This window comes from Dendrobates tinctorius, unplaced genomic scaffold, assembly GCF_039654945.1.
Source record: "Dendrobates tinctorius isolate UK_male_01 unplaced genomic scaffold, ASM3965494v1 ptg000126l, whole genome shotgun sequence".
Taxonomy (NCBI): Eukaryota; Metazoa; Chordata; class Amphibia; order Anura; family Dendrobatidae; genus Dendrobates; species Dendrobates tinctorius.
In genome coordinates, this window is record NW_027361794.1 from 18464387 (window position 1) to 18536475 (window position 72089).

Below are 72089 nucleotides of genomic sequence, written 5' to 3' on the forward strand. Positions count from 1 at the left end.
GTATCTTGTTTGCTATCCCCTTGAGATGTGGGTGATGAAGAGCAGCCTCTGGCGTTGGGATCTCTTCTCGATTGGATGGAATCTGGTTGCACTCGACAAGTGTGGGTAAGGGTATCTCCACGGTGTTGTCGAGGGATGTCGCTATAAGACCACTGGCCCTTCTCCCAGAGACCTCTGTAACACCGCTGCAGGTACCTAAGGTGTAAGGGTAAGCATTTCCCTTTAAGTTAAACATATCAAAGAGTCCTGACCTTGCAAGTGATCGGTTGCTCTGATCATCCAAGAGGACGTACACCTTCGCGGCTTTCTCTGGGTGACCGTTGGGATATACGTTCACCAGGCAAATCTTCGCACAGGACTTGTCCCAGAGACATTCTCCGCAGACTTCTGTGCATGAAGAAGATATTGTGGTATGACTTGCAGTTTGAGCTGCGTCCTCCCCGCCATGGCTCGTGGTGGGGGAAGGAGTACGTGTAGAGTCAGGACGGTATGGGTGGAGTGCTTGTACGTGATCCTCACTGTCACACTCCATACACTTAATTGTAGTTTTACAGTCTTTAGCAAGGTGTTCAGTAGAAGCACAACATCTGTAGCATACCCCGAACTTCTTTAGAAGTTCCTTACGTTCTTGGAGCGGTTTCTTCCTGAAGCCGATGCACTTTTTTAAGGGATGTGGCTTCTTGTGGATGGGACACTCACGATTTGGGTTCTCTATCTTTTCACCCTTGTTGCTCTTGCCTGTGGCTGATGTTGGTAAGGGAAGAATATCCGTCTTCTTCACTGACACTGGACCCCTGCGGTTTCTGTCATTCGAGCGTGTGCTCACGTATTTAGAGGGAGGTGAAGCTGGGCCACTGGATTCTCCGTAGGAAAAGCTTGGGTCGTTCTTACACTCTGCAATGTCTTTTATAAACTCACAGAAGTAGGAGAACGGAGGAAATGACACTTGATGGTCTTTCTTGTATTTTGACCCTATTGCAGTCCACTTCTCTTGTACATTGTATGGTAGCTTGGAGATAATGGGGTTTACTCCACGAGCAGTGTCCAGGTAGCTAAGGCCAGGTAGGTGGGTGTCTGCCTTGGCCAGCTGGAGCTCTAACAGCAGGTCACTGAGCTCTAGGAACTTTGAACTGTCCTTGCTGGATATCTTTGGAAAACTCTGTAGTCGCTTGAACAGTGCATCCTCTATGGCTTCTGGACTGCCAAAGTTTCTCTCTAGTCTTTCCCATGCAGCCATGAGACCAGCCGTTGGATTACTGATATGTACAGACCTGAGTCTCTTGACACGCTCTGTGGATTGTGGTCCTAACCATCTGATCAGCATGTCCAGCTCTTCCGCAGCAGTGATGCCGAGGTCACCAGTTACGGTTCTAAAGGCACTTTTCCAACCTCTGTAATTTTCAGGTTGGTCGTCGAACCTTGTGAGACCGGTTTTAGTAAGTTCACGGCGAATCATGTACCTTGCGAAGTCGGACATGTCTGTTCTTTCTGACTTAGGATGCACAATTCTAGGCTGAGCGGTGTTGTACATAGAGGTGGAGACGTCTTGGCCTTGAAACATGGGGAAGTATGGAGTGGCATATGCATTTAGTCCAGCAACTGGTTTGGTGGGTATAGTTTCTGCTACATGTGGAGGTGGCACTGTGTGGTTGTCGAGGGTATAATGACCTTGAATGCAGGATTCTGTAAGTGGATCGGCATCCTGGTGCTCTAGAGAAGCGTCAACACCATCAAGAGTGTTAGTGATGATCTGCGGTTCGCCATCTTGGCTTAGCACGTAGTCTCTTGTGCATTCAATAGGGTCTTCTGCCTCCATTTCACACAAACTGACGCTGTCTCTTTGACTCCCACTGACAGCCTGCTCGAGTACCTTTAATTCTGCCATGGCTGTTGCATGCTCACATTCCTTCTCTAGAGCTTCCTTTTCCGCTTTCACGCGTGCCGCTTCTGCATCCATTTCTGCTCTATTTTGTGCAGCAGCTGCATCCATTTCTGCTCTCTATTGTGCAACAGCTGCGTCCATTTCTGCTCTCTTTTGTGCAACAGCTGCGTCCATTTCTGCTCTCTTTTGTGCAAAGGCAGCTTGTACCTTAGTAGTTTCAGCCTTAGCACGTGCTCTTATAAGCTGCTCAGTAAGAGTAGAATATTTTGATGAACTTGACCTAGATGAACGTTTTGAGTGCTTACACGATTTGGATGAGCGAGTTGATGCATCTGGTGTTCGTGCGATTCTAGCCTCTATCTTGGCTTTAATGTCACGTACAGTGCAGTCTCTTTCAGAATTAAGCTGCTGGAAACCTTGCAATTCGTTTAAAGTCTCTGGGAGGTTCAGTTTCTTCAGGAGAATAATGTATTGGTCACTCTTCTGCATATACATTTGGTATGCTGTGCATAATTGTTCTAGGACTCCCTCTGGTGGTAACTCATGAGAAGCAGGCCTTGATGCAGTGTCTATATGACTCAGCACTTTCTTCCATACTGAAGACACATCACTATATAATTCACATTTTGCAGTCTCGAAATTCTCCATGACTTTCCATGTGGGTTTGACTGTACGTTTTCCCCTTTCGCTAGATGGTGGATGGGGGTCTGGGTCTCTTTCCTGTGCTTGTAAGTCTGGTAGGGACATTGTATTCCTTGCTTCAGACATGATTAGATTGCAGGCAGGAAGAGTTGATGATGGGGGTTATACTTCCCACTGTTCAGCTGCAGTGTGTAGCTTCTATGCACGCTGGGGTCTGGCTGGAACTGGGTTACAGTCTATCTGGGAAATGTCCTTTTCCACTGAGATTTAGCACAGACCTTGAGTTACTGTCTCTGAAGGCAGGTTATTCCTTTTTACTATTCTGACTCATGGATATGTAGAACGTATGGTGCCTGGATAGACCTCTCTTTCTGGGCCCCTTCCGTATCGACCTGTACTCACGTTCATACCGATTAATCAGACAGCTTAACTCAGCCACGATCTCATGTAAGAAGACTCCAGGAAAAGAGGGATGCTTTAACTGAAATTCTTGTATTATGATGAAAGCAGCAGGTAAAAAGGAATATTCTTCAGAGGACATGTAACAGGATGCATACAGATGGAGGGACGATCACAAAATGGAGAATGAAGGAGAGAACAAACATACATCACAGGACTACAGGGAGAGAGTTGGAACAAAATACAGGGAAAGGCAAACTTCTGCCTAGCAACAGAGATGCAACACAAACAATGCAAATATTAAATGATTTCCCAAGTCGTGGGACATGACAGTGGGTGATATAGTTTGGTTGTCATCAAAGAATATCTCTATGAAGGTGGCTTCTCCAAAGTTTAAACCTAGATTTATTGGACCTTACAAGATTTTGGAGAGTCTTAATCTGATCTCTTTTCGATTGGTTCTTCCTGTTACATTTAAGATCCATAACGTGTTTCATAAGTCTCTGTTGAAGAGGGTTGTTGAGCCAGTAGTTCCTGTGGTGGCACCTCCTGACCCTGCATTGGTTGAAGGTAATATGGAATATGAGGTTGAGAAGATACTGGATTCTCGTCTGGCTAGACGGAGACTCCAGTATTTGGTTAAGTGGAAGGGTTATGGCCAGGAGGATAATTCTTGGGTCTCTGCATCTGATATTCATGCCGAAAGATTGGTTCGTGCTTTTCATTGGGGCCAACCTGATCGGCCTGGTGGCGTGGATGATGGTTCGGTGACCCCTCCTCAAGGGGGTGGTACTGTTGTGAGCTCAATTTCTCGTTCACCTTTGGTGTCCGATGAACTCCCTCTGCTGGTGAAAGGAGGTGGTGAAACTGATTTGGATGGGAGAGACCTGCCACCTGAACAGGTGGATTGCGATTGGACATCAGGAATCTCTGAGTGGATATAAGGCAGCCGACGCCCTGTAGGGTTGCTGGTGATTTTCTCCTGCTCTGAGGTCTGGCCTCCAGATCAGTTCCTGTCTTCTAAAGCTAAGTTTTGCTCTGCTATTGTTCCATGAGATTTTGTCTGATTTACTTAGTTTTGTGTTCAGCCAGCCCCGGCTGGGACTGTGCTGAACTTCCATTTTGTCCCTGATCGGTTTAATCTCTTTTGCTCTGTCCTCAGAATATATCGGAGTGCTGATATAGGGATTTTGAAGTCTAGTGACTTCAGGGCCGTTTTTCCTATCAGACGTGTTGGGACATTTTTGGTAGGGTTTTTGCGGATTGCAGCCATCATCTTTTTTGTCCTGTCCTATCTAGTTAGTTGGGCCCCATCGTTTGCTCTGCCTGTCTTTCTGTCTGTATTTGTGTTTTCATCTTTTTTCACCGACAATACATGTTGGGGGCTGTCTATTGCTTTGGGGTCTGCTCTGGGGCAGTTTAGATTTCCCCTTTCTTTCTTTAGGCTTATTTAGCTCTCTGGCTGTGATGAGGCATCTAGGACCACCGTAGGCACGCTCCATGGCTACTGTTAGCTGTTGTGAATAGGATCAGGGGTCTGCAATCCGCTAGCTACCAACCTCTCCGGTTTTCTGGACTTAGCTTGCATTTTTGTTTTTTCCTCCTCCGGTGACTCATTCATAACACTATGTGTGTGACTCCGTAAAAAAATGCACGGAGATTAACATTTTTCCATACATACACCGTATAGAGGTGTCCGATTCTCAAACAGTATCGGATATCTGGTGTTTTTACTATGGTCACATCTACGCAGAGTCAGCGTGTGTGTGTGTGACACTCCATAAATACATATACTGATATTTCCACTTCTCCATACACTGTATTGACTGCTGTTTGATTCTCTAACAGTATCAGATATCTGGTGTTCTTATTATGGTCACATCTACACAGAGTCAGCGTGTGTGTGACACTCTGTAAATACATATACGGACATTTCCATTTTTCCAGACACCGTATTGACTGCTGTCCAATTCTCAAACAGTATCGGATATATGGTGTTCTTAGTTATTACGGTCACATCTCCACAGAGTCAGCGTGTGTGTGTGACACTCTGTAAATACATATACGGACATTTCCATTTCTCCATAAACCGTATTGACTGCCGTCCGATTCTCTAACAGTATCGGATATCTGGTGTTCTTATTACGGTCACATCTACACAGAGTCAGTGTGTGTGTGACACTCCGTAAATACATATATGGACATTTCCATTTCTCCAGACACCGTATTGACTGCTGTCCGATTCTCAAACAGTATCGGATATCTGGTGTTCTTAGTTATTATGGTCACATCTCCACAGAGTCAGCGTGTGTGTGACACTCCGTAAATACATATATGGACATTTCCATTTCTCCATAAACCATATTGACTGCCGTCCGATTATCAAACAGTATCGGATATCTGGTGTTATTACGGTCAGTGCACGTCTACATAGAGTCAACGTGTGGGTGTGTGACAATCCGTAAATACACATACGGTCATTTCTATTTCTACAGAGACAGTATTGACTGCAGTCCAATTCTCAAACAGTATCGGATATCTGGTGTTCTTAGTTATTACGGTCACATCTCCACAGAGTCATCGTGTGTGTGTGTGACACTCCGTAAATACATATACGGACATTTCCATTTCTCCATACACCATATTGGCTGCTGTCTGATTTTTTAACAGTATCGGATATCTGGTGTTCTTAGTTATCACGGTCACATCTCCACAGAATCAGCGTGTGTGTGTGATACTTCGTAAATACATATACGGACATTTCCATTTCTCCATAAACCGTATTGACTGCTGTCCAATTCTCTAACAGTATCGGATATCTGGTGTTCTTATTACGGTCACATCTACACAGAGTCAGTGTGTATGTGACACTCCGTAAATACATACAGTTGTGGCCAAAAGTATTGACACCCCTGCAATTTTGTCAGATAATACTCAGCTTCATCCTGAAAATGATTGCAAACACAAATTCTTTGGTATTATTATCTTCATTTAATTTGTCTTTAATGAAAAGACATAAAAAGAATTGTCCTAAAGCCAAATTGGATATAATTCCACACCAAACATAAAAAAGAGGGTGGACAAAAGTATTGGCACTGTTCGAAAAATCATGTGATGCTTCTCTAATTTGTGTAATTAACAGCACCTGTAACTTACCTGTGGCACCTAACAGGTGTTGGCAATAACTAAATCACACTTGCAGCCAGTTGACTGTCTGTCCTGTGTCCTTGAGCATGGAGAAAAGAAAGAAGACCAAAGAACTGTCTGAGGACTTGAGAAATTAAATTGTGAGGAAGCATGAGCAATCTCAAGGCTACAAGTCCATCTCCAAAGACCTGAATGTTCCTGTGTCTACAGTGCGCAGTGTCATCAAGAAGTTTAAAGCCCATGGCACTGTGGCTAACCTCCCTAGATGTGGACAGAAAAGAAAAATTGACAAGAGATTTCAATGCAAGATTGTGCGGATGTTGGATAAAGAACCTCGACTAACATCCAAACAAGTTGAAGCTGCCCTGCAGTCCGAGGGTGCAACAGTGTCAACCCGTACTATCCTTCGGCATCTGAATGAAAAGGGACTGTATGGTAGGAGTCCCAGGAAGACCCCACTTCTTACCCCGAAACATAAAAAAGCCAGGCTGGAGTTTGCCAAAACTTAACTGAAAAGCCTAAAACGTTTTGGAAGAATGTTCTCTGGTCAGATGAGACAAAAGTAGAGCTTTTTGGGCAAAGGCATCAACATAGAGTTTACAGGAGAAAAAAGGAGGCATTCAAAGAAAACAACACAGTCCCTACAGTCAAACATGGCGGAGGTTCCCTGATGTTTTGGGGTTGCTTTGCTGCCTCTGGCACTGGGCTGCTTGACCATGTGCATGGCATTATGAAGTCTGAAGACTACCAAGAAATTTTGCAGCATAATGTAGGGCCCAGTGTGAGAAAGCTGGGTCTCCCTCAGAGGTCATGGGTCTTCCAGCAGGACAATGACCCAAAACACACTTCAAAAAGCACTAGAAAATGGTTTGAGAGAAAGCACTGGAGACTTCTAAGGTGGCCAGCAATGAGTCCAGTCCTGAATCCCATAGAACACTTGTGGAGAGATCTAAAAATGGCAGTTTGGAGAAGGCACCCTTCTAATATCAGGGACCTGGAGCAGTTTGCCAAAGAAGAATGGTCTAAAATTCCAGCAGAGCATTGTAAGAAACTCATTGATGGTTACTGGAAGCGGTTGGTCGCAGTTATTTTGGCTAAAGGTTATGCAACCAAGTATTAGGCTGAGGGTGCCAATACTTTTGTCTGGCCCATTTTTGGAGTTTTGTGTGAAATGATCAATGTTTTGACTTTTGCTGCATTCTCTGTTGTGTTTTTTCATTTAAGACAAATTAAATGAAGATACTAATACCAAAGAATTTGTGTTTGCAATCATTTTCAGGAAGAAACTGAGTATTATCTGACAGAATTGCAGGGGTGTCAATACTTTTGGCCACAACTGTATATGGACATTTCCATTTCTCCAGACACCGTATTGACTGCTGTCCGATTCTTAAACAGTATCGGATATCTGGTGTTCTTAGTTATTATGGTCACATCTCCACAGAGTCAGCGTGTGTGTGTGACACTCCGTAAATACATATACGGACATTTCCATTTCTCCATAAACCGTATTGACTGCCGTCCGATTCTCTAACAGTATCAGATATCTGGTGTTCTTATTATGGTCACATCTACACAGAGTCAGCGTGTGTGTGTGACACTCTGTAAATACATATACGGACATTTCCATTTTTCCAGACACTGTATTGACTGCTGTCCAATTCTCAAACAGTATCGGATATCAGGTGTTCTTAGTTATTACGGTCACATCTCCACAGAGTCAGCGTGTGTGTGTGACACTCCGTAAATACATATACGGGCATTTCCATTTCTCCATACATCGTATTGACTGCTGTCTGATTTTTTAACAGCATCGGCTATCTGGTGTCCTTAGTTATTACGGTCACATCTACACAGAGTCAAGCGTGTGTGTGTCACACTCCGTAAATACATATACATTTTCACCAACAGCGTATACAGCTGTACACTTCTGATACAGTACCGTATATCTGCTTGTTGGATTACGGTGAAATACATACTGGGTGAGCGTCTGTGATTCACAAAATATATACAGCGATTTCACTTTTTACATACACCTTACATAGCTGTACGCTCCTCATACAGTACCATTTCTCTGTTGGTCTTTTTGGTACATTTTCCCAAACATGAGGAAGTATGGTGGAAGAGGCCGCAGACGTGGGCGGGGGGGCGCAGCTGGTACTGATGGTGATGGTGGTGCATTGGCTGGTTCTGGGAAAAGCACAATAGCAGCTAAGGCAGGAGGTGTTGAACCTGCATCATTGTCTGGTACAAGAAGGCCTTTAAGTTTCCCTTTTCTGGGAGTAGGTAAACCGCTTTTAAAGCCGAAGCTTCAGGAACAGGTTTTGGCTTGCATTGCTGAAACAGCCTTTAGCTCTATTGCATCCTCTTCTGAAGTTACAACAACTGCAAGCATGGAATCGTCAGTGCAGGCTTCTGGTCAGGAACAACACTTTTCCTTGTGTCCTTCACCCACATCAAAAGTGAAGGATGCCGCAGCACACACTTCAGATTACTCCATGGAGCTCTTTTCACATACCATGCCTGGGTTATCAAGTCAAATCCTGAATTCCCCAGTCCAAGATGAATCTGACATGGAGTGCACTGATGCACAGCCACTGCTAGATGATTTTGCTGGTACATTCACCCACAACACTACATTGCCCTTGCAGTCTACTGAGCCAGAATCAGACCCTGATGAAACTCAGGTGCCCCTTCCCGCATACTATACCACCTTACATGGTGACACAGAGGAAGGTGCAGATGACATTGAAGTCGAGGTCATGGATGACCCAGTTGTTGTCCTGGATTGGCATCCATTGGGGGAAGAGGGTGCCGGTGAAAATAGGTCAGAACAGGAGAAGGATCCGCAGCAGGCATTGTCATCGCAGCGGTTATCCGGCAGGCCCGTAGCTGTCAAAAAACTTGCTAAGAAAACTAAGAGTTGCAGGACAGCTTGGCCAGACGGTCAAATTAGCACAGCGTGCAAGCCCTGAAAATTTATACCATAGTAGGAAGAGTGCAGTGTGGCACTTTTTGAACAAAATCCTACTGATGACGCAAAGGTTATCTGCAAGAAGTGCCGAAGGACCTTTAGCAGATGGAAAAATCTAAGAAATTTGAATACCAGTTGCATGCTTAGACATTTAACCAACATGCACTTGCAAGCGTGGACGGACTACAAAACCTCAGGTAGCACATGTGCATCTGCTCCGACTGAAGGTAGCCAGCAATGCTCCATCGCTTCACCCACTGTAAGGCCACCGCTAAACACACCACCATCAAGAAATGTTGAGGTGTCGTCGCAAGGCCAAAGCAGTCAGTGAATCACATTATTTTCGCCAGGAAACACTGAATCTAGGCCATCAACATCCTCACCAACCCCTTTTCAGTCCATCCGGTCCAACGCTAGTTCCCCCATATGCAGCTCTGAAGTCCAGCTCACCCTACCAGACACTCTTAGGACAAGAAAGTACTCATCCTCTCATCCGCTTACACTGGCTTTGAACGCCAGTAACGGCACCGTTGACTGGGACCACCCTGCTTGCTCAGGGACACAGCACTTGCAATACTTACCTCTCCCTGCTCCACCGATGTGTAGTCTGGCCACTTAAATCATTCACAGGGACGGCCACTACAAATTTGGTGTACTGATTGATGATGGTTAAGATGTAGCTATGTCCTGTCCTGCTGGCCTCTACCTTCAGATGATCAATGGCTACCATTTGTAATGGATGTCAACTCACAATCAGCTGCAGTGGTGCTTTATGACCACCTTTCACGTTTTTCATAGCTTTATGACCACCTTTCACATTTTTCATAGTCATAGTCGAGTAACATTCCTGCCTCCATTTTTCAATGTCTCTTCTCATGGCAATCCAATAGAATCCCCTACGGCCTGTGTCTTCTGTGTTTTGCTCTCCAAAGTGACCAGACAGATCATGATAGGCAGTGAGGACCATGTCTCTCTCCCTGCGATCACAATGTGATGGAGACGAGTAACGGTGATGGGATCGACGCTACTGCGATACAGCAACCCTTTCTTCACTAATTTCCGTTTTAGCTGTATCCACATTAAAAGTAATTGAGGGTCAGCATCGACCTCTGCTAATTCTCCCGGGAGGTTTTCCAGTGATTAGTAATTCAAACTTTTCTGAAAGCACTCGACTTTCCATCTGTACTTTTATCCATCTAGCTTCCTGTAGCGGAGAGTCTCGACTGGCTTACTGAGACTGAAATATATACGAAGATTTCAAAGTACCCCAACACTGTATAATGGTGTACGTTTCGAATACATTTCCCTTTTTCTCATTTTTATATTCTTGTGTAATCCATACTGAGCCTGTGAACGTCTGTCTGTAACTCCAGAAATATATTTGTACATTTAAGATTCCCCAACAAGGTATACAGCTGTACGCTTGTGATACCTTACCCATTTAATGCTTTTAATATTGTGGTCTAATCCATACTGAGCCAGTGACAGTCTGTTTCTGACTCTGGAAATATATACTGAGATTTACAATGCCCCCTACACCGTATACAGCTGTACGCTTCTGATCCATTACCCTTTTACTGCTTTTTATATTGTGTAATCCATACTGACGCTGAGAGCGTCTGTGTCTGCCTCCTGAAATACATAGCGAGATTTGCAATGTTTAAACAATACTATATCTACCTTGTATCTGGTGAAACAGTACCCTTTTTGTACTTTTTATATTCTTGGCTAATGCATACTGGGACTTAGAGCATCTGTGTCTGCCTCCTGAAATGTCTACAGAGATTTTCGAATGTTTAAACTATACTATATATATACCTTGTATCTGGTGATACTGTACCCTTTTTCTCCTTTTTTGATTGTTGTTGAATCCATACTGGCCATGACAGCGTGTCTGCCTCCAAAAATATAAACGTAGATTTAGAATGTTGAAACTATACTATATAGCCCTGGTATCTGGTGTTAAAATGAAACGCCACGCAGGGCTGCGGGTTACTCAGTACCAGGCCTTTCAGACTCATTTAAGGGTGAAGTATGTCACAGTGGTGATTGGGACCCAGTACGTGGGCCTGGGTGTCCAATAAAGAAGATGACAGTTCAGATGAGGGGGAAGATGGTATGATAATTAATTTGGAAAAGGGGGATCATGACGCCACCTGTGGTGCTCAGCTAGGGTAGCCGACGCTGCAATGCATATCCTCTGGGACGTTGTTAAAGCATCCAAGATGATGAAGCTCTCCACAGGCACAGCTGTATTCCAGGGCAGTTGAGATGGTGCTTGTGAGCCATTGACTGTGATGGTGAGTGTACCTTGTGTAGCAGGCAAGTTGTAAAAGACAACAAGGACATATTTGGGTGCAGTTTCTGAGTTTTTCCTCAAAAGTTTTGTGCGCAAGATGACCCGCTTGGTACTGTGTCCTCTGAGGGATGGGTCCGGCAAACTCCAAGGTAGATCAGGAACACCTGTTCAAGACTACTCCTTGTGTATCCTTTCTAGGCCGTGTCTCTGCGCTGATCGCTCCCTTCCTTCCTGCTGTGTGCCTTTGCAAACAGTGTCCCAAGCCGGCAGCCACGGATCACACCGGGCAACGTGGGTCAGGCCCCAGGGTCCTTTATTCCAACTGCTGCCTTTTTGAGTTTTGAATGCGGCTGCGACTGAGGCGCTTAAAGTTACCTCTGCCTCCGTCTTTCTAGCTGAGCCCTGTATTTCTCCACTACCTTTAGGAGCCACCTTCCCGAACGAGGCCTGGTCCTTCCTTGTCCAGAAATGGGCTTCACAGGTGGGTTATTGCACTTCCCGTGCCCCAATGACCCCTTCTTTCCAGTCTAGGAGCTTGGACAAAATGTTTCTCTCTTCTCTGACCCTCAGCCCTCTCACAGCAATCCTGCTCTTACTCTGTCCTGTCACCGACTGACAACTCTCTAGAAAGATCCATTTACCTCAGACTAGCTACACCCACCAACTGTCACCTTGCTCTCTCTCATTGGATGGCCACAATCACTCCACTACCTAAGCTCCTTCCACTGTACCTACCTTCCACACTAACCCCCAACACCCTTTCCTAGTCAGTATGGGATGAGGCCATCCTCCCACCGGGTACACCCAGATGCCCTGACAATCTAGTGTGTGTGTTTAGTGCAGGGTTAGGAGTCCTGAGTGGTGATCCCTCTTTACCTGAGGGTGGAATACCACACCTTTGGATGAGGTGCAGTACCTCTGTGGCAACCGTACCCTCAGGGGCACCATAGTACCCTTTCTCAATGTTCTATATTGTTGTCGGATCCATACTGGGCCTGAGAGTGTCTGTGTTTGTCTCCAGAAATGTTTACGGATATTCATTATGTTTAAACTATACTATATATACCTTGTATCTAGTGATACTGTACCCTTTTGCAAATTTTTATATTATTGTCTAATCCATACTGAGCCTGTGACCATCTGTGTCTGACTCATGAAATATATACGGAGATTTACAATTATGCCTAGACTGTATAGAGCTGTCCGCTTCTGATACAGTACCATATATTTGCTTGTGTTTTGAGTCCATTTTCACAAAAATTATTAAGTATGGTGGAAGAGGCCGCGGACGTGGGTGTGGAGGGGCCAGCTGGTACTGATGGTGGTGGTGCATCTGCTGGTAGTGCCAAAAGCACAATAGCAGCTAAGGCAGGAGGTGTTGAGCCTGCATCAACGTCTTGCACAAGAAGGCCTTTAAGGCTCCCTTTTCTGGGAGTAGGTAAACTGCTTTTAAAGCCGGAGCATCAGGAACTGGTTTTGCCTTACATTGCTGAAACAGCCTCCTGCTCTATCACCTCCTCTTCTGAAGTTTACAAAAATGCAAGCACTGAGTCGTCAGTGCAGGCTTCTTGTCAGGAACCACCCCTTTCCTTGTCTCCTTCACCCCCCACCCAAAGTACAGGATGCGGCAGCCCACAATTCAGATTACTCCATGGAGCTCTTTTCACATGCCATGCCTGTTGCATCAAATGAAATCCTGAATTACCCAGTCCAACATGAATCGGAGATGGAGTGCACTGATGCACAGCCACTTCTAGATGATTCCGCTGGTACATTCACCCACAGCACTACATTCCTCTTGCACTCTATAGAGCCAGAAATGTGACACTGATGAAACTCAGGTGCCCCTTCCCGCATACTATTCCACCTTACACGGTGACACAGAGGAAGGTGCAGATAAAAGTGGCGGTTTCCCTGAGCAGGTGGGGGGTCCTACTCGTGGGCGACGGCAGTGTCACAGGGCCCCTCATGGCATGCAAAAGTGTCTCTGCCGGTGGGAGGGCCCACTCGCCGTCAGACATACCGTTGTAATATGTGGGGCCCTGTGCCAGTGCCGTCGCCCACAAGTGGGCCCCCCATGCATGCTCAGGGCCACAGCACTTGCAATACTTAACTCTCCCTGCTCCACCGCCGTGACGTCTTCCGCGTTTCCTGACAGTGACATTCAAGTTAGAGAGCGCGTTGACATCACGTCTGTATGCCCTCTACCGAAACATTTTTTGGGGAGCAATATACACTGGAGAATGAGATATGGGGCCCATCATACACTAGAGCATCATCCATTTGGCCCATCATATACTGGAGCATTCTAAATGGAGGACTTCAGACACTGGAGCAGCATTTACGGGGCCCATTATACACTGGATGATTAGAAATGGGGCCCATTATATATGGAGTATTATTTGGGCCCATAACACACTGGAGCATCGTCCATGGGGACCAACATATACTGGAGCATTCCAAATGGGGGACATCAGACACTGGAGCAGCATTTACGGGGCCCATTATACACTGGAGCATTAGAAATGGGGTCCATTATATATTGAGCATTATTTGGGCTCATAACACAGTGGAGCATCATGCATGGGGACCAACCTATACTGTAGCATTATGTGGATCTCATCATATAATGTATGGAACATTATATGTGACCAATTATTCTGTATGGAGAAATATATGGGGCTCATTATTCTGTATGGCGCACTAGGTGGTGGCCATAATATTGTATGGAGTAATATACTGTCCGTTTTTTGAGCTATTGTAGAATTTAAAATAGATAATATCAGTCATGTCATGTAAGCAGTGAAGTATTTTTCATTGTACTATACCTATATTTCTGTGCCGTATCGGAGCATTATGAATTGTGGGATGTGTTAAAAGGGCGCACTGACACTCTTTGGCCCAGGGCACACGAAAACCTGGTGCCAGCCCTACCCCCTCACAACTTTAGCCAAATAACCCCCAGTTTTCAATGCGTAACTATTATTATGAAGTAAATTAAGGTTGACAAGCTTCAGTAATAAGAATTGATGTTGTTGGCATTGAAATGGGCACTGTAGGTGTGTTTACTGTCCTCCACTCCCTGCCGACTATGCTTCCCCATTGACTTGCATTGGGATTCGTGTTTCAGTCGGACCCCGACTTTTCCCTATAGTCGGCCGATTTCGTTCCACCCGACTTTTGAGAAAGTTGGGTTTCATGAAACCTGACTCGACCCGAAAAAAGGCAAAGTCGCTCATCTCTATTAATTATATTTTGAACTGAGGAAAGGGCAACTTGAAGAAAACACTTTGCTATCTTCTTATATCCTTCTCCAACTTTGTGGGCCTCCACCATTTTCATTTTCAGAGTGCTAGGTAGCTGCTTAGAACCCATGGCTGCTATTTTTTGGCACAAGGTTAGAGGAGGCTGGGCTTTTTACAAAGCTGGGAAATTTGCATTACCTGGATAACAATGATAGTGAACAAGCCAAAACCCTAACAGCAGGGCCGGACTGGGACTAAAATTCAGCCCTGGCATTTGAAGTTACACAGGCCCACTAGTCACATGGTGACTATATAATATCTTTGTACACTTGTAGTTTACAAGAAGTGAGAGGAGATTAACACGACTATATAACATGTAGTCAGAGCTGTGCCCAGTATTTCAGCTCAGTCCTTTTTATTGCTTTTAGGTACAGTACTCCTCCCAAATCTCTGTCCCCTTTTGTATGCATGATTACAGAATTCCTGGCAGAACTGCTATCCATTGGGCAACCAGACCCCCTGGTCATAGCCGCCCCTATCATACCTCCCAACTTTTGAAGAAGGGAAAGATGGACAAAGACTGCGTGCGCCGCTGCAAATTTTGGCCACGCCCGGCCACACCCATTTCACAAATAGTCACACCCATGTCCACACCTAATCGCACCCATTTAGCACTGCTGATCACACTGAGTGGTACTGAGGGCACAGTGGCTGGCATTATGGGCACACTGACTGGCACTAAGGAAGAGAGAAAACAGAGAGAGAGAGAAAAAAGAAAACAGAGAGAGCGAGAAAGAAAGGGGAAAGAAAGAAAGAACAGTGAGAGACAAAGAAAGAACAGTGAGAGACAGAGAAAGAACAGAGAGAGAAAGAAAGAAGTAAAGAAAAGAAAGAAAGAACAGAGAGAAAGAGAGGAAAGAAAAAGAAAGAAAGAGGGGAAGAAAGAACAGAGAGAGAAAGAAAGAACAGAGAGAGAAAGAAAAAGAGAGAAAGAAAGATTCTACAAAGATACTATAGCAGCCCGGCTCCCATTGTAGTGCCCACCTGAGCCTCCCGGTGCAGGACCTATCATGATCCGCTCACATGGCCGGCATCCCCGATTCCAAGGCGATCCTGCTGTCTGCGCTGTCGGAGGAGGACACGGTGATGGATCTGAAGCATTCCTGGTTCCGTCACAATCTCCTCAAGAAATTATCTCATTTCCGGTCAGCTTCCAGCACATCACTTCAGGTGGAACGTCATGTGTGTGTTTTAAAATGCTCCTCGGGGCTCCGCCGTGTACTCCTGTGTCCGTGGGAAAAGCACGCTTCGTATGCTTTGTACACACTTGGCTCCGCTCCGTACATCCCGTACACATATGGCTCCACTCCATACACACACGGCTCCACTCTGTCCACCTCGTACACGCGCGGCTCCTCTCCGTACATCTCGTACACACGGCTCCTCTCCGTACACCTCGTACCCGCGCGGCTCCGCTCCGTACACCTCATACACACACAGATCTGCTACATCCACACTGTAAATCCTGACCCCACACATACTTACCTCAACCAGCACCATGACAACAGCAAAGCAGAGTCTTGCAGATGGTAGAGGCAAGGCTGAGCGCACAGGACCTGTGATGAGGTCACAGGAGGGGCGGAGTCAGGGGTGACATGATCGGGGGTCTGGACAAAGGCTCCTGATCATGTGACCCCCTGACTCCTCCCCTCCTGTGACCTCATCACAGGTCCTGCGAACAGAGCGAGCAGGCAAGCGAGTGCGACGCTGTGAGTGGCTGCGGGGGGGAGGGGATCTCATGCTACGGCGAGGATGGGGTGCGTGGGGGGGGGCGGCTTATCTCCCTGCAGTGCGGGAGGAACTTGGAAACGGCGGCAGGAGCAACAGTGGCCGCAGCAGCTGGCAAGCGGCCAGATGATCGGGCGCTGCCGCCCGCGGCCCACGTGACAGCGGCCCAGCGGGAAAATGCCCGGTTGGTTGTATTGCCAATCCGGGCCTGCCTAACAGGCTAATGAAGGTGTGAAACCTAGGTCTAAGTTATCTGAGCACACAAATCTACAAGGGTGCCCAAACTTTTTCATCACCCCCTTTTCCTTTTTGTAGTTTTTAAAATGTAAAAAATGGCTATATATATATGTGTGACGAGCATCAGCTTACGCTGAGTCATCTTTCTTGAATGAGTGGACCCTCCGCACACTTTGTACACACACGACTCCCCTCCGTACACCTTGTACACACGGCTTCGCTCCGTACACCTTATACACACCCGGCTCTGCTCCGTACACATGCGGCTCAGCTCCGTACACATGCGGCTCCTCTCCGTACACCTCATACACATGCGGCTCCACTCCGAACACCTCGTACACACACGGCTCCGCTCAGAACACCTCGTACACACACGGCTCCGCTCCGTACACCTCGTACACACACGGCTCCGCTCCGTACACCTCGTACACACACGGCTCCGCTTCGTACACCTCGTACACGGCTCTGCTCCGTTCACCTCGTTCACACACGGCTGCGCTCCTTACACCTCGTACACATGCGGCTCTACTACGTACACCTAGTACACACTGTTCCGCTCCGTACATTTCATACACACACGGCTCTGCTATATCCACACTGTAAGGGTAAGTGCACACACTGCGGATTGTGCTGCAGATTTTTCCGTGTGGATTACCCTGCGGTTTGACACCTGTATTTTCATTTTTCTTAAGTGTTTATCCACACTTTACAGCTCACCGCTAATATTCACACACATTAATAGGTTGCTCATAGAGGAAACACTTTCTTCACCACTCCACCCTCTATAGGTATAATGCTTCCTTTTTCATGTTTATCTCCATACATACAGTGGGTACAGAAAGTATTCAGACCTTTTGCTCAGTATTGAGTAGAAGCACCCTTTTGAGCTAGTACAGCCATGAGTCTTCTTGGGAATGATGCAAAAAGTTTTTCACACCTGGATTTGGGGATCCTCTGCCATTCTTCCTTGCAGCTCCTCGCCTGTTCCGTCAGCTTGGAAGGTGAACTTTGGTGGACATTTTCAGGTCCTCCAGAGATGCTCAATTGGGTTTAAGTCAGGGCTCTGTCTGGGTCAGTCAAGAATGGTCACAGAGTTGTTCTGAAGTCACTCCTTTCTTATTTTAGCTGTGTGCTTAGGGTCATTGTCTTGTTGGAAGGTGAACCTTTGACCAATTCTGAGGTCCAAAGCACTCTGGAAGAGGTTTTCATCCAGGATATCTCTCTACTTGGCCGTATTCATGTTTCCTTCAATGTCAACCAGTCATCCAATCCCTGCAGCTGAAAAACACCCCCATAGCATGATGCTGCCACCACCATGTTTCACTGTTAGGATTGTATTGGGCAGGTGATGAGCAGTGCCTGTTTTTTTCCACAGGTACCACTTAGAATTATCACCAAAAAGGTCTATCTTCGTCTCATCAGACCAGATAATCTTATTTCTCATAGTCTCGGAGTCCTTAGTGTTTTTTTAGCAAAATCAATGCAGGTTTTCATATGTCTTGCACTGAGGAGGGGATTCTGTCAGGCCACTCTGCCATAAAGGCCCGACTGGTGGAGGGCTGCAGTAATATTTGACTTTGTGTAACTTCCTCTCATCTCCCTACTGCATCTGTGGAGCTCAGCCACAGTGATCTTGGGGTTCTTCTTCTACCTCTCTCACCAAGGCTCTTCTCCAACGATTGCTTAGTTTGGCTGGACGGCCAGGTCTAGGAAGACTTTTCCTGGTTCCAAACTTCTTCCATTTAAGGATTATGGAGGCTACTGTGTTCTTAGGAACCTTGAGTACGGCTGAAATTCTTTTGTAACCTTGGCCAGATCTGTGACTCAACACAATTCTGTCTCTGAGCTCCTTGGCAAGTTCCTTTGACCTCATGATTCTCATTTGGTCTGACATGCACTGTGAGGTCTTATATAGACAGGTGTGTGCCTTTGCAAATCAAGTCCTATCAGTTTAATTAAATACAGCTGGACTCCAATGAAGGTGAAGAACCGATTCAAGGAAGATCACAAGGAAATGGACAGCATGTGAATTAAATATGAGTGTCTGACCAGAGGGTCTGAATACTTATGACCACGTGATATTTCAGTTTTTCTTTTGTAATAAATTTGCAAAATTTCTACATTTCTGTTTTTTTTCAGTCAAAATGATCTGCAGATTGTACATTAATGAGAAATAATGAACTTTTTTGAATTTTCTAAATGGCTGCAATGAAACAAAGAGTGAAAAATGTAAAGGGGTCTGAATATTTTCCGTACCCACTGTATTCGGTCCAGCACCCATTATTCATTCTCTTGGCCATTCTCTTTACTGACGGCACATTATATATCCGGGCTTGGGATAATGGAGCGCACGCTTCTTTGGACCACGCCTCTTGACCTGCTTGTCCTCGGCTATCGGACCCCACTGGCACGCGGCACGGTCGTTACCATGATCTCAATACTGGACACTTTCACAGCTCAGAACTATCTACCTTCACAGCTGAAATAGTTGTTCTATCTTTTCAGTATACATAGCGGTTCCCAAGTTGGCTGCCACTTGGAATTATTCATCCATTCATGGCGAATACAATTTCTTGTTCTCCATCCTATGCTACAGATCGTTGGCAGCCTATTGTGTAACACTTTTTACGCAAGTTAATCAGCTCTTCTGCTCTCCTTACCACAGGATTACATGATCTCACTGGAATTAAAGGGAACCTGTCACCAGGTTTGGCCGATATCAGATATGGCCACCGCCTTTCAGGGCTTATCTACAGCATTCTATAATACTGTAGATAAGCCCCCCAATCCGACCAGAAAGATACGATAAATAAGTTTTATTATACTTATCCGGGGGCAGTCTGGTCCGATGGGTGTCGCAGGTCCAGGTTTGGCGCCTCCCATCTTCTCATAATTGCCGCCCTCCTGCTTGCTTCATGGATCCCGGCATCACGCTCCTGGACAGGCGTACATATCTGCCTGTACTCAGGCCCATGTCTATTCTCTGTGTGCTCTACCCTGCGCGTCCGTACTCCTTTACCCTGCTCTGCACGTCTGTATTCCTGTATCCTGCTCTACTTCTCCATACCCTGTGCACTGCTCTGCACATCCATACTCCTGTACTCCGTTCTGTATATCTGTCTCTAGTGCTCTGGTGTTCGTCAGTCTTCTACGTTTCCCTTCTATCCCATGTGTCTCCCGCTATCTGAGCCGCCCCTCTTTGTATCAGCTAACGTGGTATTTGTCACACCGCCAGTCACGCCGCTCTCACCTGGGGGCAGGACCCCATGCCCGGTGTCACCATGTCTGGTGCTGCGCCGCTCCGGGGTTCCCATCGGGTCCGCACACGCGCCTCTCGTACTTAGTTCCATGGATGCAAAACGTTGCTAGTGTGCATCTGTCTCTGCTCTGTCATACTCCTTTGCACACGCTCAGCTCCTACCTTCTCCCTGTCGTGCTTCTCAGCACACCCACTGTCTAACCTTGCACTCAGGCGTGCCCTCTGCGCACGCTTTGTCTAACTCTGTACTCAGACGTGCTCCTTCGCTCGCGCCCTGCTTTGCTCGCACCCTAGCGTGCTTGTTTGTGCACGCCATACGTGCTCTTGGGTACCCACCTTGCACTATCCTGTATCTAGTGTACTCCCGTGTACATGCTTTGTATTGTCCTGTACTCTCCGTGCTCCCGTACACTTGCCCTGTATTGTCCTATACCCTGCGTGTCCCTGTGTCCACGCTTTGCACACTCTTGTACTCTGCACATTCCCTGTTGCTAGACACATCATTCGTGTCTCCTGTGAGCCGGCCACCTGGTTCCAGCTGTCGTGGTAGCTCATCCCCTTAGGCTTGCCCCTGACACTCCCTGTATAGGGAGTGGTCCTCACTAGGTCAGCTCGCCCTAGGTGGGTTGGTGTCACGACCCAGAAGGTCCACTCCAGGAGTCGTCACAGAATTAGAGATCCCTGGGCCTGTCCCTGATGATCCCTGTATAGGGGTCAGTCTTCACTAGGTCAGCTCGCCCTGGAGCTATCTGTTCCACAGTCCAGAGAGTCCACTCTTATTGCTCGCCTTCCTGAGGCGTTACAGAATAACCAGGCCATGGACCCTGCTGTCACCACGTTTTCCGCGGCTTCCGTACAGGTAGCACCCCGTGGCTTTGGCTTTGTGTCCTTGCCACATTTCCCGCCTCGTCCTTGCAAGCCATCTAAGTTTTCTGGGGATCCCAATCTGTGCAGGGATTTTTTGACTCAGTGCAGCATCCATTTTGAACTCCTGCCCCTGTGGTATCCCACCGACCGGGCAAAGGTGGCTTTCATTTTATCTCTTCCAGAGGGAGAGGCCTTGGTTTGGGTGAATCCCCTGTGGGAGCGTGATGACCCCATTGTCTCCCAATTGGCAGCTTTTTTGGAGACTTTTCGCAGGGTCTTCGATGAACCGGGACGGCTGGCCTCCATGACTGGGTCCCTTTTCAACCTTCGCCAAGGTTCCCTGTCAGTAGCTCAGTGTGCCATCTGCTTCCGCATCCTAGCCTCCGAGTTGGGATGGAATGATGAGGCTCTGGTTGGTGCTTTCTGGCATGGGCTGTCAGGCTGGATTAAGGATGAGCTCGTGGGGCGAGATACTTCAACCTCCTTGGAGGATTTATTCTCCCTGGCCACATGCATAGATTTGCGTTTCCAGGAACGATCCCGCAAGGCTTCCTGAGAGGCTGGTTTACTTCTTCCTCTAGGACAGGTAGGGGAGGCCTTCTTAGGAGTTCCTGATTCCTCATCTCCCTTGATTTTTGAAGTTTTGATATACCTGGAACAGAGACGTTACTCCGAGGTGGCCTATGTGGATTCGGGAACGGCAGGCAACTTTATTAAAGTAGTCTCGAGACTGTCAGGAGGCTTCAGATTCCTGTTGTTTCCCTGGACAGACCACGTTTGATTGCATCGGTGGATGGAAGACTTCTGTAAGAGCTCGTCACCATGGTGACCGAAGAAATAGTACTACAGATTGGGGCCCTTCATTAGGAGAGCATTGCCTTGTACGTACTACCGAACCTCTCACATGCATTGTTGCTTGTGTTTCCTTGGCTCAGGTCCTATGAACCTATCCTTGATTGGCGCTCGGGTGATGTGCTACGTTGGGGGATCCTCCTGCCAGAAGCAGTGTCTGCAGCCAATTCGTCCTGTTAATCTCCCACAGTCCACCTCTGCTCCCGCAGGTCTCCCTTCGGCTTATTGGGGCTATACGGACGTCTTCAATAAGAAGGAGGCTGAGGTCCTTCCTCCACACCGCCCGTATGATTGCCCGATCAAGCTTGTTCCAGGTTCCTCGCTGCCCAGGAAAAGGATCTACCCTTTGTCAGGCCATGTCGGAGTATATTCAGGAGAACTTTTCCAGAGGGTTCATCCGGACGACACACACACACACACACACGCAGCTCCACTCCGAACACGGCTCCTCTCCGTACACCTCGTACACACACGGCTCTGCTACATCCACCCTGTAAACCCCTCCTGACTCCACACAGAAACTTCCCCTCATCCAGCACCAAGACAACCAGCACAGCAGAGTCCTGCATACACTGAGGCCCCTGATCATGTGACCCCTGACTCCTCCCCTCCTGTGACCTCATCACAGGTCCTGTGCACACAGAACTGCCATACATGTGGAGTGCGGCTCTGCGGGTGGAGGTCGGTGCCGGAGGCTCCATTATTCTCTGTGGAGTGCGTCTCTGCGGGTGGAGGTCGGTGCCGGAGGCTCCATTATTCTCTATGTGGAGTGCGGCTCTTTGGGTGGAGGTCGGTGCTGGAGGCTCCATTATTCTCTATGTGGAGTGCGGCTCTGTGGGTGGAGGTCGGTGCCGGAGGCTCCATTATTCTCTATGTGGAGTGCGGCTCTTTGGGTGGAGGTCGGTGCTGGAGGCTCCATTCTCTATGTGGAGTGCGGCTCTGTGGGTGGAGGTCGGTGCCGGAGGCTCCATTATTCTCTATGTGGAGTGCGGCTCTTTGGGTGGAGGTCGGTGCTGGAGGCTCCATTATTCTCTATGTGGAGTGCGGCTCTTTGGGTGGAGGTCGGTGCCGGAGGCTCCATTATTCTCTATGCGGAGTGTGGCTCTGCGGGTGGAGGTCGGTGCCGGAGGCTCCATTATTCTCTATGTGGAGTGCGGCTCTTTGGGTGGAGGTCGGTGCTGGAGGCTCCATTATTCTCTATGTGGAGTGCGGCTCTGCGGGTGGAGGTCGGTGCCGGAGGCTCCATTATTCTCTATGTGGAGTGCGGCTCTGCGGGTGGAGGTCGGTGCCGGAGGCTCCATTATTCTCTATGTGGAGTGCGGCTCTGCGGGTTGAGGTCGGTGGGGATTCTCCACATCTTTTTAGTCTCTTTAGCTTCATAGTATCAGCTCTAATCCAATGGTGAGAGAGCGATTTACCCTGAAGAGTCACAGATTGTGGGGTTGGTATAAAATGTTATATTTAGGGGTTTCTGTGTTGTCTCCTTATATGAATCACAATGGTTTTGTTCCTTTTCCGCTGATTGATACAAACGACCCAACTATGAAACACGAGAACCGAGGAAACCTGTATTACTCTCATAGTACGGGGCCTCTTACTTGGCCCCATATACAGTATAATGTTCCCCCAGTATCGCCATCCTCCACACACAATATGTTTCCACCCAAACCAGGAGATAATCAGTTCTCACTCTTCCCCATACTTAATGCCATAGAGCCCCTTTCTTGGTTCCCGCACACAGAATTATGTTCCACAGTATCTCCATCCCCAATTTTATTTATTTTTTGTGTTTTTCATGTAATATACGGAATCCTACAGGAAAATGCTAAAAAAAACCACTGTACATGGAGACATTGGCCTCATATATCTCCTGTCTTGTTGTTCTTACAAAGAAGTTTTTCTAAAAGCCTCAAACTTCTGTGTGTGACTCAGACCTGAGATCTAACGTGATAGAAGATTACAGTGCGGGGAAGACGGGAAACCTTCATATAGACGGCCGGTGGGGATGGAGTCAGTGACGGACTCTGGACAAATATGTTTCTAGAGCCGTAGTAGAAGATGAAGATGTCGTCCTCATCATGAAGTAGTTATTTCTCCTGTCCCGTGTAATGAATATCTCCTGCAGTATTGCTAATGCCGATTCCAGTGTCGGTAATGAGACGAGAATTAGCGTTATGGAAGATGAGTCTATGAGGAACGTATTCAGCTGCCGACTCCAAGGAAGAAACTGCTTGATGTCTGTGGCCTAAATATATAGGTTTTATTAGTAGATGTAAAGAAGAAAACTAAATACTGTAAAATAATAAATCTCATATGTTTCCCTTATTATCTCCAGTAATTGTATTATTACACAGGATATTTATGATGTTACATCGGCTCATCTTCTCATTCAGGTCTCTACAATATCGGATCCTCTCAGTGAAGATCTTCTACTTAAGAGAATTTTCCTGATTTACCCATCAAAGATGGATATGGACAGAGACAAGATGGCGGAGAGGATATTACACCTCACCCTAGAGATCCTCTTCCGCCTTACTGGAGAAGTGAGAGATTCTGATGACGTCACATTACATCATTCTTATCTATGGGAATAACAGATGGACAGAACTGGAGAGGTGAGGACTCTGGAAATGTCTGTAGTGAGATTTATTAATGTGTCTCTCCATAACCAGGATTACACAGTAGTGAAGAAGACCTCTAGTGAGCGCTGTCAGGACCCTGTGTCTGAGGGATGGGGAAGACCCCTGAGCCCAATCACGGGGCCTCCACCTCACCCACTGATACATGAGGACGTCAATGACCAGAAGATCCTAGAACTCACCTACAAGATGATTGAGCTGCTGACTGGAGAGGTGACACTGCTGGGAATGCTGGGATACTACACAGTAACGCTATGAAGGGATCGGGGGGATGACGGTATCATTGTATGTGTCAGGTTCCTATAAGGTGTCAGGATGTCGCTGTCTATTTCTCCATGGAGGAGTGGGAGTATTTAGAAGGACGCAAAGATCTGTACAAGGACGTCATGATGGAGGTTCCCCAGCCCCTCACATCACCAGGTAATAGACAGGCCTAAATACACACGGCCTATAATTATCTGCATGTAAAGAATGAATTCAGTCCCTGTATGTGTTTCTTCCAGACCTGTCCAGTAAGAGGACAATACCAGAGAGATGTCCCCGTCCTTTTCTTCCACAGGACTGTAAACATGGAGATCCCAATGTTCCTCAGGATCATCAGGTAGATGGAGAGACGGTGTCATGAGATCTCACCGATGATGTGTAGACGGCTGTGACGGTCTTGTGCTCAGTCTTGTTTTATCCCACAGTATTATATGTTTTATACTTGTGTAATGAGAGCGGTGGAGATGGCAGGATTAGAGCTGATCATAGATGTGACTTCTCCATCTGTGACTTTTACAATATTTATTTTAGGGTGAAGATCTGACCCATATTAATACTACAGAGACATATGTGAGGGGTGATGAGAGATGTAAAGAGGAGATTACTGCTTATAACCGGTCGGGTGAGTACTGACCACTAAATATAGACAAGTCACAGATTCTTCTCAGTCACCGGCTATGGCAGCTTTATCGATGGTGTAGTCAGGCCGTATCACAATCGTGTGATCAATACTATCATAAAACCTCAGGCTTTAGAAAATGATTTTTGAATATGCAAATTTTATTAGTCACACAGAGCCCAACGTTTCGGCCGAGCAGGCCTTTATCAAGGATATTTATCTAAACAAAATATAACAATAATGTAAAATTAGGAATCCTGTCTAAGAATGACACAAAATGAAATAAGTACAGTATCACTGACTGACATATTAGTGGAAGTGAAATAAAGTTTATAATAAAAGTGTCATGGTCACGTGTGGCTGGACACACCGCCTCCAGCAGGGCGAATTTATATGACACGCATGACCCTGGATACACCGCCTCCAGCAGGGCGAATTTAAATAATAGAACGTCCAGCTGGATACCCCGCCTCCAGCAGGCGAATTTCAGTATACACGTATCTCTGGATACACCGCCTCCAGGAGGGTGAATTTAAACAATAAAGGGAAACACCAGGGAAACCGATACAATGGAGGGCCCTGCGATAGGGAACGGGGACGTGGAGACCTCCTGCAACCCCTGAGCCAGTGGCCCTGCACTCCTCACGAACCCTAGGCCGGTTCCGCACCGGGCGCCGATCAGGAACCTAAAATCCCTAACTCGCCCTGCGCCAATCCCTTACTAGTGAAGTGGACGGTGCAGAAACTAATCCCACCACTGCACTAAACACACACTGAGGAAAGTGACAATACAGGGAAACACCACTTAGCTTTGCTCTGTTGCTTATGCTCCCAGCAACAGAGTCCAACACCTGAGTGCACCTTTTCCTCCCACCGGGTCCAACACCAGCGTGCAGCCTTGGAGTAACAGAGTCCAGAACCTGAGTGCAGCAGTCCAGAAACAAAGTCCAGCATCCAAGTGTAGCTTTTCAGCAACAAAGTCCAGCATCATGAGTGCAGCTTTACACCATAGCTGCCACTGCACCAAGCTTTGCAAGAACTCCTCACTGACACCATAGCTGCCACTCCATCAAGCTATGCAAGCACTCCTCACTGACACCATAGCTGCCCCTCCAGGACTCTGACTGAGCTGCCCGGGACTCTCCTCCAGCTCCTTCCTTCAACAAGGCTTGGTTGCAACTGAGCAATATCACCCACGCTGATTGCAACACCTGACACTCTTTTAAAGGTCAGCCAGAGCAATCACACCTGCTAAATAATAACGTTCAATAAACCAAAGTAACCAGTGTGCAATGACCCTAACGGCCACCGGGGGCAAACTAGAACTGAAACCACCACAGTGCAATGACCCTAATGGCCACCGGGGGGCAAAACCAACGCCGAGCACACAGCTCAAGGGAAAAAAAGGTTACTTGTACATTTATTGTCAGATCCAGCCTGGATCATGACAAAAAGAAGACGTCTAATCAATATACGCAATACATTGAACAGAAATAACGAAAAAGATTTTTTTCCTCTCAGGAGTAAGGACTCCATCATCAGAATAAATCCTCACAATAAATCAATAAGTACAATCTGTAAAAAAAGAGGAAAAGTGGGGAGAGAACAGTTACTCAAATACCATAAATACAATACAGCCTAACGCAGCTTAAAGGTACCATAGAGGAAATGTGCAACAAGTAAAAGGATATAAGTACCTGTGTGGCTATATATTGAAGTTTCAAAAGCTCTAAGAAAGAAGAGGAGAAAAAAAGGGTAAAAATAAGGTAAAAACCAGAGTATGACAGAAGAAAGCATTGTAAGTATATTGTAATATAAGCGGTATATAGCTAATCTTTACAAACCTAGAACGAGAAATGCGGTAACTTGGGACTGCGCCGCTGCCTGTGGAGTGTGTGCATGTGTATGGGCCGGAACTTGTGTCTCTTTTATATTCTACTCATGACACAAATGCGCTACAGCTGGAGGGGTACAGGCGTCCAATTGCGCCAATATCGCGCATGCGCAAACCGTCTCTCCGGACGGAAGTGGGGCATGATCTGTACGAGTAAAAAGGAAGTGTGTCAGAGAAGCTTAATGTTTAACCGCGCGTATGCAGACCGTCCCTCTGGATGGAAGTGGGGCATAATCATGTCCGAAACCGGAAGTGTGGCAAGGAGGAGTGATAATGTATAAATAATGACCGCTACAGCGCAAGCGCTAGAAATAATGAAAAAAGGGGAAAATATGTGTATAATTATAAGTATATTATATTACAAATATCTGAGCCAGGTCAAATCTGAAGGTCTATATCGCATGTATGTGTAAAATTGTTATAAAAACAAGAAATAGAGGGAGGGAAAGAAAAAAGAAAAGGGGGGAAAACACCACCAAGTGAAAAAGATCAGAACCGAAAGTGGGTACCTTCCTTCCGCGATTAGTTCTGTAAAAGAATAAAAAGAGAAAGAAAAAATTATTCTTATATTACATAGACACATATGAGGCACTTATATAAATACAGTATATACTCGAGTATAAGCCGACCCGAGTATAAGCCGACCCCCCTAATTTTGCCACAAAAAACTGGGAAAACTTATTGACTCGAGTATAAGCCTAGGGTGGGAAATGCTCCATAGATTATTCCCCCATATGCTGCCCTCATAAGAAGCTCCATAGATTGTTCCCCCATATGCTGCCCCCATTAGAAGCTCCATATTGTTCCCCCAGATACTGCCCCCATTAGAAGCTCCATATACTGCCCCCATTAGAAGCTCCATATTGTTCCCCCATATGCTGCCACCATTAGAAGCTCCATATTGTGCCCCCATATACTGCCCCCATTAGAAGCTCCATATTGTTCCCCCATATACTGCCCCATTAGAAGCTCCATATACTGCCCCCATTAGAAGCTCCATATTGTTCCCCCATATACTGCCCCCATTAGAAGCTCCATATTATTCCCCCATATGCTGCCCCCATAAGAAGCTCCTTAGATTATGCCCCCATGTGCTGCTGCTGCATGTAAAAATAAAAAAAATGACATACTCACCTCTCCGTCGCTGGGTGTCAGATACTCACCTGTCCTGCGTCCATGGCTGCTCACCGCTATCTGCACGTCATCAGTCAGTGACGTTCAGACTGCAGGGGGCGCGGCGCGCACTAATCACGTCACCGCCCTCTGCTGTCTGAAGTCACTGACCGATGACAGACAGCAGCAAGCAGCCATGGACGCAGGACAGGTGAGTATCGCTATACTTACCCGTCCTGACGCTGTGTCTTGAGCCCCCAGCTTCTCCGCGCTCTCTCTTCCTGCCTTCAGCGGTCACGTGGTGCCGCTCATTAAAACTCATGAATATGCGCATATTCATGAGTTTTAATGAGCGGCACCACGTGACCGCTGAAGGCAGGAAGAGAGAGCACGGGGAGAAGCTGGGGGCTCAAGACACAGCGTCAGGACGGGTAAGTATGACCTGACACCCCCGCCCCCCCCCTCCCCCTCTGACCCCCGGTGTATATGACTCGAATATAAGACGAGAGGGGGACTTTCAGCCCAAAAAAACGGGCTGAAAATCTCGGCTTATATTCGAGTATATACGGTACCTATACAATGCTCATAACTAGAGTTGAGCGATACCGTCCGATACTTCAAAGTATCGTATCGGATGGTATCGGCCGATCTTTAAAAAAAGTATCGGTATCGCCGATTCCGATACCGGAAGTCCCATTCAAGTCTATGGGACTTCCGGTATCGGAATAAGAAAAACCCTTTCCTGCCCTTGTACAGCCTCTCTGGGGTCTGTACGGGCCTTTCGGGGGGCTGTGCCGGCCTGCCAGGGGGTCTGTGCAGGCTCCGGTGGTCTGTGCCGGCCTGCCGGTGGTCTGTGCAGGCTCCGGGGGGCTGTGCCGGCCTGCCGGGGGGCTGTGCCGGCCTGCCGGGGGGCTGTGCAGGCTCCGGGGGGCTGTGCCGGCCTGCCGGGGGGCTGTGCCGGCCTGCCGGGGGGCTGTGCAGGCATCGTCCGATGGGACTACAAGTCCCATCGGGCGATGCCTGCTACCATGACAGTGATTGACACATTAGCCAATGATGGGACAGTAGTAGTCCCATCATCCGGCTAATGTGTTAAATGTAAAAAAAAAAAAAATTACATGCTACATACATACAACATGCATACTACATACATGCTACATTCATACTACATACTACATACATGCTACATTCATACTACATAAATACTACATGCAACATACATACTACATATATACTACATGCATGCTACATACATACTGCATGCTACATACATACCACATATATACTACATACATACTACATGCATGCTACATGCTACATACATAACACATATATACTACATGCATGCTACATACATACTACATGCTACATACTACATATATACTACATGCATGCTACATACTACATGCTACATACATACTACATATATACTACATGCATGCTACATACATACTGCATGCTACATGCATGCTACATACATACTACATACATACTACATGCTACATACATACTACATATATACTACATACATACTACATACATACTACATGCATGCTACATACATACCACATACATAACACATATATACTACATGCATGCTACATACATACTGCATGCTACATACATACCATATACATACTACATGCATGCTACATACATACATACTACATGCTACATACATACTACATATATACTACATGCATGCTACATACATACTACATGCTACATACATACTACATATATACTACATGCATGCTACATACTACATGCTACATACATACTACGTATATACTACATGCATGCTACATACATACTACATGCATGCTACATACATACTACATGCTACATACATACCACATACATACTACATATATACTACATGCATGCTACATACATACTGCATGCTACATGCATGCTACATACATACTACATACATACTACATGCTACATACATACCACATATATACTACATACATACAATACATTCATACAATACATACATAGACATACAGTACATATAACATAGAGTAACATACTTACCAATACTTGTCACATTGTTCCCCGAAGCCATTGTCTTTTCCGGAATAAATATTAACATAACAAACCACAAAAATACTCACCCACGATCCGAAGCAGTCCACGAGTGTGTCCCACGACGATCTTGGGTAGAGAACTGCAGCATCAGCTGTTGCTGCCGTTCTCTACGGGCTGCAGGAATCCAATGACGGAAGGTAGGTATCCTTCCGCACTGTATTCCTCCGCCACTTAAAAAAAAAAAAAGTCCCTAGTCTCACTTTATGCCATTGCTGCGGAAGGATACCTACCTTCCGTCATTGGATGTAGCATGTAGTATGTATGTAGTATGTATGTAGCATGCATGTAGCATGTAGTATGTATGTAGCATGCATGTAGTATATATGTAGTATGTATGTAGCATGCATGTAGTATATATGTAGCATGTATGTAGTATGTATGTGGTATGTATGTAGCATGTAGTATGTATGTAGCATGCATGTAGTATATATGTAGTATGTATGTAGCATGTAGTATGTATGTAGTATGTATGTAGTATGTATGTGGTATGTATGTAGCATGTAGTATGTATGTAGCATGCATGTAGTATGTATGTAGCATGTAGTATGTATGTAGTATGTATGTAGTATGTATGCGGTATGTATGTAGCATGTAGTATGTATGTAGCATGCATGTAGTATATATGTAGTATGTAGTATGTATGTGGTATGTATGTAGCATGTAGTATGTATGTAGCATGCATGTAGCATGCATGTAGTATGTATGTAGCATGCATGTAGTATGTATGTAGTATGTATGTAGTATGTATGTAGCATGCAGTATGTATGTAGCATGTATGTAGTATGTATGTGGTATGTATGTAGCATGTAGTATGTATGTAGCATGCATGTAGTATATATGTAGTATGTATGTAGCATGCATGTAGTATGTATGTAGTATGTATGTAGTATGTATGTAGCATGCAGTATGTATGTAGCATGTATGTAGTATGTATGTAGTATGTATGTAGTATGTATGTAGCATGTAGTATGTATGTAGCATGTAGTATGTATGTAGCATGTAGTATGTATGTAGCATGTAGTATGTATGTAGCATGCATGTAGTATGTATGTAGCATGTATGTAGTATGTATGTAGCATGTATGTAGTATGTATGTAGCATGCATGTAGTATGTATGTAGTATTTTTTTTTTTTTTTAACATTTAACACATTAGCCGGATGATGGGACTACTACTGTCCCATCATTGGCTAATGTGTCAATCACTGTCATGGTAGCAGGCATCGCCCGATGGGACTTGTAGTCCCATCGGACGATGCTTGCACAGACCCCCGGACATCAGCACAGCCGGCACAGCCCCCCGGCAGGCCGGTACAGACCCCCACAGGGTGCACAGACCACCGGCAGGCCGGCACAGCCCCCTGGCAGGCCGGTACAGACCCCGGGCAGTCCACACAGCCCCCCGGCAGGCCGGCACGGCAGGCCGGCAGAGACCCCCGGAAGGCCCGAAATGACGGCGCATCATGATGCGCACACACCGCGCATCATGATGACGTCAGGCCGTCAATCAACTGAACTTCCGATTCCGATGCCGAATTCCGATATTGAAAAAATATCGGAAGTCGGTATCGGAATTCCGATACAGCAAGTATCGGCCGATACCCGATACTTGCGGTATCGGAATGCTCAACACTACTCATAACATGTTACTTATGAGAAAACCTACGAATGTTTGCATGTGTACACATATTGAGGGATACATGTATACACATACATACATATGACGAGTTTGATCTTTATCTCTCAACGGGAGATCTTTAGATATACCGGATGGTAGCCAGATTGATAGCTTGTTGCCCGGGCAAGGTGACAGATCAACACAGATTATGTATCTGCAACATGCCACACGGCTGTTTAATCAGATCAAGTTTATATACTCTTTTGAGTAGGCGGTTACATTACATCATCATATTCCATTGGACAGTTGATTATTCAAGAGTAAGCATAAATGGTTTCAACCAATCATATTCATATTCGGCAACCAATCAGATTGTACTCGGCTGTTAATTATTAGATACATTCGGGAATTTCCAGAAAAAGGTGGAAACAGGTATTGGTTATACAATACCCTAACATTAGCCTCATTAACCTGTCTTAATAAGGGTTCATAGCCCCTTTATCTATCTATTTCTAAGACTATGTACTCATTATCTACCTTAGGCCTACGTGGAACTCGTGATGTGTTCTTTAGTTACATGAATCATAAGAGTTATAGAGGTGAGAGGCAAGAATAACAGGATTAGATGAGAGTTGATCTCTTCTCTGTCAGCTAATATCATAGAAGTATGGAGAGTGAGACCCTAAGAGTGTATGAAGGGACCCCAAAGAATCAGGGTTTCCCTATCAGTCCCCCCTTTTGAGAACAGATATCATTCTCTCACCCTCCTTCCTCCAGGTACTTCAAAGGCCTAAGCGCCAGTGTTGGGCTTGTTATTATTTTCTTCACCAAATTCCCTGGAGTGAGTTGAGAGATCATATCTCATTCTCAACCTTGTCAATTCTTGGGGGAGTATTCACGTATTTTATTGTGTTAGTGGAAGGTGTTGGGCCTAGCTTGATCTGTTATTCCCCTTATTGCATCTCTAGTGTAATTTATAAACCTCTGTTGATTATAGTAAATGTAATTCATCCAGTACACATGTTTCTTAAAATCAAATCTAAAAGGAGCTGCTGTCTTTAAAATGTCATTTTGGTTTCTCTGCGTCTGTCCCTTTTGGAGCAAGGCTGTCATCAGCAACAGGAACAGGATCATCCTTCTTCCGTTCCAGGGCCTTGCAGTGGCTGGCATGAATCCAAGTGGGTTTTCCTTCAAGCTTCACTGAAGTGGATGTAGTGAGGAGAACTTGGAATGGACCGTCGAACCTTGGTTCCAGTGGTTTCTGTGTGTGTCTTTTAACCACCACCCAATCTCCTGGTTGGAGAGAGTGGGTTCCTTCTTGATTCTCTGGGTCTGGAATAGAATCAAAGACTTGTTTATGCACAAGTGAGAGCCTCTTCTGAAGGCTCTGGATATAGCTAGTGAGATTGTCACACTGTAGCTGCAGTGTCTGTGGGAAGTATAGGCCTAACCTTGGCGCTGACCCAAACAAAACTTCATAGGGGAACACTTTTGTCTTTCTATTAGGTGTGTACCTAATGGAGAACAAAGCTAGGGGTATACATTCTGTCCAAGGTTTCCCCAATTCCTCACTTGCTTTTTGAATCTTTAACTTAAGTGTCCCATTCAGCCGCTCAACCTTACCACTTGCTTGGGGTCTGTAGGGTGTGTGGAATGCTTGTGTGACCCCCAACATTTGCATAACATGCTGCATTACCTCTCCAGTGAAGTGGGTACCTCTATCGGACTCTATGGTTTCAGGTAGTCCGAACCTACAGAAAACTTCTGACATCAGCTTCTTTGCAGTAGCCCTTGCAGTGGCTTTCGGCATCGGGAATGCTTCTGGCCACCCATAAAAGAGGTCAACACACACGAGCCCATATTCATACGTTGCTACTTGGGGTAACTGTATGAAGTCAATCTGCAGTCGTTGAAACGGGTAGAGGGGCTTAGGTATGTGTTTCTGTGGTACTTTCACTACACCTCCTGGGTTGTGTTGTGCGCATGTCAGACATGCCTAGTAGCAACCGTTGTGAAACGTGGGGGCAATCCATTGCTTATCCACCAAAGAACACATAGCATTTTTAGAAAGGTACGTCGGTCCATGGGCTGCTTGAGCCATGACGGGGTACAAGGATCTTGGCAGACACACCCGCTGTCCCCCCATCCACAAACCTTCATGGTCACGTGCTCCAGCTTTCGACCAGACCTGTTTCTCTTCCCCGGTTGTCTGCCGAGTCAGAGCCTGCAAGATACTCAAGTCGAAGTGGTTACACTCAGTGCTTACCATAACCAGTGGAGGTGCCTCAGGGATCTCATTGTGTCTGGGTCTTCTAGCTGCTTCTTTGGCAGCTCGATCCGCTATGTCGTTTCCTCTTGCTTCGGTGATATTAAGCTTTGTATGTGCCTTTACCTTAACTATGGCAACCTCTTTGGGCAGCAGCAACGCTTCCATCAGTTGTTTGATGAGGTGCCCATGTTTAATAGGAGTGCCTGTTGATGTAAGAAAGTCTCTTGCCCTCCATATAGGACCGTAGTCATGGGCCACCCCAAAAGCATACCATGAGTCTGTGTAAATGTAGCGTCTACCGTCAGCCCCTTTAAGCGCTTCAATGAGTGCTGTCAACTCCGCCTCCTGCGCAGACATATAAGGAGGGAGTGGTTCTGCTTTTACTACCTCGTGCTGTTACCACTGCATAACCAGTGTAGAACCGTCCGTCTTCACCGATGCTTCGAGATCCATCTGTGAAAAGCTCAACATCTGGATTAGCGAGAGGTACATCAGAAACATGTGAAAAACCTGCTGTCTCTTGGGCCATAAGGGCCATACAATCATGTTCATGATATACATCAAAAAGCTCCTCTTCAGTCAATTTCTGCAAAAACAGTGGTTTGCCTTGTCCTTCTTCCCCCCTTTTGAATCCACCACATTAATGGGAATGAGAGTGGCTGGATTCAAAGTTGTACATCGTTTCAGAATGACATTGGGAGGCATGAGAAGTGCACACTGCAGTCTCAGGTGTCTGACTACAGAAATGTGCTTGGGTTGAACTTGGTTAAGATTGCTGTGCAAGTCATGTGGAGCGTAGATGGTTGCAGAGTAGTCCAGTATGATCTCTGATGCTGTGTCAAGAAGGAATGTGACAGCTGTTACTGCTCGGACACAAGATGGTGCTCCTCTCGCTACAAGGTCCAGGTGGGCTGAGTAGTATGCCACAGGCCTGTTTTGCTGACCATGTTTTTGGGTTAGGACCCCTGTAGCATGTCCTTGCATTTCTGTGCAGTACAGGAGGAAAAGTTTGGTATAGTCTGGGGTGCCTAGAGCTGGGGCAGAGACGATTGCTAGTTTGAGTAGAAACTGTCTAGTGCTTCCTGATCAAGTCTGAAGGGTTGAGAGGGCACACAATAATAGAGTGGCTGCATGAGAATGGATGCAGAACGAATCCAAGGCCTACAATATTATGCCAGCCCCAGGAAGGTACGTAGATGTTGAACCCCTGTGGGTGGTTTTAGCACTTCAATTGCCTTTTTCCTGTCCTCTGTCAACTGGCGTGCACCCTGTGATATGCAATGTCCGAGAAACAACTTTTGGCTGAAAAAACTGTAACTTTTCTCTGGATGCCTTACACCCTTTGGCAGCAAGATGTAGAAGCAATGAGATTGTAGCTTCGCAGCATACATCTCTGTTTGGGGCACAAAGGAGTAGGTCATCAACATACTGAAGTAAGACAACCTCAGCATGTTTGGTGTCCCAATCCTGCAAAATGAATTGCAAAGCAGCAGTATACAGGGTCGGAGAGTTTTGAGCTCCCTGCGGCAGCACCAGCCATGTATACTGTTGGTCCCTAAAAGTAAAAGCAAACAAATACTGACAGTCCGGATGCAAAGGGACAGAAAAGAAAGCATTTGCCAGGTCAATACAACTGAAATAGGCAGCTGTTGAAGGGATCTGTGACAAAATCGTATGCGGATTCGGAACTACTGGTGTCAGTAATACTGTGACAGCATTTATGGCTCTAAGATCATGAACCATCCTGTAAGTAACTGGCTCCGCTTTCCTGCCTTTCAGTTTCACGGCGAACAAGGGGGTGTTGGCTATAGATTTTGTGAGTTTGATTACCCCAGAGGTAATTAATTCTGTAATATGTTTTGCCTATAGCTTCGTCTTGAGCTGTGCTTAATGGATACTGTTTTAATTGCTGTGGTCTCTCTCCTGGTTTCAGGTTAATCATTACAGGAGAGACTGGCATGTGTCCGATGTCAGTTTTAGACTTTGACCATAGCGAGTCTGGGATCTGCGCTAACTCCCTATTCTCTTCTGAAAGGGCGGGGGAGTCAGAAAAATACATGCAGGCTAGAACTTTGCACAGGGTGCGCTCAGAGACTCCAGCCTTCAATTTCACATTCCCGTCAGATTCATACAAGATATGTGCCTGTATAGCTTGCAGTACATCAGAACCAAGTAAGTTTACAGGTGTTTTGTCACTAATTAGCAGCTTAGTTATGCATGTGCGGTCAGCCAGTCGAAGGGGCAATGGTTTTGTCATTTTACATTTCTGTATCAGTCCCTCAAACCCTTGAGTGTAAATGGTTTCGTCGGATATGTCAGATGGTTTCACATGTTCCTGGCGAATAACAGTTTTGGCTGCCCCCGTATCCACCAGGAATGGGATTTTCTTACCATCTGGGAGAGATACTGAGACTACCCCTTGTGGACCTGTTTTTTAACAGGAAGGTGTCCTAAGGGGGTAGATGGCTACGGGGTTGCCTATTTCCTATTGTGGGTCTTGGGTCGGGACGTCCGTCATGGCCTGGTTCTCTTTTCTGGTTGATCTGCACTGTCGGCTAATATGGCCCATCTTACCGCACTAGTAACATTCAATCTGCCTGCGGTAATTTTTGGCTGGGATAGCTTTCTGACCTGTCTGGGTGTCATTGGACGCATACTGTATATGTACTGGCTTCATCCTCTGGACTTACTCAACACCTTTTGCCACACGCACTAAGTCTTCTATGAGGAATGTCCTCCAGTCGGGCTTAGCTGCCTGCACCCTCTGTCTGAGCTGTGATCTAAGCCCTGCCATAAAAGCTCCATGGAAACGTTTCCTTCCTGCTTCTCCCATGTTGTCATTGCCCAGATCTGCATATCTCAACTTCAAGTTCCCCCAGAACTGGTCTACTGTCTCCTTAGGACCCTGTACCACATCCAGAAGGGAGATAGTGCATTCCCCCTCCTTCCCTCAACTCCATGCTTGCAGACTTCTCAGGAAATGCATCCCTGACTCTATAGTTCTTACGTACTGTGCTCCCAGTCTACTCTCTGCACTGTATGACCTTCCAGCTCTGTTTATGTCCTCTAATACTGACTCCATTCTTGCATCCCCAATTTTCCCCCTCAGGAGGGACTCGTAAGTCCATCCATGTGCAGGTGTAGGTGTTGGTTAATCCTACCATCCATATATAAAAGGCCATTGGCAAGTCAAATGGGTCTGGGGCGTCTTTAATGTCATTTGGTCCTTTGGACTCCATGGTCTGTAATGAGACACAGTAGTTGTTTGTATAGTCGGTCGTGCGGGGGTAGATGTTGCAGCTGCTGCGATACCAGTCATGTCCATGGTCTGATATTCCCCTTCTTCCATTGTAATCAGCATACTGTCTTCTGGTTTTACTACTATGTTGTTGTACCCAGGGACCTGATACTGAGTCTGACCCTGCAGGACTGGGTATATCCCTGTGCCCTTGTGGGGTCTTGGTCTCCCGCAGGCAGAACATTGTTCACGCCAGTCGGGGTTTTGCTGTCCACACACACAAGTCCTGCCATAGGATGGGCCTGATAAGGTGGAGGTGTTTTCACTTTCCTTGTTTTCCTTTCGGGGTTTCTTCCTTAACCCAACAACCTTCTCTCTTCATTTCCTTTGCTACCTCTGCCCAAGCCTTTGCTTGTTTTATTAACTCATTGTCAGCAATCCATCCCCTGCTTGTTGCTAGAGCAGACTCCCAGAGAGAGTAATACAGTGGATCACCCTCCATTCCTAAACCTTTTAGCAACTTCTTTGCCTCTTTCTCTGCGTGGCTCCGCGACAATAGCAAAATATATTGGTTTCAGCTTATCTCATTCATTCAGGTGTGACTATGTGTTTGACTTCCTAGTGTTCCTCCACTCTATTTCTGGTACCAATTGACCAGTTAGCATACCTAACGGACTCCCTTATACATTCAGGATTTTATGTCACAATCCTTATTACATGCATACGGTCATTCAATTCACTCAGGGAGTCTCATCCTCTACACACACATTCACACCTCCAATCCGGTATACCGTTAATGTATCACAAGGATATTCTATGGTTCTTTGCGAAACAACTGGTCATATAAGAAGACGGCTATACTGTACCCGAAACCCGGCTGCAGAGCATGTGACAAGAGGAGACACAGAGTTGTAAGAAACAATGGCTGTTACCTTCACCGGTGATTTTGGTCTGTTTCCTCTAGGCCTCAGTCTGCGGCTGCCGGATCTCAGATGCCGGGGGTCTTCTGTTGCTACCAGCCCACCCAATGGGACGCCAAATGACGAGTTTGATCTTTATCTCTCAACGGGAGATCTTTGGATATACCGGATGGTAGCCAGATTGATAGCTTGTTGCCCTGGCAAGGTGACAGATCAACACAGAGACAGGTTATGTATCTGCAAAATGCCACACGGCTGTTTAATCAGATCAAGTTTATATACTCTTTTGAGTAGGCGGTTACATTACATCATCATATTCCATTGGACAGTTGATTATTCAAGAGTAAGCATAAATGATTTCAACCAATCAGATTGTACTCGGCTGTTAATTATTAGATACATTCGGGAATTTCCAGAAAAAGGTGGAAACAGGTATTGGTTATACAATACCCTAACATTAGCCTCATTAACCTGTCTTAATAAGGGTTCATAGCCCCTTTATCTATCTATTTCTAAGACTATGTACTCATTATCTACCTTAGGCCTACGTGGAACTCGTGATATGTTCGTTAGTTACATGAATCATAAGAGTTATAGAGGTGAGAGGCAAGAATAACAGGATTAGGTGAGAGTTGATCTCTTCTCTGTCAGCTAATATCATAGAAGTATGGAGAGTGAGACCCTAAGAGTGTATGAAGGGACCCCAAAGAATCAAGGTTTCCCTATCACATATATATATCCAAAATAACTAATATTATAAGGTAAATATAGTGCTCTCTATAAAAAGATCAAGGCACCAAAACTCCACATTATCATAATGGAAGTTAAATATAAAATTAAAATGGAGAAAAGGTGGAGAAAAAATCAATAAAAAAATCAATAAAAAACCTCATATTCCCTATTAAGGCCAAAAGGTTCCAATGTTTGAAGAACAAAAATCCAATAGGACTCTCTTTCTCTCAATCTTTGTATCCTGTTGCCACCTCGTCTAGCCAGAGGTACACTGTCAATAACTTGATAACGAAGCTGAGAAATATTGTGGTTATGAGAAATAAAATGAGCTGGAATGGGTAATAGAGTTCTCTTACAGCTGATAGTGGATTTATGTTGAGAGATACGGTCTCGGATATGTTGGGTAGTCTCTCTAACATATCCGAGACCACATGGGCATTTTATGAAATATATTACATATGATGAGTCACAATTGTAATAGTCCTTAATTGGAAAAATCTTTCCCGATCTGGGATGGGTAAAGGTTTCACCTTTAGTAATGTTGGAACATTGCAAACAATGCAAGCAAGGAAAAGTCCCTTTGCGTAATGGCCTAAATAAAATTTGTCTTCTTGAATCACGGGAACTACCAATGTCTGCCCTTACTAAACTATTGCGTAAGTTAGGAGGTTTTTTGTGACAAATAAAAGGTGGAGCTTGAAATTGGGGTATCTGAGGATAAGAATTAGAGAGCAGTGGCCAGTGTCGACGAATAACCTTATGGATGAGATACATAAAGGGATGGTATGTGTTAACGAAGGCCACCCTATTTTATTTTTAGTTGCAGGACTAGATATAGATGGAGGAGAAAAAGACAACAGGGAATCGGGATATCCTCAGGATTCGAATTTGGATTTCATTTCAGCAAAACGACCAACACGATTAAGATTATCAGACACAATATGGTTAATACGTCAAAATTGTGATCTTGGGAGAGATATTTTTTTTTATGTGTTTAGGATGACAGCTAGTGAAATGTAGGAGACTATTTTTGTCCTTTGGTTTTACAAACAAATCAGTGGAAAGGGAACCATCAATATCTCTAATAACCCTGGTGTCAAGAAAAGGAATAGAAACTGAATTATATTGCATAGTGAAAGATAAACCTGCAACTTTTGTATTAATATCTTGGAAAAAACGCTCAAGAGAAATCAAGTCACCCGTCCAGATGAGAGAAATGTCGTCTATGTATCTTTTCCACTGTACCGAGTACTGTTGGAAGAGAACATGTGGGTAGACAAACTCTAATTCAAATTCTGCCATAAAAATATTGGCATATGGGGGCACCAGATTTGAACCCATTGCAGTGCCAGTTAATTGAATAAAAAACTGATCCTCAAATAAGAAAAAATTCTTTGTTAGAATGAGAGTCAACATAGAAATACAAAAAGATTGAATGTCGCTAGAAAAATCCGTTTTATTTTCTAAAAAAATTTTTACGGCTTGAATACCCCTTGTATGGCTAATACTAGTATATAAACTAGTGACCTCTAAAGTCACCAAGTAACAATTAACCGAAGTTAAATTCAAATCCCTAATGTAAGACAAAAAATGTGATGTATCTCTAAGCCATGAGGGGATCAAATGTAAGAGAGGAGAAAGGATCTTTTCAAGTACAACAGATAACGGTGATAATATTTTTACCCTTTTGTTCTCCTCTTCTTTCTTAGAGCTTTTGAAACTTCAGTATATAGCCACACAGGTACTTATATCCTTTTACTTGTTGCACATTTCCTCTATGGTACCTTTAAGCTGCATTAGGCTGTATTTTATTTATGGTATTTGAGTAACTGTTCTCTCCCCTCTTTTTTCCCTTTTTTTTTTACAGATTGTACTTATTGATTTATTGTGAGGATTTATTTTGATGATGGAGTCCTTACTCCTGAGAGGAAAAAAATCTTTTTCGTTATTTCTGTAAATTTTGTCAATGTATTGCGTATATTGCCCAGTATCGACCAGATGTCTTCTTTTATTATAACTTTTTTCACTCGCACTAATATGTCAGTCAGTGATACTGTACTTATTTCATTTTGTGTCATTCTTAGACATGATTCCTAATTTTACATTATTGTTATATTTTTTAAAGATAAAAATCCTTGATAAAGGCCTGCTGGGCCAAAACGTTGAGCTCTGTGTGACTGACAAATAAAATTTGCATATTCAAAAATCATTTTCTAAAGCCTCAGGTTTCAGGATATTATTGATTGATTTTCCTGACGGCTTGGTAGTCTTTCCCCATATATATTATACAATCGTGTGATCACCATTTTGCCGCTAGACAACGTTTTCCACCACCCAAAACAGTTCAGTTGACGTTGGTCATTGAAAGCCCTTTTCTATAGAAGTTACAACCTGGAGGATCCACTTACTACCTGGGATTAGAAGACGCTGACCATTACCTGCCCAGATCTGAAAACTAAAAAGCCAAATGACAGTGTACATAGAATGTGCTGACAAGTTAGAAAATCACTTGAAGAAAAATATTATGATGGGTCTGTAAGAGAAAGTGGAAGGTAATGATGCTGTTGGCTTCCTAGATCCCTGATATTTTATTGGATGAATCTACTTTCTCTCCCTTCTGTGCTGCTGAATGTGCTCATATGGTCCCTACAAGGCCAGGTCCAGTCTTTCTGGCCAAACTTCTCTTTTATGATCACTAACATTAAATGTGCAGTGAGGGCCAAGTGTGAATTTCTGTACAATAACAACAGAGTTTCCCTTTATCCTGACTTTTCAATTTAAAATTGACTAACTTCAAACAGGGTCATGAGAAACTGCATAAAATATTACACCTTTTATAAATTTCAATGATTTTATTCAAAAATAATAATAATTGGTTTTATTCTTGGCAGATGACTGTACCAGGAGATCAGGGGGACAGCTGACATCTTCAATTTTTAAATCATATGATCTTGAGATTACACAGGATACAACTGAAATGAATGCCATTACTCCAGATATTCCATCATCCCTTCAAAGCAAAGATCAACCATCTGATCCTTTGAAACAGGTCCTGTCTTCTGATTCATTACTCACCCCTGAGGAAACTCAAAGTCACAAAATAAGCATTAAAAAACAAACTTATAAAGCAAAGAAACCATTCTCACGTTCTGAAAATGTAAATAGTTTTCCCCTCGAAAAGTCTTTTCTTAAATATCAAAAAATTCACACAGAGGAGAATAGATTTTCTTGTTCCAAGTGTGGGAAATGTTTTAACCAGAAATCACATCTAGTTACACACCAGATAACTCACACAGGGGAGAAGCCTTTTTCCTGTTCAGAATGTGGGAAATGTTTTACAGATAGATCAAATCTTATCACACATCAGATAACACACACAGGGCAGAAGCCTTTTTCATGTTCAGAATGTGGTAAATATTTTACAGATAAATCAAATCTTATCAAACATCAGAGGACTCACACAGGGGAGAAGCCTTTTTCATGTTCAGAATGTGGGAAATGTTTTAAATATAAATCAAATCTTATCACACATCAGATAACACACACAGGGCAGAAGCCTTTTTCATGTTCAGAATGTGGGAAATGTTTTATCCAGAAATCAAATCTTATCACACATCAGAGAACTCACACAGGGAAGAAGCCTTTTTTCATGTTCAGAATGTGGGAAATGTTTTATCCAGAAATCAAATCTTATCACACATCAGGGAACTCACACAGGGGAGAAGCCTTTTCCCTGTTCAGAATGTGGGAAATGTTTTACAGGTAAATCAAGTCTTAACAAACATCAGAGGACTCACACAGGGGAGAAGCCTTTTTCATGTTCAGAATGTGGAAAATGTTTTACAGTTAAATCAAGTCTTATCACACATCAGAGAACTCACACAGGGGAGAAGCCTTTTTCATGTTCAGAATGTGGGAAATATTTTACACGGAAATCAAATCTTATCACACATCAGAGTGCTCACACAGGGGAGAAGCCTTTTTCCTGTTCAGATTGTGGGAAATGTTTTAACCATAAATCACATCTTATCATACATGAGAGAACTCACACAGGGGAGAAGCCTTTTCCCTGTTCAGAATGTGGGAAATGTTTTACAGGTAAATCAAGTCTTAACAAACATCAGAGGACTCACACAGGGGAGAAGCCTTTTTCATGTTCAGAATGTGGAAAATGTTTTACAGTTAAATCAAGTCTTATCACACATCAGAGTGCTCACACAGGGGAGAAGCCTTTTTCATGTTCAGAATGTGGGAAATATTTTACACGGAAATCAAATCTTATCACACATCAGAGTGCTCACACAGGGGAGAAGCCTTTTTCCTGTTCAGATTGTGGGAAATGTTTTAACCATAAATCACATCTTATCATACATGAGAGAACTCACACAGGGGAGAAGCCTTTTTCCTGTTCAGAATGTGGGAAATGTTTTACAGGTAAATCAAGTCTTATCAAACATCAGAGAACTCACACAGGGGAGAAGCCTTTTTTATGTTCAGAATGTGGCAGATGTTTTACAGATAAATCAAATCTTAACACATATCAGAGAACTCACACAGGGGAGAAGCCTTTTTCATGTTCAGAATGTGGAAAATGTTTTGAGAGGAAATCATATCTTTTTAGCCATCAGAGCAGTCACACGGGGGAGAAGCTTTTTTCATGTTCCTAATGCGGGAAAAGTTTTATTTGGAAATTTAACTCTTAATAAACTTCAGAGTAGTCACACAGGGGAGAAGCCTTTTTCATCTTCAGAATGTTGTTTTAACCGAAAAGTGTATCTTATCATTTCTCATGTTCGGTCTCTTTAAAATATAAACAATCATACTCCTTCCATGCCTGTGCTGATTAATTGGTGTCGCGATTCACATTCCCGCATTTCTTATCAAAGGGCACATCTTCCCACTCCGGTGCCATTACTGCCTCAGCTTGGAAAAAACACTGAACTCACAGGCTTGAGCTGTCTTACATTATGAAAGTCTTGCAATTTCTCCTTTCTTAATGTCGGTCTCACAAGAAAACAGCTCCACAAATCTTCTTGTGTTCTCACCGATGCCCACATACTGAGCAATGTTTGCTTCACAGCAAATTTACCTCCCCCCTCCCAAACCACAGGGGATTCTGATATGTGGAACACCATAATTGATTTGTATATCATATTGCATCTATGCCTACTAAACAAGAAATGGAGCAATATATACAAAGGCTGGAGACCACATACAAAATTGAAAATATGTTCCCTCACTTATAGCCTGTCACAGCTTACTGTCAAGGTACAGAGATTACAGGATGATGTTTACAAGTTTTGGACCATCAACATGCTCATAAACTAACACTGGATCTTCACAGCCAGCAAATAAACAGTCTGTATAATATGGTTGATGACCAAGAAAATCACAGTAATATCTGGATAAGAGGTATACCTGAAAGCATCAATACCCAAGTGATTATGCAGACACTGCTCACTTTATTCAATACTATCCTTGGTGACCCTATTGATAAGGACTGCTGGAGATCGATAGGATGCACCATACACTAGACAATCATGGCTCAAATTCTGAGAGTCCAATAGACATTATTTGTCGCACATTTTTTCAATGTTAATGAGCCCATTATGAGGAAAACAAGAGAGTTGGGTCTTATTGCTTTCAATGTAAAACTCATACAATTGCTCACAGATCCTTTCTGAATGAGCACTCTCCACCCGTGCCTCTGGGAAATCCCTTTCCCCTTCAGGGAGCTTCTTTCAGTCCTTCACTCCATACCAGCAGGCCCTCAGAGCAGGGGTCTTCTGTACAATTCTATCTCTTCCCACCTTCCCCACGGGAAGGTTGCCTATGCACGTCTTTCCCCTTCCCCTAAGGGAAGACTGATCCTAACTTCCCTTCTATTCTCCCACTCCAACCTTCCAGCTCCACCCACCTTCTAACACCCTTTCCTAGCCAGCAGGGATGGTGAAGCACATCACCTGCTGCTGTGGTGGATGCAGTGTTGTGTAAGAGCCAGGTCTGGTGTCTCCATCTTACCTGAAAGGTGGGATACTACACCTCTGGTTGAGGTGCAGTACCTCTGTGGCGACTGTACCCTCAGGGTGCCACATAACCCCCCCATTAAACGCAGCACATCCACGGACTGAAACAGAGTACATGATGTTACAGGGGAACATACAAACAATTTAAACACGTGTTATCAGGTAAAACATATTCAATCTCAACTTCCCTTTATGAGAGACACTCTCTCACTTCAACGTTACATGATAACATTACCTTACATTATCTATATCTTACTACTGTCTTACATCCTAGATAGTTATCCATTCCTATCTTCTATATTCTAACATGCTACTGACAGCAACCATTACCAACTGTGAAGTTCGTTAACAAGTCAGGGCACACTATCCCTGCTGAAATACTTTCATTATTCCTTATGTCTTGCATCTATCTATACAATACTAACACTTGTCCCTAAACTGTTTGGGTGACAACAGTTGCTAATTGGTTCGCCACCTGCTCTGGACACCTTGTCCCAGAAACAATACTTCTCTCATTTACTATTAGACATTCACCATATTTTACAAAAAGCCAGTTCCCTACTTAATAATCTACTGATACCTATTAGTTCTGATACTCTACCAATGCTATACTAGATTTTCACAATAATCCTATACACTATCAATATACTGTTTCCTATACATAGTATAATATTTACAATCATAATAACATTTTTATTAGTTACAATGAAAAAGCAGTCATTATTTGAGGTAAGTGGCAGATTCTATCCCAGCCGGGGTATCTTCTAGTGTCCTTGTGCTGTATGGAGGACCCGCTCAAAACCTCCAACATTGGTTTTGAGTGGGTGGCAAGATATAACTGGTTTCCCCTTTAGACCTCATCTTTGGCCACACCTAACAGGTTTTTCTTCAGGTCTGTAGTTGTGCAACGATGAAGTCTCTGTATTTTAAAAGGCACGTGTAAAACCAAGAAGGAGCACCTGAATAGGTGCTAAACTATATACAAAGAAAGTTTTGATCACTCACTGTTCATGATCCCATTGTCTCTACTTCTTTTTCTCCTTATGACTATAAAACATAATCAGGTATAACATGTTGCCAAAGCCCCCCTGGGTCTAACTATTTACAACGGACTTGCCCTAGTCTCTGTTCATTTTAATGGGGCTGAATGATACAACCTCCTGGTTACATTGAAGCTGTTTGGTTCCCTTGCTTCCAGAGAAGAACTTCAGGACTACTGCGTCTTGGATGGATTATGATTGCTGTAGAAGCCTTGGTATATACTGCTTGCGGAGCTTCATCCGGTAAAGTCTCCTCCTGTCCTTTTGTTGGCAATGATGATGGAATGGCTGCTGGTTGAGATACAATTGCAGCCTGAGGAACCATCTGCCTTACTGCAGCTGGTGTTACTGCTGCTATACGTGGCACTGGTGGTATTGCCATGGCTAGGATTACACTGACGGAGCCTCAGTTGTTGCCCCCTGGTGGTCCTGTGGAGCTATCAGCTCGGCGGGAATCCTGCGGACATGAAGCATGTCTCCAAGATGGCGGGTAAAGGAGACGTACTCGTCATGGAACAGATCGTGCTCCGGATGTCCCCGGATGAGATGAGCTTCGACATCCCGCCTATTCACAAACAGGTTGGGAGCTTTTCTGGAGTCCTGGATGAACCCGAATCCTCTGTCGAGGTCGAAGCAGAGGACTCTGCCCCAACCCATGGGATTACAGTTACCCAAATGCTCACCCTGGGCCTGGATCTTGCCCCTTAGATCACGCTCCGCCAAGGCCAGTTTCTGCATTTGTCGCTTCCTCTCTTTCTGCTCAAATTCAAGTATCTGCCTATGGCAGAACTCTTCTGTGGTGATGGGGAACCCCATGACATCAGCTCCCTCTTCCTCCCACCTGGGGATCTTCAGCCTGCTGCATGCTGCGGGAGTTGACTGCGGTAAGGGGACAGGTTCCAGGATCCCTCCCCTGGGCGCAGCTTTCCGGTCCCCGGCGATGTCAAAGACGACCTGTGGTCGGTGGTAACCCGATGGGGCCTAGCAGGGCATCCCTTATCCCAGGGGCGCTGACCGTACCTATTCCTCCGGGGCCGCAGTCATCTTTTACAGGCTCCGGTGACGGAGAGACTGGTGCGGCAGGTACTGGCAAAGATGGTACCTGGGAACTGGTGGTGGGTATCATTGGTGGTGGTACCTTGGGACTGGCAGTGGGTACCGGTGGCATTGGTACCAGTGTTCTGGCAGTTTCCTCCTGGGCAGCCTGTCCTTTCTGCGCAAGGAGAGCCTGCCACTGACGCAGACTTCTGTTCAGCTCCTCAATTTCCTGCTCCAGGTTGACATACTCCGAGGGGCCGGAGCCTCATTCCACAGAGTCGGGAGAAGGTTGCATTTCTCCACCGCACTTCACAGGCCTCCTTCTGCTCTCCATCATGGCCTCCTGGTGTACTGGCTTCTCCTATGCTCTCTTTCCCGCCGTGGGGCCTCTCTCCACCCCCTGGTGGCGGTGTCTTTTTCCTTTGCTGCCATACCAGGCCAAGATCCAGACCCCTCTGGCTGTCGGCCATGATGCAGTTGCATAGAATTACAGGCAGGAGAGGTTCATGCTGCTTCACGCTCTTTCTAGGGTACCGCCCACGATGGCATGCCTCACCGCACACCTCGTGTGACTGCCATAGCAGCCATCTTTACAGTCAAAATCATAGTCCAATAAATGTGTTGTGGTTTGCCCATTGTGGTTTGTTATTTCTCAGTACAGTCAAATTTCTGGCACACAGGATCCGGTGACACCGAGCATCGAAATCCTGTTCGTGATACCAAGTTGGAGCGCCCGCCAGGGCCGTGGGGTACTCTGTATCAGGACGCTTTTTAAAGGGACAGTGTCACTGCGGCGGTGACCCGGTCCGTGGCCCTGGGCGTCCAATAAAAGGGGTATATTTACAGGGGATTGAAAATAAAGAGTTTTTGTATACAGTGTTCGTGACGCCACCTGTGGTATCTGATCAGAAGGGACCAGCGCTGCAGTGCAGATCCTCTGGGAATGATGGTGTGATGCAGCAGAGTTGGAATAGTTCTCCACAGGCAGAGCTTAGTCCCAGTGCAGTTGTAGAAGAAATTTGCAGTTGTAGAAGAAATTGAGGACGACGGTGATGATATAGTGATAGGCAGGAGATGTAGCAGTGCTGAGAATGTGACGCAGGAAGAATGCAGAAGACACAGCTGGGTGCAGTTCCAAAGCTTTACTCACAGTTCTGTCTGCAGTACAGATTCCCGCTTGGTGCCTCGTCCTCCAGGTGAGGGATCCAGCCAACCTCCAGAAAGATATAGAACACCTTTCCAGAATTTCCTGCCAATATGTGCCTTCCCTGGCCATCTCACAGTGCTGCTTTCCACTTTCCTTCCTTTCCAGCACCTCACAGTCAGTGTCCCAGGCCAGCTGCCGCGAACCCTGCCGGATAACATGACCCAAAACATTTCCTTGATCCTTTCTGGCTGCCTTTCTGGAGAAGATAACTGTGGTAATTGGCTGTGGCCCCTTAAAGTTTCCACAGCTGTTGGCTTGCTAACTGAGTCCTGTTGTCCACTCCACTAGGCTAGGGGTCGAGACCCTTCTGCGACCTGGATTTCCCCAACCTGACGTCCGTCAGCGTGGAACGAGCCCCACGGGGAGCACTCTCCACCAGTGCCTCTGGGAAATCCCTTTCCCATTCAGGGAGCTTCTTTCAGTCCATACCAGCAGTCCCTCAGAGCAGGGGTCTGCTGTACAATTCTATCTCTTCCCACCTTCACTTACGGGAAGGTTGCCTATGTACGTCTTTTCCCTTCTTCCTCTACGGGAAGACTGATCCTAACTTCCCTTCTATTCTCCCGCTCCAACCTTCCAGCTCCACCCACCTTCTAACACCCTTTCCTAGCCAGCAGGGATGGTGAAGCACATCACTTGCTGCTGTGGTGTGTGGTGGATGCAGTGTTTTTTTTTATAGCCAGGTCAGGTGTCTCCATCTTACCTGAAAGGTGGGATACTACACCTCTGGTTGAGGTGCAATACCTCTGTGGTGACTGGACCCTCAGGGGGGCCACATATATTTTCAAAAATCCAAGCAGCATGAGACCATTCTGTGATGCCCTGGACATTCCCAGAATCCATATATCTGACTGGACACCTGCTCCACCATTGCCACAGAGAGTTCCAGCATGTTGCAGAAGGCTTTCAATGGATCAGGAACTTTCCAGATGGGAAAGGAACCTGCCAATCATATGTGCTTCTGAAATGAAACTTGTCTCCACTGATGAGAGAGACACTTTGCAGATGTTTGGTTGTTTCTTTAAGAATATAATTACATATATCTTAATAGAGTTTTATGTTCCTCTCTCACACTATAAAGGATGTCTCAGTTCATATAAGATCTTAGAACTGCATATAAGTTGAGCTCACATTATATTACTGTGATATCTGTCTGTATTAGTTTACTTGCTGTGTATTCCATGGTTCCCCTTAGTAGGATCCCTAGGACCGAAAGTTAGACTTAGGCTGGTTTCACATTTGCGCTTTTGTGCGCTGCGCATCGTGCGCACCCGTGCGCATGCGCACTGCGCACCTATGTTTAACATGACGTGCGCATGGTCTTGCGCACGGTTGCGTTTTCGTGCGCATGCGTTTTTTTGTCTTTTGCGCCAGGCGCGCCAGACGCAACATGTTGGATTTTTTGGTGCGCCCTGTCTCGGCAAAAAAACGCATGCGCACGCTTGCGCACGGAATGCGCAAAAACAACACATTGAAGTCTATGGGAACGCATGCGTGAGCATGGTCTTGCGCACGGTTGCGTTTTTTTGCGCATGCGTTTTTGAGTGAAACAAGTCTAGAATGTTCTCTAGACAATGGAAAAAATGTCACACCTAAAAACGCATGTGCATAAAAAAACGCAAACGCATGCAAAAACGCATGTAAAACGCAAGCAACGCTACGTTTTTTTGACGCATCAGCGTGCGCATGATGTTAAAAAAACGCGTGTTTGTTTTGCGTTTTTCTTTGCGTTTTTTATGCGCACGATGCGCTGCGCAAAAAAACGCTAATGTGAAACTAGCCTAACACCTGTAAAAAAAAACAAAAAACACCAGTTATGGATTTGAGTTGGGGTCTGCTTGTTTCGCAGTTTCTTTGTGTTCAATATATCCATAATCTATATGCCTTGGAGGTAGAGAGGTAGACGTTACTATCTAACTTCTATACTTCCTCCTTGCTCTTAATCTTTCTATCCTTTTTTTCCTTCCCCCTTTTTTCCATATAATATGGCACAACTATAACTTACCAGAGCTACAGAAAACAAAAAAAGGGTAGTGAGTGGAGGATAAGCGTATATGTTTGGTATCACAAATCTTGAGCGATGGATTATTCAAGAGCTTTGAACAAATAAAGGCCGATTTTTAACCTTCCAAATAGGGTCGTTGATCAGTATCTGCAAATACGTCATGTGTATAGTACACTATCTAGAATAAACGACTTACCGATTTATAGATCTCACAATAGATACCATTCCTAAAGTGGTGGACACAAAAGGTCTAATATCCCTTATTTATAGGCAGTTAAGGCCCTGTCACACTAAACGATGTCCAGCGATCCCACCAACGATCCGACATGATGGGATCGCTGGGACATCGTTAGGCTGATCGCTGGTGAGCTGTCACATAGACAGCCCCAGCGGTCAGGACGAGCAACGCTGGACGCTGGTTTCTAATGTAAACGGCGGGTATCCAGGAGCCGCGCGACTCCTGGATACCCGCTGTTTACCTTGGAACCTGGCGTACACGCTGGTTTCCAAGGTAAACATCAGGTATCTAGGAGTCGCGCGGCTCCTGAATACCCGACGTTTACATTAGCATCCAGCGTCGCTGATCGCTGGTCTCTCACTGCCACATGCAGTGATGCGCGTTGGGCAGCGGGAGACCAGCGATTGAAAAACTGCCCAGGCCGCTCGAGCACGATCAGCGATAACCGGCAGGGGGGCCGGTCGCTGATCCCCGTCACACACAGTGATCTCACTGGCGAGATCGCTGATGTGTCACAAAATCAGCGATCTCGCTAGCGAGATCGCTTAGTGTGACGGGGCCTTTACTGGCCCTACATTTGATAGTTAAGACAAAATGGGAGTATGATGTGGGTCCTTTGTGGAGCAATGGGTGAAAATGCTGTATGTGACACCTAAACTTTACTTGTCGGAGTCACAAAGAATGTTCCAAATTCCTCTCATCCATAGGGTATATAAATCCCCAATGTTGTTATGCACCAGAGAACTCACACAGGGGAGAAGCCTTTCATGTTCAGAATGTGGAAAATGTTTTAACTAGAGATCAGATATTGTTATACATCAAAGAACCCACACAGGGGAGAAGCTTTTTCCTGTTTAAAATGTGGGAAATGTTTTACAGAGAAATCAACACTTGTTACACATCAGAGGACTCACATAGGGGTGAAGCCATTTTCATGTTCAGAAGGTGGAAAATGTTATTTGAAGAAATCATCTCTTTTTCATCATCAGAGTACTCACACAAGGTAAAAGCCTTTTTCCTGTTCATAATCTGGGAAAGTTTTAACCAGAAATTACATTTTGATAAGACCAGCAAATTCATATAGGGAAGAAGTCTTTTCCCTGTTCAAAATGTTTTAACCAGGAAGCATATTTTGATAGACATCAGAGAAATCACACAGGGGAGAAGCCTTCTTTAATGTATATTCCTAATGTGAGAAATGTTTTACTTTGAAAGACACACCTTTATCAAGAAAAAAATCTTGCTAATAAGTGTCTAATAGACTGGAGCCGGCTTCCTGTGACACAGGAGAACAATAAGATAATGTCCATCCTGATCACCGAGAGAACTTCTCTCCTCCAGCCCCACACTTATCTACATTAACTGATTGGTGCAGAATAGAAGAGGAAGGTTCCGGGACCTGCACATCCTGAGTGAGCAGCAGAAGAACCTTCTACCTGACTAGGTCAAGGACCTGGACCTTTCAGATCATAGAACATTGTTTCACATATTTGTCAGGTTCAGTTATTAAATGAGCCATTTCTTAATGATTTAGACCTCCTGACTTCAAATCTAACAATGAAAATGTTTAATTGTCTCTTGTTTCTTTGATATGAAAGAGTTTTCCTTTTACTGCTACATATAATAAATGCATAAAAGTTTCAGTACTTTGAAACATTATTATTTTTGCAAATATAAAGATGCAGAGTATTTTGTTATGCCAATTTTTAACATTTATTTAGATGAATTTTAGCAACAATTCAAATAACTTAAACTTGTCTAAACTCTATTGTGAATAAAAAACAGTTAGAGAAATTGCACTACAACATTTGTTCCTCATTCAGTGACCATTGTTTTTTGTTTGTCTCTTGTACTCCTGCATCAGATCATCTCTTAGGGTATGTGCACACGTTGTGGATTCGTGGGCCGATCCGCAGCAGTTTTCCATGCGGTGTACAGTACCATGTTATCCTATGGAAAACAAAAACCGCTGATCTCGCGAGGAATAGGGACCGCTACAGTATCGCGATGTCAGCAAAGGTCTCACAAGGCATTACTGAGAACGGGAGCATCGCTGAGGCCTGGGAAGGCTGTGCGGGAAGCCGGAAGGTGAATATAACCCGATTTTTTAAATTTTTTATTCCATTTTTTACAGGGATATGGTACCCACAGCCTGGAGGAGAGTCTCCTCTCCTCTTCCCCCTGGGTACCATCTGCAAATGTTCTGCTTATTTTTCGCATGGTGGGCACAGCCACATGCGGAAAGTAAGCAGAACAATGTATTCCTATGTGGGCGGAATCCCCGCGATTCCGCAAAATTAATGAGCATGCTGCGTATTTTTCCGCGATTCGATTCCGCCGCTGAAAAATCTGCAGCATTAGCACAGCATTGCGGAATCCCATAGGAATGCATGGGATGCTGTTTTTTTGTGTTTTCGCAGCAAAAACGTGCATTAAAAACTACCGTGAAAATGCGAAAAAAACGCAGTGTGAACGCAGCCTTAGGCTACTTTCACATCAGTGATTTTTGCCATTCACGGCAGATCCAGCAGTTTTTCCGTATCTGCCACGCAGGGCCGGTTTTTCGGCAAAGTGGGGCCCTTGGCAAAGTTTAAAATGGGGCCCCAAATGCTAACATTGCATATCACACAGAAGCATTTCGATTGTATTTACATGCGCTGAGTTCAGGCCACTAAATGAGTGTGATCGACAATATTGAAGTCATTCAACACTTGTTTCCCGGCCTCTTTTCACCGTCTGAGAAAGAATGATGGGGACAGAACGATCACTAATGGATCACTAACAGATCACCATACAGTATCATGTTATCAGTAGCACATCTACAGTTTACACCTCATAGGACTCCATATAATATAATGTGCCCCATAGTCCTCCATATAGTATATTACACTCCTCAGTCCTCCATATAGTATAATACACTCCTCATAGACCTCCATATAGTATAATACACTCCTCATAGCCCTCCATATATTAAAATACACTCAGTCCGCCAGTCATCCATGTAGTACAATTACCGTATATACTCGTGTATAAGCCGACCCCCATAATTTTGCCACAAAAAACTGGGAAAACTTATTGACTCGTGTATAAGCCTAGGGTGGAAAATGTAGCAGCTACTGGTAAATTTCAAAAATAAAAATAGATGTCAGGAGCACCGCATTGCACTTGCTCACTGAGCCAGTGCGCTTGTCCTGAGTAAGACAAACTGTGCTCTAAGATACCTGTGGAGCAGGCAGCAGCAGAGAAGATGCGTGCTTCAGACCAGCAGGACGTGAAGCACATGACTGCTGGGGGCGTGCCCTAAACTCCAGAGAGCTAGGAGCTGAAGGAAAACTCCTAGCAGGGTAACTACAGGACAAGGTTACTAAGGGGCATAGACAGGGACACACGATGAGGAAGTACGGGGGCAGCCGGCTTCCTGATCGCTTCTGATATGACTAGAGCTGGAAAGTTTGCAGAAGTTGCGGAGGACGAGCGATTACTGACCAGAGCCCTCTCTCAGTAGCAGCATCCCCTGCACAGCCTTGGAAATCGGCCTGGCTTCCACTGAGACATCCTCTGCCTCTGATGCTTACCAGGAATCTCTGCTTTTTGCCTAGGCCTTCCTCTTCTCGGTCTCTGTCTATCGCCCTGCTCTGCGCCTCCTCATCCAGAACAGGGCGCAGAACAGGGCGATAGTGACCGAGAAGAGGAAGGCCTGAGCGAAAAGCAGAGATTCCTGGCAAGCATCGGAGGATGTCTCAGTGGAAGCCAGGCGGGTCCGGAGCAGCGGAGGTAACGCCAACCACAAGCTCTGCAGCGTCCCTGTCAGTCACTCCATGCCACCTTCATGAGCTTGTCCAGTCTCAGCCCGTACTTAGGGTTCCCGGCCAAGCGTCTTTTCCGTTTCCCGCCCCCGCTGCCACTTCAATTACTGTAGCAAAACTTTTTTTTATGGAGCCATCACTTTTGCGCGGAGTGCGCAGGTGCCGCACAGCCAAATTATATTAAACAACATCTGAAAGGGGCTGGGAGGCCGTGTGCTCACAGAGCATGGGTCACATCCTCGGGGAGGGCGGTCACACATTCTCCCTCAGTGTCCGCGCTGTGTAATGAGGGCATGCAGCAGACCCCCGCAGCAGTCAAAAGAAGACAAACCTTGCTCAAGTGCCCCTCCCCACATCCTCCCACTCTAGGCACGTGCCCTCAAGTGCCTAGTGGCAAATACGGCCTTGAGAAACTCCTTATTTTATCATGGTTTTTTTTTTTTATATCATTTTTATTGATTTTTTTAACATAACATCGGATAGGGTAGCGTAGCATAGGATAGGATATGATATAGCATCAGCAATGACACTGTAAATTACCAAAAGTACATATACAAATCTTACTTGTCAGACTACAGGTCCGTATAACTTTTTAAAATAGTATATATATACATAGATAGATCTCCATCAATGCCTTGTAACCAGAGATGAGCGACTTTGCCTTTTTTAGAGTCGAGTCGGGTTTCATGAAACACGACTTTCGCAAAAGTCGGGTCGAACTAAATCGTCCGACTATAGCGAAAAGTCGGAGGCCAACTGAAACACGACACCCAATGCAAGTCAATGGGGAAGCAAAGTCGGCAGGAAGTGGAGGACAGTAAACACACCTACAGTGCCCATTTCAATGCCAAAACATCAATTGGTATTACTGAAGCTTGTCAACCTTAATTTACTTCATAATAATAGTTACGCATTGAAAACTGGGGGTTATTTGGCTAAAGTTGTGGGGGGGGTAGGGCTGGCTCCAGGTTTTCATGTGCCCTGGGCCAAAGAGTGTCAGTGTGCCCCTTTAACACATACCACAACTCATGATGCTCCGATACGGCTCAGAAATATAGGTATAGTACAATGACAAATACTTCACTGCTTACATGACATGACTGATCTAATTTAAATTGTACAATAGCTCAAAAACAGGACAGTATATTACTCCATACAGTGTTATAGCCACCACATTGTGCGCCATACAGAATGAGTCCCATATATTTCTCCATACAGAATAACTGATCACATATAATGTTCCATACAGTATATGATTAGCTCCACATAATGCTAAAGTATATGATGGTCCCTATGGACAATGCTCCAGTGTGTTACGAGTCCAAATAATTCTCCATATATAATGGGCCCCATTTCTAATGCTCCAGTGTATAATGTGCCCCATCCATGCTGCTCCAGTGTCTGATCTGCCCCATTTATAATGCTCCAGTATATGATGGGCCTCATGGATGATGCTCCAGTGTATGATGGGCCCTAATAATGACACATATATAATGGGCCCCATTTCTAATGCTCCAGTGTATAATAGGCCCCGTAAATGCTGCTCCAGTGTTTGATGTCCCCAATCTGAATTGCTCCAGTATATGATGGGCCTCATGGATGATGCTCCAGTGTATGATGGGCCCTAATAATGCTCCATATATAATGGGACCCATTTCTAATGCTCCACTGTATAATGTGCCCCATAGATGCTGCTCCAGTGTCTGATCTGCCCCATTTACAATGCTCCAGTATATGATGGGCCTCATGGATGATGCTCCAGTGTGTGATGGGCCCAAATAATGCTCCAGTGTATAATGGGCCCCATTTCTAATGCTCCAGTATATAATGGGCCCCGTAAATGCTGCTCCAGTGTCTGATGTCCCCCATTTGGAATGCTCCAGTATATGATGGGCCCCATTTCTAATTAACCCAGGCATGGTATGTGAAAAGATCTCCATGGAGTAATCTGAAGTGTGTGCTGCTGCATCCTTCACTTTTGGTGTGGGTGAAGGACACAAGGAAAGGGGTTGCTCCTGACCAGAAGCCTGCAGTTACAACTCAGTGCTTCCATTTTTTTAAACTTCAGAAGAGGAGGCGATAGAGCTGGAGGCCGTTTCAGCAATGTAAGCCAAAACCAGTTCCTGATGCAACGCTTTAAAGCAGTCTACCTACTCCCAGAAAACGGAGCCTTACAGGCCTTCCAGAGCTACACCATGATGCCGGCTCAACACCTCCTGCCTTAGATGCTATTGTGTTTTTGGCACTACCAGCAGATGCACCACCATCAGTACCAGGTGGCCCCCCACGTCCGCGTCCTCTTCCACCATACTTTCTCATGTTTTGGAAAATGGACCCAAAATACCAGCAGATATATGGTACTGTATCAAAAGTGTACAGCTCTATACAGTCTAGGGATAACAGTAAATCTCCGTACATATTTCATGAGTCATACACAGACGCTCACAGGCTCAGTATGGATAACCCAATTAAATAAAAAGTTGAAAAAGGGTACAGTATCACCAGATACAAGGTATATATAGTATAGTGTAAACATTCTGAATCTCCGTATACCTTTCAGGAGGCAGACACAAACGCTCTCAGGCCAAGTATGGATTACACAAGAATAAGAAAAGCTGTAAATGGGTAATGTAACACAAGTGTACAGCTGTATACAGTGTTGGTGTAATCTTAAAGCTCCAAACATATTGCCGGAGTAACAGACAGACATTCACTGGCTCATTATGGATTACACCAGAATCTAAATAGCTAAAAAGGTTACTGTATCAGAAGCGTACAGCTGTATACAGTGTTGACCAAATTTGAAATCTTGGTATATATTTCCGGAGTCACCCTCAGACGCTCACTCAGTCTGGGTTTCACCATAATAAAATATGTTTTAAAAAAAGTACTGGATAACAAGATAGCAAGTATATATATTATAGGGTACAATTGAAATCTCCATATACATAGTCCCGTAGTCACTCTCAGATGCTTACTCAGTATGGATTTGAACGTAATACTAAATGTCGAACAAAGGTACTGTATAACAAGATACAAGCTGTATCGAGTATAGGGTAAAAATTGGTATCTCCGATTCACCATATATATAGAAGGCGTAAATCACACACGCTCATTCACTATGGATGATACCATAATACAAAATTTTTAACAAAGGTACTGTATCAGCACATACCAGGTGTATCCAGTCTAGGGGTAATTGTAAATTTCCGTCTATACTTCCGGAGTCAAACACAGACACTCACAGGCTCACTATGTATTACACCAGAATTTAAAAAGTAGAAAAAGGGAAAGGTAGTCAAAGCATAAAAGAATATACAGTGCTGTGGTACTTTTAAATCTTCGTATATATTTCAATCTCAGTAAGCCAGTCCAGACTCTCCGCTACTGGAAACTACATGGATACAAGTACAGATGGAAAGTCGAGTGTTAGCAGAAATTTGAGAATTACTCATCACAGGAAAACCTCACGGTAGATGTTGCAGAGGTGATGCAGACCCTCAATTACTGTGTCTGTGGAGACCGCGAAAACGGTTCTTTGTGAAGAAAGGATTGCTTTATCGCAGTAGCGTGGATCACATCACCATTACTCTTCTCCATCAAATTGTGATCACAGGGAGAGATGTAGACATGGTCCTCACTGCCTATCATGATGTGTCTGGTCATTTTGGAGTGCAAAAGACAGAAGCCACATGCCATAGGCGATTCTATTGGATTGGCATGAGAGGAGACATTGAAAAATGGAGGCAGGAATGTCACACGTCTGTGACTATCACAACTGTGAAAGGTGATCATATAGCACCACTGCATCTGCTTGTAAGTTGACGTCCATTACAAATGGTAGCCATTGATCATCTGAAGGTAGAGGCCAGCAGGACAGGCCATAGCTACATCTTAACCATCATCGATCAATACACCAAATTTCTAATTGCCGTCCTTGTGAAGGCTTTAACTGCCCAGACTACACAGTGGTGGAGCAAGGAGAGGTAAGTATTGCAACTTGCAAGTGCTGTGGCCATGACCAAGCAGGGAGGGCACACTCGTCGACGGTACTGGCACCGGGCCCCTCATAATACGCTGGTGTGTCTGACGAGTGGACCCTCCCACCGTCAGAGACACTGTATTGTACTATGATGGGCCCTGTGCCAGTGACCGGTCATCAGTGGGCCCATCCATGTGTTCAGAGCAACGGCACTTGCCCGGGTGCGCCAGGTGTTGACCCCAGCCCTTGGGGGGGTGGGCAGCCCAATTAGGGAGGTTTAAAAAATGGCATAGGTTGATGTGTTGGCTGGACATTCAGCTGCTGTAAAGGGCGGAATTGGGCAAGTCCGAGGAAGAGGACAAAAGCGAGGCAGTTTTCTGGCAACCTATGTGTCATCGGGGGAAGGTGGGACAAAATCCTTTGAAACCCATGCATGGTTCATTTTAAGGAAGGTTAGATCATCAACATTTTGGGTCAACAGACAGGTCCTTTTTTCTGTCAGGATTGATCCAGCAGCACTGAAGACTCTTTCAGATAACACACTAGCAGCAGGGCAAGCGAGCTCCTATAAGGCATATTGTGCCAATTCAGGCCAGGTGTCCAGTTTAGAGGCCCAATAGTCAAACGGGAATGACCTGTGAGGGAGAACATCGATATGGGACAAGTAGTTTGTAATCATAGTTGACAACTGCTGTCTCCTGTCACTTTTTATCGATGCAGTATTAGCAGTCGTGTGAGCGGTACTTGAGAAATCATTCCACAATATGGTCATTAAACCCATGTCTCCAACGCCACTTTGGCTGTGTGCACCACGAACACCTCTTCCATTATGCCCACTACGGCTCGTGGGAGAACTAGCACCGCCGCTGTGTGCTGGGAAAGCCTCAAACAAACGGTTTTCCAGAGTTGCTTATTTGTTAGCCAATATTATCTCTAGGTTCTCCTGTGGCATGATGTTGTGTAATTTGCCTTTGTAGCGTGGATCGAGGATGCTGGCCAGCCAGTATTCATCATCCCTCATCATTTTGGCAATGCGGGGGTCCCTTTTTAGGATCCACAAGACATAATCGCACATGTGGGCCAATGTTCCAGGTGTCAATGATCCACTGCCACTGCTGGGTGGAGGAGCACTTTCTGGCAAATCCACATCCCTACAGTCACACACAAAGACTGTACCTGACCTTGGAACGCCAACATTTTCTCTTGCCCCATGAGAAGCATCCTCCTGCCCTAAATAATCATCCCCCTCATCCTCCTCCTCTTCTTCTTCCTCCACCTTGTCCAGGACAGTTCCCTGACCAGACAATGGGTGACTGCCATCAAGGCTTCCCTCCTCCTCCGCTGCAGACGTCTGATCCTTAATGTGCGTCAAACTTTGCATGAGCAGACGCATAAGTGGGATGCTTATGATGGCGTCATCTGCGCTTACCAGCCGTGTGCATTCCTCAAAACACTGAAGGACTTTACAGAGGTCTTTCAGCTTTGATCACTGGACACCTGACAATTCCAAGTCTTCCCTCAAACTGCCTGCCCGTGTATCATCCCACAAATGCATTACAGCCTGCCTCTTCGCACAGCCTCTCAACCATGTGCAGGGTGGAGTTCCACCTTGTTGCAACGTCTATGATTAGGCGGTGCTTGGGGAGGTGGAGCAATCGCTGCAGCTTCTGCATACGAGTGGAGAGGACGTTTGAGCGACCGATGTGCGAGCACAGTCTTCGCACCTTATGGAGCAGGGATGTTAACTCCGGATAATTATTAAGGAAGCACTGCACCACCAGGTTCAAAGTGTGAGCCAGGCAAGGTATGTGTGTGAGTTTTGCATGGGCTATGGCTGCCACAAAATTACGGCCATTATCACTGACTACCTTGCCTGGCTCAAGATGTAGACTGCCCAGCCATGACTCAGTTTGTTGCTGCAAGTAATCGGCCAGTACCTCCGCGGTGTGTCTGTTGTCGCCCAAAGACATCATCATTAACACAGCCTGCTGACGCTTACCACTAGCTGTTCGATAGTGGGACACCTCGTGTGCAACACTGCCAGCTGCGGATGGAGTGCTGATGCGACTGCACTCTGTGGACGAGATTTTGCTGATGGAGGAGGAGGGTCGAAAGCCTACAGCCAACTGTTTCCTATACCGTGGGCTAGGCAGCACTGTTCCACCGCCGCTGTCCCCTGTGGAGCCTACATCCACCACATTAACCCAGTGCGCAGTGATGGACGCGTAACGGCCCTGGCCATGCCTACTGGTCCATGCATCTGTTGTGAGGTGCACCTTTCCACTCACTGTTTTAGTGCAAGGACAATGCGGTCTTTCACATGCCGGTGTAGGGCAGGGATGAATTTTCAAGAAAAGAAGTGCCGATCATAGCATGGGACAGCGTAGGCCACGAGCTCGGGGAAAGCTTCGCTTTCAACCAAACAGTAGGGCATCATCTCTAATGAGATTAGTTTGGCAATGTAGGCGTTCAAACACAGTGTACGCAGATGAGAGGATGAGTACTTTCTTGTCCTACTCAGAGTGTCTGGTAGGGTGAGCTGGACTGGAGAGCTGTATATGGGGGAAGTAGTGGTGGACCGGACGGAGCGAGAGGGGGGTGGTGATGGCCTAGATTCAGTGTTGTGTTGCAAAACCATTGTGATTCCCTGAGTGCTTTGGCCTTGCGACCACACATCCACATTTAGTACTGGTGGTGTGCTTAACGGTGGCAGTGGTCTTACAGTGGGGGAAGCGATGGAGCGTTGCTGGCTACCTTCAGTCGGAGCAGGTGCACATGTGCTACCTGAGGTTTTGTAGTCCGTCCACGCTTGCAAGTGCATGTTGATTAAATGTCTAAGCATGCAACTGGTATTCAAATTTCTGAGTTGTTTACCTCGGCTAAAGGTCCTTCCGCACTTCTTACAGGTAACCTTTGCCTCATCAGTAGGATTTTGGACAAAGAAGTGCCACACTGCACTCTTCCTACTATGGTATACATTTTCTGGCCTTGCACGCTGTACTAAGTTGACCGTCTGGCCAAGCTGTCCTGCAACTCTTTTAGTTTTTGTTCCACGTTTTTGGACAGCTACGGGCCTGCCAGATAACCGCTGCTGCGATGTCAATGCCTGCTGCGGATCCTTCTCCTTATCTGAACTATTGCCAGCGCCACCCTTCTCCCCCAATGGATGCCAATCCGGGTCAAGAACTGTGTCATCCATCACCTCCTCTTCAAAGTCATCTGCACCTTCCTCTTTACCTTCCTCTGTGTCACCATGTAAGGTGGTATAGTATGCGGGAAGGGGCATCTGAGTTTCATCAGGGTCAGATTCTGGCTCAGTAGACTGCGAGGGAAATGTAATGCTCAGGGTCAATGTACCAGCAGAATCATCTAGCAGTGGCTGTGCATCAGTGCACAGTGCATCAGTGGGATGATTTAGCGAATCCTGCTTTGAGCAGGGGGTTGGACCAGATGGCCCAGGAGGTCCCTTCCAACTCTACGATTCTATGATTCTATGTCAGATTCATCTTGGACTGGGGAATTCAGGATTTGACTGGATAACCCAGGCATGGTATGTGAAAAGAGCTCCATAGAGTAATCTGAAGTGTGAGCTGCCGCATCCCTAACTTTTGGTGGGGGTGAAGGACACAAGTAAAGGTGTCTTTCCTGACCAGAACCCTGCACTGACGACTCCGTGCTTGCAGGTTTCGAACATTCAGAAGAGGAGGCAATAGAGCTGGTGGCTGTTTCGGCAATGTACGCCAAAACCTGTTCCTGATGCTCCGGCTTTAAAAGCGGTTTTCCTACACCAAGAAAAGGGAACCTTACAGGCCTTCTTGAGCCAGACGATGACGCAGGCTCAGCACCTCCTGCCTTAGCTGCTATTGTGCTTTTGCCAGAACCAGACGATGCACCACCACCATTAGTACCAGCTGCGCCCCCCTGCCCACGTCCGCAGCCTCTTCCACCATACTTCCTCATGTTTGGGAAAATGTACCAAAAATACCAGCAGAGAGAGATGGTACTGTATGAGGAGCGTCCAGCTGTGTAAGGTGTATTAAAAAAATTAAATCTACGTATATATTTTGTTAGTCACAGACGCTCTCACAGTATGTATTTGACCGTAATCCAACAAGCAGATACACAGAACTGTATCAGAAGTGTACAGCTGTATTCGTTTTTTGTGTAACTAGCAATCTCCGTATATGTATTTACGGAGTGTCACACACACATGCTGACTCTGTATAGATGTGACTGTAATGCGAACGGCAGATATACAATACTGTTTGAGACTCGGACAGCTATTTTTATACAGACTGACACACGCTGTCTCTGTCTAGTTTTGACCATTATCAAACAGCAGATGTATGAAACTGTTTGAAAAGCGGACAGCTCTCTAAGGTGTAGGTCTGGAAAAACGGAAAATCTCCTCGACTTGTTTTTCCAGAACCATACACAGATAGCTTCTATTTGTCCGTGATACCAGTCGGTACACGGTAGTGTGTGAGGAGCGTACACCGCTATACGGTGTCTGTATGGAAAATTGTCAATCTCCATCTGTTTGTATACGGACTGACACATGCTGTCTGTCTTGTTTTGACCATTATCAAACAGCAGATATATGAAACTGTTTGAAAAGCGGACAGTTCTCTAAGGTGTAGGTATGGAAAAATGGAAAATCTCCTTGGCTTGTTGTTCCAGAGTCACACCCAGATAGTTTCTATTTGTCCGTGATACCAGCCGGTACATGGTAGTGTGTGAGGAGCGTACACCGCTATACAGTGTGTGAAAAAATGAACGCTTGGTAACTCACCAGAACAAAATAATAAAAGTTGGAGTGCTTTGAATAAAGCAGTTTGAACAGCAGTGTGCACACAGCAATGCAGCTAGCAGGTAGCCTTAAAAGGCAGCCTAATCACCACCAGCTGTTATGAATGAGTCACCGAAGGAGGAAAAAACAAAAATACAAGCTAAGTCCAGAAAACCGGAGAGGTTGGTAGCTATCGGATTGCAGACCCCTGATCCTATTCACCACAACTAACAGTAGCCGTGGGGGGTTCCTACGGTGCCCTAGACCCCTCGTTCACAGCCAGAGAACTAAATAAGCCTAAAGAAAGAAAGGGGAAGTCTAAACTGCCCCAGAGCAGACCCCAAAGCAATAGACAGCCCCCAACATGTATTGTTGGTGAAAAGGAGATGAAAACACAAACAGAGACAGAAAGACAGGTTGAGCAAACGATGGGGCCCAACTAACTAAATAGGAAAGGACAGAAAAGATGCTGGCTGCAATCCGCAAAACTCCCTACCAAAAATGTCCCAACCGTCTGATAGGGAAAAAGGCCCTGAAGTCGCTAGACTTCAAAATCACTATATCAGCACTCAGGTATATTCTGAAAACAGAGCAAGAGATAAACTGATCAGAGACAAAAATGGAGCTCAGCCTGCACCAACAAGGGCAGGCAGAACACAAAACACGAAGCAAACAGACAAAATCTCATGGAAAAATAAGAGAGCAAAAACTTAGCTTTCAGTAGACAAGACTAACTGGTTGCAAGAGCTCATAGCAGAAAGGATCACCAGCACCCCTGTAGGGCGTCGGCTGCCTTATATCCACTCAGTGATTCCGGGTGTCCAATCAGGCTCCACCTGTTCAGATGACAGGTTCTTCTCAACCCAATCAATTTCACTACCTCTCTTCACCAGTAGAGGGAGTTCATCAGACATCAATGGTGAAGGGGAAAATGAACTCACAACAGTAACTCCCCCTTGAGGAAGGGTCACCAAACCCTCATCCACGCCACCTGGACGATCAGGATGGGCCCGATGAAAAGCACGAACCAATCTTTCTGCATGAATATCGGATGCAGGGACCCAATAATTATCCTCCTGGCCATAACCCTTCCATTTAACCAAATACTGGAGTCTCCGTCTAGCCAGGCGAGAATCCAGTATCTTCTCAACCTCATATTCCACATTACCTTCCACCAATACAGGGTCAGGAGGTGCCACCACAGGAACTACTGGCTCAACAAACCTCTTTAACAGAGACTTATGAAACACGTTATGGATTTTAAATGTAACAGGAAGAGCCAATTGAAAAGAGACAGGATTAAGAATCTCCAAAATCTTGTAAGGTCCAATAAATCTAGGTTTAAACTTTGGAGAAGCCACCTTCATAGAGATATTCTTTGATGACAACCAAACCATATCACCCACCTTAAACTGGGGACCAATGGTCCTATGACCGTTGGAAAACCGCTGGGCCTTTTCCTGGGAGAGAGACAACCTATCCACCACTTGGTCCCAGATCTGGTGCATTCTCTCCACCGCAGTGTCAACACCTGGGCAGGCAGAAGACTCCACCTGCCCTGAAGAGAATCGAGGATGAAACCCAAAGTTACAAAAAAAAGGTGACATCAAAGTGGCAGAACTAGCTCTATTATTTAAAGCAAATTTGGCCAAGGGCAAAAAAGAAACCCAATCATCCTGATCAGCAGAAATAAAGCATCTCAAATACGACTCCAAAGTCTGGTTTGTTCTCTCTGTCTGCCCATTGGTCTGAGGGTGAAACGCAGAGGAGAAGGGCAACTGAATTCCCAGGCATATCAGAGATAAAATCCATTGAAATATGGGTCCATGGCCTCCTGGGCACCGGCAAAGGCATCAGCAGCCCACTAGAGCGAGAACAAGGTTTAGACCGGGAGCAAGTCCCACAGGACTGCACAAAACTCCTGACATCACGAGACAAGGCGGGCCACCAAAAAGGCCGACTCACCAAATCTCTAGTACCAAAAATACCTGGATGACCAGCCAATGCAGAGCAATGAACTTCAGACATCACTCTCTTCCTCCACTGGTCAGGAACATACAATTTTCCAATGGGACAACACTCAGGTTTGTCCTCCTGAAACTCTTCCAGAGCACGTCTCAAATCGGGCGAGATGGCAGAAAGAACTACCCCCTCACCTAAGATGGTAGCAGGCTTGGTCACAACAGGAGAATCAGCAAAGAAGCTCCTAGAGAGAGCGTCTGCCTTGACATTCTTAGTGCCTGGAAGAAAAGAGACCACAAAATCAAAACGTGTGAAAAACAAGGCCCACCTAGCCTGTCTAGGATTCAAGCGTTTGGCCGACTCCAGGTAAATCAAATTCTTGTGGTCAGTAAGGACCACGACTTGATGTCTAGCTCCCTCCAACCAATGTCTCCACTCCTCAAATGCCCATTTCATGGCTAACAGTTCCCGATTCCACATATCATAGTTACGCTCAGATGGGGAGAACTTTCGGGTAAAGAAAGCACAGGGATTCATTTTAGATGTTACCGGATCTTTTTGGGACAAAACAGCTCCTGCACCAATCTCAGAAGAGTCCACCTCTACCTGAAATGGGAGTGAGACATCAGGTTGCCGCAAAACCGGAGCAGAAATGAACCTTCGCTTCAGCTCCTGAAAGGAAGAAACAGCTTCCGGAGACCAATTCAGCACAACAGCACCTTTCTTAGTCAAATCAGTCAATGGTTTGGCAATACCAGAAAAATTAGCTATAAATTTACGATAAAAATTAGCAAAACCCAAAAACTTCTGGAGGGCCTTCAAAGAAGTGGGCTGAACCCAATCATAAATGGCCTGTACCTTGGCCGGGTCCATTTCAATAGTTGACGGAGACAAAATAAATCCCAAAAATGAAATCCTCTGTACCCCAAAAAGGCATTTCGATCCCTTGACATACAGGGAATTCTCCCTCAAAATCCGGAACACAGTCCGAACATATTCCACATGAGAGTCCTAATCCTTGGAAAAGATCAAAATATCATCCAGATAGATGATCAAAAATGTATCCACAAAATCTCGGAAAATAACATTCATGAAGCACTGGAAGACAGAAGGGGCATTAGTGAGCCCAAAAGGCATCACCAGCTACTCAAAATGTAACTCTGGAGTATTAAACGCCGTCTTCCATTCATCCCCATGCTTAATGCGAATAAGATTATACGCCTCCCTGAGGTCAAGCTTGGTAAACCAGCAAGCACCTTTAACTCTAGAGAATAGATCAGAAATCAGGGGTAACGGATACTGATATTTAACAGTAATTTTGTTGAGGGAACGATAGTCAATACAAGGCCTTAATGAACCATCCTTCTTGGCCACGAAAAAAAAAACAGCACCTAAGGGTGAAGAGGATGGTCTAATATGACCCTTCTCCAACGACTCCTTAATATAGGATCGCATAGCCTCGTGCTCGGGTACAGATAAATTGAAAAGTCGACCCTTGGGAAATTTACACCCAGGGCTCAGCTCAATTGCACAGTCATAACTCCTATGAGGAGGCAAAGACGCAGACTCATTCTCACTAAATACATCATAAAAATCAGCCAAATAGTCAGGAACATCATGCGACTGGGGAGAGGTGGAGATAACAGGAGCGTCACTAAGGGCACACCGACAACCCCAACTCACCACAGACACAGATTTCCAATCCAAAACTGGATTATGGTTTTGCAACCAGGGAAACCCCAGAACAATGGTATCATGCAGATTATGCAACACCAAAAATCTGCAATTTTCTTGATGGTCTGGGGTGACCCACATTACCATCTGGGTCCAAAACTGAGGTTTATTCTTCGCCAAAGGAGTAGCATCAATACCCCTCAAAGGGATAGGCGTCCGCAGAGGTGTCATAGGAAATCCACAACGTTTAGCAAAATCCAAGTCCATCAGGTTCAGAGCTGCTCCCGAATCCACAAAAGCCTTAGCGGAAAATGTGGACAGGGAGCAGATCAGAGTAATTGCCAGAAGAAACTTAGGTTGAACAATACCCACAGCAAATGTGTGTGCAAAACATTTCACTCGTTTAGGGCAGACAGAAATAATATGCGAGGCATCTCCACAGAAAAAACACAGCTTATTACGCCTTCTGAACTCCTGATGCTGCACCCTAGACAAAACGCTATCACATTGCATAGGTTCAGACATTTGTTCAACAGGTGGCAACACCTCTCGTGCAGTTTTGCGTTCACGCAAACGCCGATCAACCTGAATGGCTAATGACATAGAATCGTCAAGACCAGAGGGAACATGAAATCCCACCATAGTATCTTTTACGGTTTCTGACAAACCCTTCCGAAAGAGAGCTGCCAAGGCACCATCATTCCAGGTAGTAAGGACCACCCACTTTCGGAATTTTTGACAGTACAACTCTGCAGAATCCTGACCCTGGCTCAATGCCAACAGGGCCTTTTTGGCCTGATCAATAGCATTAGGTTCATTGTACAACAGCCCCAAGGCTTGAAAAAATGCGTTCACATTAGTTAGAATAGGATCATCAGGTTTCAAGGAAAACGCCCAATCCTGAGGATCGACGCGCAGCAAGGAGATGACAATTTTAACCTGCTGTGCGGAGCTCCCCGATGAGTTAGGCTTCAAGGCAAAAAATAATTTACAATTATTCTTAAAATTCAAAAATTTAGACCGATCCCCAAAAAATACATCAGGAGTAGGGATCCTTGGTTCAGCAGCATGTGAATGAGCAAGATAGGCGGAAATTCCCCGCACTTCAGCAGCGAGCTGCTCCACACAATCAGACAATTGCTTCATCTCCATTGAGAAGAAAAAATTCCCCCTACGGCCTCAAAAACATAGAGGAAAAAATATACACACAAAAAAAAAATTCTGACACTTTTTTTTTCTTTCCCTTTTTTTTCTTTTTTTTTTTTTACAATTCTTTCCTGCTATTGAGTACCCTAGAATCTGTCGTATGGCTGGTGATTCTGTTATGAATGAGTCACCGAAGGAGGAAAAAACAAAAATACAAGCTAAGTCCTGAAAACCGGAGAGGTTGGTAGCTATCGGATTGCAGACCCCTAATCCTATTCACCACAACTAACAGTAGCCGTGGGGGTTCCTACGGTGCCCTAGACCCCTTGTTCACAGCCGGAGAACTAAATAAGCCTAAAGAAAGAAAGGGGAAGTCTAAACTGCCCCAGAGCAGACCCCAAAGCAATAGACAGCCCCCAACATGTATTGTCGGTGAAAAGGAGATGAAAACACAAACACAGACAGAAAGACAGGTTGAGCAAACAATGGGGCCCAACTAACTAAATAGGAAAGGACAGAAAAGATGCTGGCTGCAATCCGCAAAAATACCTACCAAAAATGTCCCAACCGTCTGATAGGGAAAAAGGCCCTGAAGTCGCTAGACTTCAAAATCACTATATCAGCACTCAGGTATATTCTGAAAACAGAGCAAGAGATAAACTGATCAGAGACAAAAATGGAGCTCAGCCTGCACCAACAAGGGCAGGCAGAACACAAAACATGAAGCAAACAGACAAAATCTCATGGAAAAATAAGAGAGCAAAAACTTAGCTTTCAGTAGACAGGACTAACTGGTTGCAAGAGCTCAGAGCAGAAAGGATCACCAGCACCCCTGTAGGGTGTCGGCTGCCTTATATCCACTCAGTGATTCCGGGTGTCCAATCAGGCTCCACCTGTTCAGATGACAGGTTCTTCTCAATCCAATCAATTTCATTTCCTCTCTTCACCAGCAGAGGGAGTTCATCAGACATCAACGGTGAAGGGGAAAATGAACTTACAACACCAGCGCTGCTGCACACAACAAAAATCCTCCCCTTTCACTGCACACTAACTGTACAGTGAAAAGCGCTATCAGCAGAAGCTATTTTTTTTCTTCTTCCCTGCCTAATGCTCTCCCTATTCAGAATCAGCAGCAGCAGCACCTCTCCCTATTCTAAGATCGGCAGAAGTAAGATGGCGGTCAGCGTTCACGGCCTTTTATACCCACTGTGATGCCACACAAAGCCAGCCAATCGGCGAAACCTGACTTTAGCTAAAGTCAGCATTTTTTGAATTTTACCGACCCGTTTCTCTCAACTCTACTTGTAACAAAAAATTTGGGTAAACAGTAAGAAAAAGAAAAGACAGACTGACTACATAGATGGGTAATAGGGGAAGGTAGAGAATCTCTTTTACTGTATTTTGCATTGTCAAGAGTGTCATTGTACGGTAATATATGTTGTATCTTTAATAGACATTATACATGTGGAATAGTTCCCAAGACCCCTAATGTCTCGCTCAAATCCTCTAGACAGTACCATTCCGTGTGGCGGAAGGGACTAATCATTCTCGATATTTCGTGAGGGCTACAGTGGAAACCAATGAACGTTTTCCACAGCGGAAATACTTTCCCTGCAGATTTTTCTTTACTCCTTTCCGCCTCTATTAATTCAATTCCCAGTAAGTGTTTCATCTGGGCTATTATCATCACCATTGATGGGGTGCTTGGTTTAAGCCATTTGCCAAATAAACCACGTAAGGCTACAACTATGAATGTGTGGATGTTTTTAGGGATCTTTGCTTTAACTTCTGTGGGTTGTGTCTCCGGGGGTCTTAACTGGTGAAATAGCATAGTTTGTGGTGTTTGTGGGAGATGGATTCCCCAGCACAATCGAACCTGCTCCCCTACCTGTTTCCAGTACTCTTTAGCTGCCCTGCATTCCCACACCCCGTGCCAGAGATTCGTTGAAGGCGTTCCGCACTTAGACCACGCTGTAATTTTGTCAGGGAATCTAGGAGAGGATGGGATATTGGAACCATATAATGCTGTATGCATGAGCTTCAAATAGGTTTCACTCCATCTTTCACATAAAATGGATTTTTTAACCTGTTCCCACTCCTGTAGAATTGTCTCTGCAATATCCTTATCCCCGGTCCATTTCTCCCAAGTCTTGAACAGCTTGTTCTGCTTTAGCTTCAAGAATTTATGTCTTACAGTGTTGTATATTGAGGATATGCTCACATTCTGAGTGCTCATACCCACTCTATTATCTAGACTATGTAGTTCCACTTTGTGGCGCCCTGCGTCTTTATCGCCACAAAAGGGTTAAATATGTATTGTTCTGTATGTGTTTTGTGAGCAATGGGAGTTATGCTTTCTCTGCTAGACACACACACAATTTCCCTCACTCCCCCACTTGTCTGAAGCTGAGAGCTTTGCAGACATACCCTAACTGGGATGGGGAGGGGCCGACTAGTAGTTCTCAGTGTGTGAAGAAGGAGGAAGTACGCTTGGACACTATGATGACATGTGGCTGATCCAGGAGTAAGAGCTAAAAAGCAGGGAACCAGCCCCTAGATCATTCATGCTTTCAGAGCTGGGTGGTAAGCTGAGAGACTGCTTGGGATTACACAACCAGCAGAAAGGTGTTTTCCCTCAGAAATAAGGCAATAACCTGGAATCAGTGAAGGACAGTGCAAGTGGGAACTTGAGCTGCGTCACAAAGGATTCAAACTGCAAGTTGCTGAAGGCGAAATACACAGTGAGTAAAGGCAATACTGGGAAGTTCTAAACTCCATAAAGCCTTGGTCCCAGAAGGGGTTAGAATAGCAGGAGGTACACTGAGTCACAGCAAAGAGAAAGATAACTCCCATTCTCCAGAGCAGACTGTAACCTGATGAGAGTTGTAATATCTCCTCTGAACTGCACCTGAAGTACAGTAAATACTAAAGTGACTTTCCTTGTCTCCTGCCATATTACTCCATGCCTTCTACTTGCATCACAATCTCTGGGGGTCCTGCCCTGGTTGAAGAGGGTTTTAATATCTGCACTGCCATCACCATCTACTCCCCCAGGGATAATCTGCAGTGCCGGCTATGCAAAAGACACTCAAAAACACTCACGAGCAACAAGCAGTGCGTCCGGAAAGAAAAGAAGAGTGGTAGTTATGGGCGACTCACTACTAAGAGGCACGGAGGCAACTATCTGCAGGCCGGACATAACCGCACGAGAAGTATGCTGCCTCCCAGGAGCAAAAATCAATTATGTGGCCAACAGGATACCAACTATCCTCAAATCCAAGGACGACTACCCTTTCTTACTGATACATGTAGGCACAAACGACACGGCAAGAAATGACCTACCAACTATCTGCAAAGACTTTGAAATTTTGGGGAAGAAAATAAAGGAACGGAACGTACAGGTTGTTTTCTCATCAATCCTCCCAGTCGATGGTCATGGCATCAGAAGATGGGATAGGATACTAGAGGTGAACAACTGACTACGACGGTGGTGCAGGCAGCAAGGATTTGGATTCTTGGACCATGGCGTGAATTACCTCTTTGATGGACTTCTCGCAAGAGACGGGATACACCTCACAAAACCTGGGAAACACTCATTCGCCAGAAGACTTGGCACACTCATCAGGAGGGCTTTAAACTAGAAGAAGAGGGGATGGGAGGAAAAACAGCAGACAAGAACATGCAGCAGAAGGACAAACTAATCAAGGATACTAGATGTGGTAAAGAGGACCGAAGACAGGGTACTCAGAAGGAAGCTAAGAAAAATGAAGCAAAACTTCATTCCTGCATGCTGACCAACGCAAGAAGCCTTACCAATAAGATTGAAGATCTGGAGTTGGTAATGTATGAGGAAAAATACGACATAGTAGGAATAACTGAGACATGGTTAGACGACAGCTATGACTGGGCAGCTAACTTGCAAGGATATGATTTGTTTAGGAGGGATCGTAAAAAAAGGAAAGGAGGTGGAGTCTATCTATATATAAAGTCCACTTTAAAGCCCACACTAAGAGAAGATCTACAAGAGGGAAATGAAGAGGTGGAGTCTCTATGGGTGGAGATACAAGGAGGCAAAAGTAATAAAATCCTCATAGGGGTTTGTTATAAGCCACCAAATATAACAGAAGCCACTGAAAATGTATTATTGAAACAAATAGACAAAGCAGCAAATCACAATGAGGTGATTA

The 72089-nt window shown here is 45.3% G+C and overlaps 1 protein-coding gene across 1 annotated transcript; it reads left to right on the plus strand.

Annotated features, from left to right (window-relative positions):
* The first annotated feature begins 22216 nt into the window (after nucleotides 1-22216).
* LOC141047069 (uncharacterized) lies at nucleotides 22217-52337 on the plus strand. The gene is given in 8 exon segments (XM_073542004.1): nucleotides 22217-22325; nucleotides 23985-24134; nucleotides 24264-24443; nucleotides 24527-24650; nucleotides 24734-24831; nucleotides 25026-25116; nucleotides 41881-42632; nucleotides 42634-52337. Coding segments are annotated over 7 exon segments (2346 nt in total). The 5' UTR covers nucleotides 22217-22325; nucleotides 23985-24056; the 3' UTR covers nucleotides 43657-52337.
* Nucleotides 52338-72089: the final 19752 nt, after the last annotated feature.